The sequence below is a fragment of the Spea bombifrons genome, chromosome 10, assembly GCF_027358695.1.
Source record: "Spea bombifrons isolate aSpeBom1 chromosome 10, aSpeBom1.2.pri, whole genome shotgun sequence".
Taxonomy (NCBI): Eukaryota; Metazoa; Chordata; class Amphibia; order Anura; family Pelobatidae; genus Spea; species Spea bombifrons.
The window spans coordinates 31,996,611-32,052,106 of record NC_071096.1 but is presented as its reverse complement, the minus strand read 5'-3'; the positions used below and the strand labels follow the sequence as shown (position 1 = coordinate 32,052,106).

Here is a 55,496-nt window from a genome sequence, read left to right as displayed (position 1 = left end):
GTGTGTGAGCTTTCTAGATAGACCCTGGAGCTTGGGATAGAGGGATTTATTCATTATCTATCTCCTATTTAATGGGTAAACACTTGGAAAAAAGGTTTTCAAAAGAAAAAAAAAAATACTTCCTGTGCTGACAAGCAGGGTAGGAGTAACTCATTCTACAAAACCATCTGAGTGTAATTAGATCTGATCCAACATGATAAGACTTATCTCCGTCATTGTGTTTGACTACGAGCTCCTACCACAACAAATCGCAGACGCACAATTTTGTTTCTTTTTGTATTTACACAAAGAAGTATTTACAATCAGCGGGAAAAGAATGAACTCTATTAAGATAGAAAAGTTTATACATCACAATTAAACATATTAATTACATTCTACGTAAAATATCAGCAGTCCTAAAGATATTATGCAGGATTTTGATCCCTTATTCAGTCCTGCCTTTTTCATTTTTTTAACCCCTTAATGACGCCCATTGTCCTTAAGGGGTTTAACCATGCAAAATAGTGACCAGGAGCAACTTCTGAGCACCTATGTGACAATTATGCTTTTGAATCATAAAATAATTTAAAAAAATGGTTTGGGATTTAAATATTTTTATTTATAAATAAGCTCTTTTTTGGGGGGAGGGTGTAGTTTGGTATTACATAGCTGTTTATTTACTATTTAAGCTGTTGAGATCTTTGAGCCTTAAAAAATATTTTCATCGCAGACTTGCTACATGCTTTATTGCAGGGGGTATCATAATAAAAAACTCTATGGCGTCTGTCCACTAAAAAGGAGAAATCGATGTCGGTTCAACGCATTGACTTTACTCTGCTTTATGAACGCCATAAGCTTCTACTGCAGAAAAAGCTTGACTGGCACTGTGTAATGTATAGTTAAATCACTGAGATTTCTCCAAAAGATCCTTATCTATTGAATTATACATTGTACAGGGCCAGCTCAGCCCTTCTCTCTGAAAGAACCTTGCAGCGGTGATCCTTCGTAATAAATAGTGATAGAAATAAGATGGTTGACACTACAGCTCTCCCTTTAGTGAATGGACATTCATGTGCTGAGGATTGAACGTGCCCTAGGGGAGTCACCTGTGTTCATAATGGGATATTAACTAAATACATAATTCTAAGGTAACCGTATCTTTGTGGAGCTAAGACTTAAGACATTATGACTACAATGATCTTTGGATTTGTAATATCTAATCATCATCATCATCATCATTCCCATCATCATCATGATAATAAGTGCTCAAGAAAAGCTGTATCTACTATTGTGTTTATCACAGATAAGGGCAGTATGCTACGTGTTTCATCCCGTACATGGGTATTTCTTACCGAGTTCAATGTAAATGGAACTTGCTTGAGGCAACAGCCAAATTACATGCTTCAAAAGCATTAAAAGATCTTACTAACACATTGCAGTGGGTATTCTGGCATAAGGGAAAATAACTGCATTATTTATTATTATTATTATTATTATTATTATTATCTTTTATTTATATAGCGCCAACAATTTACACAGCGCTTAATTATAAACACAGAGCACATAAAAAGGCATTTGTGAGAGAAAACATTCAACGTTTTAAGGTAGGTTTAGGACCATTCCGGTTTGTTGTTAATAATTAGCACTGGAGCAAAAATAAGACAAATACTTTTGTACTGACTATATCACAAAAGGGTGATTTTAAGGTGAAACCTTTAATGATAGAAAATTGGTGGGCATAATGTCCATGGGCATTTAGGCACAAATGCGACAAGACCTTCTATACTGAAAAAGTAATGGAAAAAAATTGTTATTATTGCAACTGGAAGACCATGCACGAGTTCTGATCAGAAATAATGTGAATTGGGTGCATTTTTTACAAGGCCACAGAATAAAGTCTTTTAGTTAAGTTCCTTCTTCTGTACACATTCTGGCAAATTCAGCGATTTGTACAAAACCACGAAAACAAGGCTAGACCCCCCACTTCTTTCACAATGCTTGGCGTTATCAACCTAACTTTTGCTCAGTTCTCACCCTTTGACTTGCTCAGGGGCAACAGGGCAATTGTTTGAGCAATCACCTGGATCTGCACTGCTTTGACCACTCATTTAGCTCAATCTGCAATTGGACTTGTGTATAACCATGATTAACTCTTTCTACACACCAACCTACTGCAATATCCAAAGCCATATATCCAACTGAACTTCAAAATCCTTCATCACCCAATTCTAACTTAAGTTCAGTGCAAACGCTCACACCTTCCCAAAGCTGTAGCAAGGAGTACAGCCAGAGTACTAGAATTTGTGAGGCTCTTCTCCCCTCCTGACTGCTGCTTCTATAAAGTAATACACCCCATGACTATCATATGATCGAACAATTACGTTAGCGCTTGCACCATTAGACTGTTGAATTAGACAGAAGGGGTGTCTGCCTCTGGCCCCTGTTGATTGTGTCGGCCAAACGTGACTACTCACTTTGGTGAGAGATTTGTGTAGCTTCCAAATGGAATTAATGTTTTGTGCCTTACAATGGCCCATAGGCCATCATATATATAAGAAACAGGTGAATAATTGCCTTGATCAATCATTTACCTGTTTTTTGACTATATGTGTAACAGGTGAAACATTTTATATGACTCAGCTTTTAATTCAGACGTAATGGCTAGACAGACATACTAAAGATTTCTGCTTTTGCTTCCACACACAATTAGCAGTCTTTGTAATTAATCAGGGCAGAAAATTGCTTACATCGAATTCTTTTAGCTCCTCTTCAGTACTAGAAATGGTCTCTGCATTTCTTGGACACTTTTCAAAGCATTCACACACAATTTCAAAAATCACAATCGCCATTGTTGTGCATTATTCCAAGAAGTGTCAGCCTTCTGAAGTCTAATTGCTTGTCTTCAAAGACAGGAAATGCTAATGAGGTTTTTAGCCCTCTTTGAGCCTTTTCTTTTGTGTTTTTACTGAGATGCAACTTTTATGGTTTTTCTCAACTACTGTATGCTGCTCCACGCTCTTTGGAAACACCAGCAGGTTATCGATCTTAAAATTAAAAGTGAACAATGTTCTTTCCTCCTGTACTTTGTTGACTTTCTTCATGCATTTAAATATGTCCTCTCATCTTTCATTAATGATATACATGGAAATCTTTAGACGTTCCGGGTGATCTTGTCTTAATACAGTTTTATTATAAGTTTATAGCCCAACGCAACATCACATAAAATCATTATTAGCAAACAGTAGTAGTCATGCGAACTTTTTTAGATTAGGTAACGTTTTTTTAATGTTTTGTTTCTGTATGTCATTCCTAATTCTTGTATAGGAATTATATTTTGTGGTATGCATGCACTTGTTATGAAGATATGGTTGAAAATGTAACAAGAGAATGACTAATCGTCTCTGTTTATGTTAGAGCATACGTGATATATATATTCTTGAATCACTTTGACATTTTATAGGATTTACAAAAAAAAACACCTTGTATGCTATAAATCATCATTTTATTTATACAGCTGACTTCAGACCTTCATAATTCAATATTTTATGATGAATATTAACGTAAAAAAAACAGAAATTAGAGCCTTATGCTCTTATAGCTAACTTGGTTCTTAGGTTGGTGCATACCAGTGCTGAGTAATTAAGAGCACCATGTGGTCTCAGTCTCACTGGTCACTAGGTTGGGTCGCACATGTAGAACATGTCAATTATTTCATGTGTTTTCTGAGGTTAGTGAACAAATGAGTGAATTAATTAATGTATAACTGATTTGGGGCAGAGGTGGCACAGGCAGGCCATTAGGTGGCAGAGGTGGCACAAGCAGGTTGTTTCAGAGACAGAGATGTCACAGGCAGGCTGTTTAGGGGACAGAGATGGCACAAGCAGACTGGGAGCAGAGATGGCATGGATAGGCTATTTATGGGCAGTGATGCAACAGATAGGCTGTTTAGGGGCAGAGGTGGCACAGGGAGACTGTTTAGGGGCGAAGGTGTCACAGACAGACTGTTTAGGGTACATAGGTGGCACACACACAGGCTGTTTAGGGGGGCAGAGATAGCACAGGCAGGCTTTAGGGGACAGAGATGTCACAGACAGGCTGTTTAGAGGACAGAGACGATGGGGCAGAGATTACACAAGCAGGCTGTTTAAGAGACAGATATGCCACAGGAAGTCTATTTGGGGGCACAGAAAGCGGTTTGAGGAGATAGATGGCACAGGCAAGTTGTTTGGGTCAAAGGTGGCACAAACTGTTTGGGAGCAAGGTTGGCACTGTGGGACACGTTGCTTATGAAGTTGGGGTGCCTGTGGTTTCCATGAGTTTGTCCATGCAATAAAAATATACCGGACAGCTATAACAGCATAAACTCTTCTGGGAAGACCTTGGAGAGTTTCTGTGGGTATTTTTGCCCATTCATCCAGTAGAGCGTTTGTGAGGTTAGGAACTGATGTTGGACATGAAGACATGCCTCTCAATCTCCGTTCCAGTTGATCCCAAAGGTGTTCGATGGGTTTGAGGTCAGGGCTGTATGCGGGCTAGTCAAGTTCTTCCACACCAAACTCATCCAACCATGTCTTTATAGACTTTGCTGTGTGCACTGCTTCACAGTCTTGCTAAAATAGAAAAGGTCCTTCCCCAAAAAGTTGGAAGCATAGCATTCTCCAAAGTGTTGTGTTATGTGCCATTCAGCATATTTTATTCCTGTACTGCTGCTTGCACAACAAAGGAAGCCAGTAAGGTTATTGACCTAACTCAATTCAATACATGATTCTTAGAATTATGAAACCTTTAGCAATCAGTGTGGGACAAATCCTTTCTAAGTGATATAAGAATTAACACTTAATTTATCTATAACAGAGGCAATTCAGCTCATCACCAATATAAGTTGTATTTTGGCTGGAACCTTGGAAACCAAGTAAGGGGTTGGTGCTGTGGAGTTCCATATCTTAAGGAGCCTGTCAGTAGAATTTTTGTTTTGTTCTTTTGATTGACAGCAGAGTTTGCAATCTTGAAGTGTTCCGGTGCTCTGCAATTTGTATTAGTGCTGTCATGTTGGGAAAAAGTCTGCATAGACACGGCTTAAAGTCTTAAAAAAAAAAAAAAAAAAAAATAACTCAATCAGAATATTAAAGGAATAATAATCTTATATTAAGTCCCAGCTAAACCCACTTTTGGGGATATTATTTTTAAGAAAGTAAATAACTAGGATGCAATTATAAATAACCTTGAGCATTCAGTTCATATAACTTGCAAATTTACCAAATTTTAGTAAATTCAGTGATTCGTATGAAGCCCCGAAAACAAGGCCATACCCCCCCACAAATCAGATGATAAAGCAAAAAGCTCATAACTTCGTCTGAAATTCGTGTGTCCACATTCATTCACACTCTCTCGCATACTATCTCACACTCGCATTCTCGTTCCCTCGCTCCCGCTCTCTGAATGTTTCCCTACCTTCTCCGCTGACCATTTACGCTTCTGCCATAACTGTTGGCGCTATATAAATAAAAGATAATAATAATAATAAATGGTCTAGTGACTAGTTTCATATAGTAGACTTCTCTTTTGCATCCTTTGCACTGAATAAACCTTTGTTGTTTGTAAGCCAAAATGCCATTTCTGCAGTAATTCTCTATAGCTTTTTTTGAACCGTGACACATCATTTTCTCATTTTCTCATGTACCTGATGTTTCCATAATGAAGGGGTGTTTTCTCTACACCCTCAACTGATATTTCACTAGGAGATTGTGTCTTGTTTATTTAAGATTCAATCGCATTACTTACAGATCTTTTAAATCTCCAATTGTCTCTTGTCAGTGAACCAACATCAGTGACATTAAAGATAATTTATGAACCCATAATGTTTTCTCAGAGTCGGAAAGCCAAGATTAAATAACAAAAAAAAAAACCCTGCTTAGCGGAAGTTTTTCTTTAAGATTTTACCTGCCTTTAATGTAAAGCATTGTGTATTTCGGTTATTTATTTGAAGAACTTGCCAAGGAGAAATCTCCAATTCCAACTTGCCCCCCTTTCCAAAATGTAATGCGCTAGATGATCACAAGATATTCAGTAAACTGTAATTCTTATCTGATAACCAGATGTGGCCTTTGAGACCTTTTGGAAATAAGATCTTGCTTCAAATACACTAAATAAAGTAATAGATTTCATATTACACAACCTAAGGAATGCAATACAATATTGTTGTTTTAATACATGAATGCTCGCCATTTATGTTGCTTAGCTACTTATTAATCACAGAGATAATAGTTTGATTACAAGAGGAATGATGAAAATAGGACCCTCAAAGAATGGGTTTAACACGCCTGTTATGATGTAAGAACAGACACCCCATAACTAAAAAATAGGAGGGATTCTAACCAAAATACTAAAGCAGTGCTGGGTTAAGACCCTTGGGGGCCCCTGGTCGGGCATGAACATACTCTCTACCACCATTCTTATGTGGGTCACATGACCCCATTAAGTGCTGCCTCCCATATACAGTAGCTTTACAGTGCTGCTACGCAACTGGCGGTGAGCTGGCAGATTACCCATTAGTGCACTGCCCCCACCCCAAGAAGTCAGGGGCCCTAGGCATGTGCCTAATGGATAACAGATAACATGTACCGCACGGCTGGATTAAGAATGTGTTGTACCTACGGAACCTAGAAAATATTTTATCCTTAGGGTTGGGGTCAAATGTCACATATAACTAAAATTTTATAGTAAGGATATAATGGAAGCTGCAAAAGAGAACTGGACAGGAAACAGGAACTTGCCCCCGCGGTAATTCATATACACACTGGAACACATATTTATACATACACTAACAGGAACTTGCACACAAATATTTACACCAACAACCCACACTAACACATACTCACACAACACACACAGTAATGCTAACACGTAAACACACATACACATTGATGTTAGCATACACTCCCTCTCACATACACACACACTCACTTTTACTGCAGGGTCACTTATAATGTTGTGTTACCGTCACCCCTCTGCGGTCCCACTTCTGCCGGTGGCCTGGTCCAGGTCAGACTGGCCCTTTGTGAATAATTTTGGACTGGCCAGCAATGTCTCCCTTGCCATCATGAACAGTTCTGCATAAAGGGCAAAAAGACCCTCAAAGTGGTGTTGCCAAAAATTCTATAATTCTATATTTTTCATAACCCTAATTATCAAAAGAATAATGCAACACTTCAGACTACACACTTTGTTTCCTTTGGGCGCATTGAATGCTCTACAGTACCCTGCTCCTGATCGTTGCATTATTAACTAATTATACAATATATGACAGTAACCTAAAAATCTTTAAATGTGCACTGGAATAAAATAACCCAGTGAAAAAAAAGGGGTGCAAGGACAATGCTTGAGTTTGACTTTAGCCCAGACAAGCCATTTAAACATTGTTCTTATAAAAGGGCATATGAATCATTTCATACCATACATGAAAGAAGCTTACGTTTTCATTGCTTGTACTTTCTGTCTTAAATTTTAAATTGTTTTCACTTTACCTCCCAGTAGTTCTTTGTATTAAATGTCAGAATTTTATTGTATGAAAAATAGACGTTTCTATGATTTTTTTAAGAATGTTGGAATGGCTACTTCTTCTAGAATGTCACAATTAGTTTTCAATCAAAATAGCAGTATACAAGTCAAAAAGAAACTTTTTTTTTAAGGTTTTCACAACTTGCGTAGATATTCTCTTTTTTTGCCAATATCAATACATATTTCGTGATATTCTGTTCTTTCCCAGTGAGAAAATAAGTTACATTATTATGAATAGTCAATGAAACACTTCGAAATTCATGTCGGTTTGCAAAGGTGGATCGATCTATTTTTATTTCGAGAGAAACTAAAAATCCGGCAGAGAAATGGCAAACATTATTTTATTTTAAAAACTTAAGTTATTATCCTAGCCTGAACTATTGTGGCCCACATAAGATCGTTGGATAATATTGCAGTAGATTACTCTGGCAAAATCAATTGGATGAACGTGCTTGAATTGGTAAAAAATTGGATCCATAACATTGAAAACCTACAAACAAGGACTGCGTGACTTTTTTTTCAGTGTTACGGATTCAGATTTTTTATTTCTTCTTTGTTGAATTTGGTATTGACGCCAGGAGTGCCAGTTGGTCATAAACACTGAATTATACGATTATAAGTGACAAATAGCAGTATACGGCATTTCTGTTTTTTAAATTGAGTTAAAGTACTAGCTCCGATGTCACAATTACCGGCATAAAAATATCATTACAAGAATACATCATACCGTCTTTATTTAGTTCATTGTAAATATTTGAAGGTGACAGATTTTGACAAACGTAATATTTTTTTTTCCCCACACCCTGAGGAAGCCTGCTGTTAGGCGAAACGCGTTGTGTGCTATTTTATATTTTTACTAGGTTTTATTACCAGCTTGAATAAATAGTTTTTAAAAAAACTATATTTTAATTATTCTTGCTCCTGGACTTGTTTTTACTCTTTTATATATTTTATCCGGAAAAACCATCTACTACCACTATATCCTCGGTGGGGATCATACCACCTAAGCGTAAAGGAGGGGGCAATTCCAACATCGCTCACCAAAAAGTGAGTATAACTGACACCATATTCTACTTTTAATTGTACCTTTTATATTGTAAGCACTGTGTCTGCCTTTTCTTCGTAATTTCGCATTTACCCCATGTTCTAAAAAGTCATCAAAAGAACCGTAAGAGTACTGTCAGGGTCCTACCTCACTCCCCCGTCGACGGCACAGGTTTTCCCCCGATGGTGGGGTAGCGGGACGCCCGGGACTTCGTCCGCGTACTACGCGGCTCCGTTGTACGCGACCGCGAGCCACGCGGTCGCGGCTTACTACGGCCTACGACAGGCCGCATCCCCGGACTCCAGTGCGGCGGATACCGCACGGGAGAAACGCCACACGTGGAGGGATGGCGTGGAGGCGTGGTCAGCGCCTCCAGTAATGATTTACTCCTGGTTAGGGGCGGGACGAGTAGTGATTGACAGTCACTACTCCATTGTACATACCGAGGAGGGGAGGGGTCTCTGTTATTGTTGGGGAGGAGCTGACTTCTAGAGGGCTATTTAAACCCACAGCTTCTAGGTCTCATTACTTGATTGTTCAAGTCTCTACCTACCTGTTTTGCTGATACCCGTGCTACACTTGTATGCTGATACCCCTTTATTGGATTTACTGGACTTTTGACCTCGGCTTGTTTATGGACTTTGATATACCTCTCCTACCCTTGATCTTGGCTTGTTTAATGGACTTTGCTATACATCACCTGCCCTTGACCTCAGGATTGCTACACGGTACAGTTTATGCCTTTTTCTATTCTGTGGAATAAACTTGCTGATATTCCTGATATTGCCTGTTTGCCTCTATTGCACATCTGGTGCCTCACTGCGCTACGCTCCAAACCCCGCATACCCTACAAAACAATCAAGTCAATATGGAGCCTGCAGGAGTCACTGATGCCATACTCACCCTCACCCAACAGATAGCTGCCTTGGCTCATACCGTGCAAGGAATGCAAGAGAACCAACAGACACTAAGGGCAGAAGTGCGAGCCTTACAAGCAGGACCACCTGCAGAAGCACCTGCACCCCTACCCGCTGTTGTCCCTCCTGTGGTAGAAGCCATGGCTGTTCAAGCACCTGAACCCCAAGTATCCTTACCCGAACGCTTCTCAGGAGACCGCTCTAAGTATAGAACCTTCATCACGTCATGTGAGTTACTGTTTGTTCTCAAACCAAGAACATATGCTACTGACTTTATTAAAGTGAGGACTGTTATCTCCCTACTCACGGGAGCCCCTATGACCTGGGCTCATCATCTGCTACAGGTGAACCACCCGTCTCTTCATGATTGGAATGATTTTCGTCAGGCTTTGAATTCGCTTTATGATGACCCCCACAGAACCTCCACAGCTGAAACCACATTAAGGTCCTTAAAACAAGGAAGGAGGCCAGTTGAGGACTATATATCTGATTTTCGAGGAGTAGCTTTAGAGACTCAATGGAATGAACCAGCTCTCGTTAACCAGTTTCGCCTGGGCCTGTCAGAACACCTGAAGGACGAATTAGCAAGAGTTGGTGTACCAGAAACCATGGAAGACTTGATTCACCTGGTCACTCAGGTGGACCGCCGACTCCGTGAACGACGCCTAGAACGCTCCAATACAGCAGTTCCTTCTCCTCGTTATACTCCATCTGTTACCTCCACCAACGCTCCGGCTCCTGATAACACAGTGGAACCCATGCAGATTGGACTCGCTCGTGGTCCTTTAACACCCGCTGAGAAAGAAAGGAGGAGGAGTGCCAACCTATGCCTTTATTGCGGTGGCCCGGGTCATACTGCTTACACCTGCTCAGTACTAGCCTCCAGAGGTAAGCCGACCCCGCCTCTATCTCCTTGTATATCTGCTGTGTTCCTAGGAAAACTGACCACTCACCTGTCTCTCCCTGTTTCATTACAGTGGGGAGGAAAAAGGATTCGCCATAATGCTTTTATAGACTCTGGAGCAAGTGAGAGCTTTCTGGATATCTCCCTGGCTCAAGCCTTGCAGATTCCTACGCAAACCAAAAAGCACCCATTAACTATTCGCCTCGTGGATGGGAGTCCCATCCAATCAGGACCAGTCACCAAAGAAACTAAACCCATCTCCATCACGGTCGGGACCGGACATCAAGAACACCTTTGTTTCAATCTGGTACAATCACCCATGTTCCCTGTCATTTTGGGACTACCCTGGCTTCGCACCCATAATCCCCACATTAATTGGGCCACAGGTGAAGTGACCTTTGCATCAGACTTTTGTATAAAATACTGCCGTCCTTCTTCACGCATGGAATATGTACATACCATTTTTTCTGCCGTTTCCACCCCAGAAATACCCGCTCCTTATCGGTCCTTCACAAAAGTGTTTGACAAAAAGGAAGCCGAACAACTGCCACCCCACAGGGCATATGACTGCCCCATAGACTTGTTACCTGGTGCGACAATCCCATTCGGCAGGATATTCCCTTTAGCTGAACCAGAACTGAAAGGGTTAAAAGACTATGTGGACGATAACCTACGCAAGGGGTTTATCAGGCACTCTACTTCCCCTGCTGGGGCTGGTATCTTTTTCGTTGGGAAAAAAGATGGTGGTGTGAGACCTTGTGTGGACTACCGCGAACTGAATAAAATAACCATCAAAAACAAATATCCGCTTCCGCTGATACCCGAATTAATGGATAGACTTCGTGGGGCAAAAATTTATAGCAAAATTGATTTATTAGGAGCGTATAACCTTGTACGGATGAGAAAAGGTGATGAGTGGAAGACGGCCTTCCGCACACGCTACGGTCACTTCGAGTACAGAGTCATGCCATTTGGACTCTGTAACGCCCCCGCCACGTTCCAACACTTTTTGCATGACATATTCAGAGACTTATTGGATACATGTGTTATCATATACCTTGACGACATACTCGTATATTCATCATCCCTCCAGGAACACAGGAAACAGGTGGCTCAGGTTCTCACACGTTTACAAGAGAACCATCTCTATGCTAAACTGGAGAAATGCACGTTCGAGACGACCAAGATCGAATATCTTGGATTCATCATCTCCCCTGATCAGATCGAGATGGATCCAAAAAAGATTGAAGCCATTCTACAATGGCCAACTCCTACCTCTGTTAAAGCTGTCCAAAGGTTTGTGGGGTTCGCCAACTTTTACAGACGATTCATCAACGGTTTTTCACGGATAATTCAACCCATAACTCAACTGACTAAAAAACAAACACCGTTCCACTGGACTCCACAAGCTCAACATGCGTTCGAACTCCTAAAGCAAAGATTCACTAATGCCCCCGTCCTGGTACTACCTGATCCAGAGAAAGCATATTATTTGGAGGTAGATGCCTCCGGGACTGCTGTTGGTGCAGTACTATCTCAAAGACACGGGGAGAAGGAAACACTACACCCCGTCTCCTTCTACTCCAAAAGACTCAGTCCTGCAGAATGCAACTATTCGGTCGGGGATCGAGAATTGCTTGCCATTAAAATGGCCCTGGAGGAGTGGCGCCACTTGCTAGAAGGAGCCCAACACCCTATAACAGTTTTTACGGATCATCGCAACTTGGAGTACCTCCGTACAGCACGCAGACTTTGTCCCAGACAGGCTCGTTGGGCACTCTTCTTCACCCGATTCCAGTTACATATAACCTACCGTCCTGGTACTCGCAACGGGAAAGCAGATGCCTTGTCACGTCTATATGAGGATAACGAATCAAACAAGAGTGAAGAAGACACCATTCTTTCGTCAGGCCATTTTCTTTCCCTACAGACCACTCTCCTCCAAGACCTGCAAACACATAGCAGCTCTCTCTCTCCTGTAATTGATAATATCCCTCTGCATCCCGAAAAGGGACTTCTGTTCAAGGACAACCTGGTCTATGTTCCTCCTCCAGTCAGAACCGACGTGTTACAGGCAGCCCATGATCATCCTTTGGCTGGTCATGGAGGCGTACTAAAAACCTTTTCTTTGCTGAACAGAAACTTCTGGTGGCCTAAGATGAAGCAAGATGTCCTCACTTATGTTCGGTCCTGTGACACCTGTGCCAGGGCAAAAGATCCAACGACAAGACCCGCTGGCCTGCTACAACCTTTAGCAATACCCACGAGGCCATGGGAAGACATTACAGTGGACTTTATAGTAGACCTACCCTCGTCACACCAACACAACACCATCATGGTTGTAGTTGACCGTCTCACGAAGATGGCCCATTTTGTTCCTGTCCGCCACTTACCTACAGCTACTGAAACAGCTGATCTGTTTATAACCCACGTTTTTCGTCTGCATGGAGTCCCTCGTTCCATTTTATCCGATAGAGGGGTTCAATTCACTTCCAGATTTTGGTCCGCCTTTTGCCACGGTCTCCAACTCCAACGATTGTTGTCCTCGGCCTACCACCCACAAACCAACGGGCAGACCGAGAGGGTTAATCGAGTCCTAGAACAATACCTCCGTTGTTACATATCCCATCACCAAGATGATTGGTATCCTATGTTGCCTTTGGCAGAATTCGCCTATAACAACCAAATACACAGTTCCATCAGGATGTCACCATTCAAAGCCAACTATGGCTACGATCCGATGTTTCATGTTAACTTACCTCGTTCCTCTATCGTTCCTCCAGTCACGGATCGCCTCCAACTTCTTCAGCAGGGATTTCTTACCTTACAACGTCATCTTCGGAAGGCGCAACAGGACTACAAACGACATGCAGATAAAAGGAGAAAACCAGCACCGACATACCAAGTGGGTGATAAGGTGTGGCTTTCATCCTCACACATTAAACTCCCAGGACCCGCAAAAAAACTCAACCCTAAATTTTTAGGTCCTTTTACCATTACGGCGGTGTATGGTCCGACAGCAGTCCGTCTGGAACTCCCCGCTACTTGGCGCATACACCCTACTTTTCATGTGTCGCTCCTCAAACGATGGATTCCTGATCCCTATCGTAGAAGTCCACAGACTCCTCCACCCCCAATCACTGTGCAGGGGTCGGAGGAATACGAGGTAGACAGCATCCTGGACTCACGCATAAGGTACGGAAGGCTAGAATACTTAGTGAGTTGGAAAGGATACAATCCCGAGGAACGTACTTGGGAACCTGCAACACATGTGCACGCCCCCGCCAAGGTGCGTACGTTTCATATGACACACCCTGGCAAACCATCTCCAGAACGCCCCCGGAGGTCGCGTATACGGGGGGGGTCCTGTCAGGGTCCTACCTCACTCCCCCGTCGACGGCACAGGTTTTCCCCCGATGGTGGGGTAGCGGGACGCCCGGGACTTCGTCCGCGTACTACGCGGCTCCGTTGTACGCGACCGCGAGCCACGCGGTCGCGGCTTACTACGGCCTACGACAGGCCGCATCCCCGGACTCCAGTGCGGCGGATACCGCACGGGAGAAACGCCACACGTGGAGGGATGGCGTGGAGGCGTGGTCAGCGCCTCCAGTAATGATTTACTCCTGGTTAGGGGCGGGACGAGTAGTGATTGACAGTCACTACTCCATTGTACATACCGAGGAGGGGAGGGGTCTCTGTTATTGTTGGGGAGGAGCTGACTTCTAGAGGGCTATTTAAACCCACAGCTTCTAGGTCTCATTACTTGATTGTTCAAGTCTCTACCTACCTGTTTTGCTGATACCCGTGCTACACTTGTATGCTGATACCCCTTTATTGGATTTACTGGACTTTTGACCTCGGCTTGTTTATGGACTTTGATATACCTCTCCTACCCTTGATCTTGGCTTGTTTAATGGACTTTGCTATACATCACCTGCCCTTGACCTCAGGATTGCTACACGGTACAGTTTATGCCTTTTTCTATTCTGTGGAATAAACTTGCTGATATTCCTGATATTGCCTGTTTGCCTCTATTGCACATCTGGTGCCTCACTGCGCTACGCTCCAAACCCCGCATACCCTACAAGTACAACGCAAGAATATCCCTAGGCGAGGATCATATCGCCCAAGCGCATATTTTGGGGCTAATCATTAAGCCCCCATAAATTGTGAGTACCATAATTTGGCTTTTTATTTCATCTGCTTGATAAGACATACTACACCATTGTGCTTTTCTTTCTTTTTTATAAATACTATCCGTGTGAAGTGCAACCCCCCCCCCCCCGTGACTACTATAATAGTGTATAATATAGTAATTGTGCCGGGTATAGAAGAAATCCTTTATCGAACATTCATCAAACCCAATGGCCGGCGAAATTCTGAGGTTTCACAGAAGGTAAAATGCAGGCTAGATGGGTTACTTGCCAAAGTGTTCTGTTTGTGTTTAATGTTTAGTCATTCTACATACATAAACTGACCACAGAACATGAAAATGTAAACAAAAAGCTACAATACAATAGACACACACTAAACTTTTTGTGTAACCGCATAGCTGTCACTGGCAATATATAACAATAAAGAAAACCCTAATGCGATTGACAACTTCTTACTTATGCGTTACTTTTACAAACTGCACATGTAGAAGAACTTAGATTATCTTGTTTTGTGAACCTCTTCCGTCACTTTACATTTTCATATTGTCTTAAAACACCTTGGTTTTATACTAACGTTGTAGTTGAAAATCACTGTGTTCTATGGTCAGTAATTTGCTGTCTCTGAATAACTCCATCAGCGGAGAGAGAATGTCTCATAAATCCTTTATTTTTTACAGTCATGTTGGAAGATAATTATATCTTCCAAGAAGTTGGGTATAATGTTGGCAGTTAAAAGCCTAAGTCTTGAAAATACAATATATATCCTTATTTGTGAGAAGCAACTTGACAATGTCCTTGTTATCTGAAGTGGTCTGGGTCTTTTTTTTTTTTTACTGAGAAATGCGTATCTTAAATTGTGTCAAAAATGAAGTGTAGTGACCCTCAGCGTGTAGTCTTATCATCTTCTTTTATATCTGCTGCGGACAGAAAACGTGTCTTCTGCTTGTGCTGTTCCGTAATCATTTATGACCTTTAGAAATAAGGTTGACCAGAAGAATTCATTTTGTGACATCTCAAATATGATTTTTTTTAATACTTTATGTTACGTATTTTTGGTCTATATTGTACATATTTAAAGAGAATACTTGAAACTTCATTTCAAACTATTAATATATTAATACACCACTTGGGATTGAGTTTTTATGCACTGCCCTGTATGAGGTGCATGTTATATAGAGTAAAAGTTACTTATTCTTCTGTTTCTGGTATGATTTCTTGTCCCAGAGAAATAAACAGCCAATCTCATTTTAGGATTGTGCTGCAGGGAACGCGACTTCACTCCTCATCAGACGTTGAAACAGACTTTTAAATAGATTGGGTTAAAGGCATTGTGTGTCTGGACAGAATATAAACCTCCCTTCAAAAAAAAAAACTTTTCAGTATTGGGATATTGTGTCGGAGAGGATATCCAAGCCAAAACTACAGCTAAGATGCTATAAAACTCAAAAAAATTGGTAACGGACTAACTGAATATACGTCTCAAAGAGCCGATGACATTTTATTAGCTTATATTAGAGTACAGTCCAACGCTGGTTTCATAAACAGGTTTTTCCCTTTAAGATTTATATGCTGATGGAATCAATCCCATTTAAACAATACTACAATGCAGTAAAGACTATAGCAATCTGAAGTAGGCCATATCCATTAAAAATAATTTATGGGTCCAACATCTGATCCATCAACATTTTAGTGAATAGCTCGGTTTTAGAGGCTGAAAAAATGCCACCTCCAACAGATTTCCAACAGAATTTGCAATATCTGTAATAGCCAACAGAGATACGTTTATATTACATAATGTCTAAATAAATATTACCCAGAACACCTCTTTATTCCACTGTCAAGGTCTACTTGAAATACCAAATACTGTTGCTGGATTTTTATATGAAATCTGGCAATAAAGATGTAGAGAACAGGCAAGCTGGGGTACCACTAGTTCTAAGGGTTTAAAGGTCGATTTGTCATCACATCATAAGCCTGAAACCTGCATTTTATGTTGGTATTACTGCAACTTGATCTTCCACAGGACAAACTTGGATGGGTGGAGGCCAATCCCAAGTGCAAATCCTCCAACTGTGGTCAGTTGAAGGATTTGCATTCTTATGACCAACAGCCCGATGGACAATATTCCTGGATCCATTAGTGTTTGGACATTCTTTGGATTCTGTGAATCCTACAACCATAGATTATTATTATTTATTGACGTATACAGTGCCAAACGTATTCCACAGCCACGTACAACAGATGAGAGGTAAGGGGCATGTTGTCAAGTTCCTACTGTTTTCCGAAAGCTATCTTTTCCTGCTCTCATTCTGGTCCGCTAGTATGCTAGACTATGACTTATCTACGTTGAGCGATTTCCCCAGGCCTGATACAGACAACGCGCTCACCCACCCCCTCTCCATGGCCGCCATCAGCATATGATGTCATTTCCCTGCGCACCCCCTGATTTCAAAACACAAAGCACCCTTTAAATCTGACCAATACAGCAGTGGCACAGTGGGGTTCTGATCACCCAAGAGGGCCGATGTGCCCCACGGCTTTGCGGAGTGGTGACAGTCACCCTCTTTTACCCTGCCGCCAGAGGCCGCCTAGTCCTGAATACATCGCTGGTGATATATCTAGAAATTAATTTTTCAAACAAATTTGTATCTGAAAAGACCAAAAAAACTGAAAACCTAAACATACATAATGATAATAGCAGTATACAGCGCTGGGGCATATGATGGTACTAAGTAAATCAATAACTAATAATAATAATAATAATAACATGTTGCTGTCTGGTTATAGCACTACATTCGCCCTTTTGATTCCTGCTAATAGGCAATTTTCTTTTCGAAAGGTAAACTGTTCAAAAGGAACGTTCGGTTATTTTTTTTTGTAATACCATTTCTCAATGGACGTATATTCCATTCATCGGCTGAATGGGGAACTTTGCACTTTGTGTGTATATTCTTACTCGTTTCCTCGAAAATGGTTTCATTATCATCATCAAACATTTCCCTTTGTGCTGCAGATTAGCATGACATAGTTGCCTATTCTGCGTTTTGATGCAATTACAGAAGGAGGAAAAATGACTAGCTTCTTCTTTTATGTCAAATAAACATTCGACTAAAGACGGCATTATTCCCCTTGAGTGATCGAGACACGTTTTGTGATCTCTTTTGAAGTTTTGTTTATATAAGAATTATACCTAAATCTGATAGCACTCATTTTACACTTCTGTAAAGTTCCTGCTGGGACCTGCTCGCTATTGGTATAGAAGTTGTGCTTGAATTAACCCTTTTGACATAACGGCTGTCACCCCTCCTAACTAATGAACACATGAATTACAAAGTAAAGTTACCTTTATTAACCAAAACTCTGCATTGGGTTTTCAACCTCTTATTGATTGAAAAAGCTATTCCATTTGTGGTAGCAAATGACGCTAAATAACGATTTTATCGTAAAAAAACAATTTTCCATTACCGGTGTTAGTTTTAAAAGTGTTACGACTTTTTTTGTGGAATTTTCAGAAATAAAGGTTGGAAATTATAAGACTGCGAGCAGGGCGCCCTTAACCTAACGCATTGATTCATTTACCATCCCCAAGGGTTTCTTAAATCTTCTAAAATGCCAACATTCTGTCCTGGTCTGTTGAGATAGATTGTGGCAGTAATATGGTCCTGTCCATTGTATTGAAATAAACAGGTAAGCTCCCGCTTTTGTCTCCATATGGATGCCCACATCAGATACTGCAGTCAAGAAAGATGCAGTTATGTTAGGATGTATATATAATTCAGTGCAGGTTTAAGGCTTTGTTGTTTATTGTGTCCACTGAATACCTTGGGTTTGGATTTTACCACATGAGTTACCATAGAGCACCAGGGTTTTTTCATGAATGACAAAATGTAGGTGTTTTGGGCCTTAAGAAAACATTGCCACCCACAACAATGAGAGGGTGGTAGATAAGAGGAACTTAACAGCAGAAGTGGCCGCTGTTAATACAGTAAGGGAATTGAATCATACATAAGATGATGGTGGAAGTGGTAGAGGCGAATACAACATGGGAATTTAAACATGCATGGGATAGTCGTATGCCTCCTCAACCTAAGATGAGACCAAGGGCTCGTTAAAGTTTGAGCCTTTACAGCAGGAAAAACAGGAAGACAAGATTGGCCAAAATGGTCTTATCTGCCATGATTCTTGTTTTAGGGATTAAGGCTGCATTTAGTTATAAAATTGTCAAACACAGCAGAGTAGGGGGAACGGTATCTAGAACCGAATATAAATACGTTGATTTTTCACAAAATAAATAAAATTGCAGAATCTCAAACAGGACAGAAAGAGTAGAAAGCTAAAGCAACCTGGTCAAAACTGTTATTTTTGTGTGCAAGTGTGTTTATGGAGGTCTATTTGATGTAAGGTAATGCTACGTCTGAAGCTGAATTAATGTTTCCTTACTTTAAAATGGGAAAGGTTTATTAGACGCGTCTGGCTATAGGCACTAAAAAGAGAAAAAAACGAAATACCTATAATCTAATGCCGTATTCACGTATGTTTAATTAGAATAATATAATTCCCATTTTTGTTTTAAAATGTGATTTCGTGTCCCACAGCTAATATTTGCCTCCAGGAACACATGCGTTTAGTCACTCATAAAATATTTATCATGTATGTGCGTCTACATGGAGATTGACTATTTCTTAATAAAATGTACGTGATATGTTTGGCTTCTGTTTCTGCACATATGTTTTTGCTATAAATGACATTTTTTAAGAAAAATGAAATACTCTATATATTACCAAATACAACTATATTTAAAAGCTAGAGTTTATTCTCCAAGAAATCATGGAGAGAATTTACCTTCTGCTTTGTAATTCGAATAAGTAACAAAAACACAGATGTATTGGCCTGACCCAGGGCAGCATCCCAGCCATCCATACGCGACTGCCATCTTCACTATGTAGCACCGGAATATGACATCATTATGTGTCTTAAAAGTGCGCATTGAAGTTTATGGAGGCTGTGCTGTCCTGGTACAATCCTCTATAATGAAAATAGGCTGCGGAGATCACAGATCACATTGAACAGCCGCACAATGGGGGGTCTGATCAGACAAGGGTATGTTCTGCAACACAGCTTAGAGGCAAGAGGACTGCTGCCCCCTGACCTGTTGCCCTAGACCAGAATGCATTATGAAATAGTTAATTGATGATAAAGATAATTGGCTAGAATTCTAGGTGAGGTCTATTACTTAACTCCTGGTCTGGGGGGGGGGGCTTTGCTGTGTGATTACAGGACTTTGACCCTTGGCTTGTCTTTCGTTGCTGCTCCTGCCTTGAACTCTGCTATGTCTTACGCTCCTGAACCTTCGCTGCCGATACTGGCTTTATTTCCAATAAACCGTGGAATTGTCCCAGTGCCTTTGGCCTTGAGTGGGTTTGTATATCCTAGGTCTTCTGGTGACCACTCCAGTGTCAGAACCCCTGCCCTGGTGTTCCAGAAACCCAACTCCTTTTTATAAGAAAAGTATCAGATCTCACCGTTCCATTCTGCAGCAGCGCACCAGGGGACTCTATAACTGAGTAAGGCAATCTACCCTCCCGGTAATGCCAACCCCATTTACTGTCTGCTTTAGGCCTGGACTTCGGCCAGAATATATTAATGGTTATAGTCCCATATACATGAATCCAGATACATTAATATAAAGCCTGTCCCTTTTCTAACTCACTGAACCATATCGACTCAATGTTACTATATATAAAAAATCCTAAATGAACAATATATTCTCTTTCTCCTAGTTATACTAGGGTGGTGGAATATCACCATTGTTTCCACGATTAAACAAGGCAGGGAACTACTGGTTTAACAAGAACGCCCTTCAAAGCACACTATTTTTTAGGACACTTCGCAAATTTTGTGATAGTCAAAATATTTTAGTGTTGCAACTTTGGCGGGATTCCAGAAGGGCCAGGTGCCTCTGTTGGATAAAAATCAAGTAGCCTAAGGCCACCTAGAAAGTCCTCAGGAAGATTCCAAAAATTGCTTACCTTCAGTATATTGTAAATTGCATTTTACTCACTGTATAGCTGGCTTTTATCCAAAATAATAATCAATCACATCATCTTTTTGACTTAAGCGTGGTTTCAAAAACATGAACTGAAAGGTAATACCCAACAGTTTGCTTGGATTCAGATCTGGGTGGGGGATGAACTTAAAAAGATTTTTTGGAATAGTTACGTAGAATTCTGTTAATCTGCATTTATCTTCCAAGTTATTCTTTCATCATCTGTATCCTCTTTAATAAATGTAGGTCGGAATTGCATTTTATAAGAAATGTATGAAGCTCAAAAAAATACCAGATCCTTGTATTAACCCCTTGAGGACAATGGGCAGTCCCTAAACCCATTAAAAACAATGCATTTTGAGCCCGTACATGTACGGGCTTTGTCATTAAGGGGTTAAACTATATTATGTAAACTGTTGATGTTGTCTATACATTAAAAATGAATTAAAATATACTTCTATACATATAACTTCACTTAATAAGGCCATTTCCTATTTGTGGTAGTTTATTTAGGATTAGGAGCTGCTTACGATATGTCTGGAAAACAAAATTGCACTGTTTGCACTTTGTGGTTTATTTGGAACTTGCCCTAAAGCATAATGATTCCGAACATGACACTGTGTGTTGGTATATACTCTTAGCTTGTATGAGAGATCACACAGAGGTACGGATGACCTAAGGACTTAAAGTTGCTGTTCTACCCACTCTGCTGAATGTAATACTTTTGTAAGTAATTGAAGCATTTAAAACACAATTTCCGGTATGTTTGAATAACCAAACTGATTCATAACTCTTTAATCACATAAAATGTTTTATCATTCATACTTTTAGTCAGTAACATTATCATGTGATACAAAAAAAGTGAACTTCAATTTCACAATTGAATTTACTCAAAAAATAGGAATTAACGGTATTCTGCCTAAAATCTGGATATAGATGTTTTTGTTTGTATGGTACATGCCAATTCTATTTCCATGTGTCTATGGCGTTCCTGATGTGGTAGTCCTTGCTCTCCGCGGAACTGATGAGATGTCTTCTGCTAAGCCAGGAGTTGTTAGTGCTGATAGATTTTGTCCCCTGGGGCTGTAGAAAAACAGCCCTGTAATTTCAAATATCTGGAGTCAATTTGCATAAATCCATACATAAAGGTGAGTTTGTATTATACAATTATGTGCATACATATAAAATATTAAGTGACCAACATCTCATTTTAGTTAATGTTTATAACTAATTACTGTGACTACTTTAGATCCATCAGAAGGGTCGTCCTTCTCAAAAGAAAATATGGAAGGATATTGAATACCTTTTGTAACCTATGCCTTCAGCTAAGGCTGGGACAGATTAATTCAAAAAGTAGTTTTATATAAAAAAATTAAAAAAAAACTCAGAAAGAAATACCATTTGTGAAGCTACGATGGCATTCAATAATTCTGGGCATAATAACTGAAGATACAAATCATTCAGGTTAGATCCACTCCAATAAGGTCTGTTCGTGTTTTCCTGGCCAATTAAGTGATGCTTGTTTTTGGATCGATTTTTATGTTGTGTTTTAACCTAAATTGGTAATAATTTAGGATTAAGGAGAGGCTATGGCTTTGACATTGGGAATTATGCTTGCTTTGTCTTTGGCGTGAAGATTTAGGGAGGTTTGATCCTACTGTGGCCCGTGGTATAAGGAAGAAATTGCTTTTGAATTAGTCTTCCTTGCTGCTATACACTTCATTGTCTTTGCATTTTCTAGCGGTACCCCTGTGTCCAGCTCCTTTGGGACACTTTTTACCTGAGCTATTTTGTCCTGTGATTCCTTGATGGGTTTCACGTGCAGCCATTTAGTAGGGATGTGTGTGTCGGGAAAGACAAGTTAACGTGCCTTTCGTGTGGCAGGGTGGTCTGTCAGGGTGTTGGACCTCTACAATAGATCTTTATCTGTTTGACCCTAAATGTTGCCACCTTCCACATGATAGACGGCAACCAAGCAAAGATCAGATATCAGCACAGAGCTTCTCTACTCTTTAGCAAGCAAGAATCACTAGTACCGCATTTCTCCAAACTAGTACCCTAATATGAAAACATTTTGTGTAGACCAGTGAGACCACTTTCACTCCTCACAGTTAACATTTACATTTGGAATTAATCAGGTTTTAAAGTATCCCCTGGTCCCGTAAGGCAAAGTAAAAATCACTGCCTTTTGATGAGCACCATGGCTCCAGAATGGGTTAAACATTAATAAAAATGTTTCGTACACAGCACATGGCCCAGACTTCACTGTTTGGAAACCCTGTGAGAATGGAGTGCAACACAATTTAGCCTGTATAAAATGTGTGACTTTACACTGATCCTGACCATTAAAAGTAGTATTCATTCATTTGCATGGAACATTTTCCGTGATCAGGGATACCTGCCATGTTATCACCAGGTAAATGTTGTTGCTTCTGGATGGTCTTCTTGCGTACCACAGGCTAGACATTACTAAATTAGATTTAGGAAAGATGAAAGATTCTGTCACCATAAAAACCAATAAGTGTCTGTTATTCATAATGCTGTTTTTGGCAAGTATTTCTTCCTTTCAGTGAATGCCAATCAAACTTAAGGATGAGTCAGGACAACCAGATGCATGGAACCTAATGCTTTACAGAACCGATGTGTGGTCTTGGTTGCTTCTCCTAATCACATAAAGAATGTCAGCTGTTTCTTTAGTGCAAGACCGAAGGGCAAAGGGCACATGTATTTTACTATATTAGATATCAAACAGCCATATCTGCTCTCATGGAAATATTTTTTAAATAAAGAGAACTTATAATGACCCCAAATTCAGGATCTGTCAAATGTTCTCCTACAAGGTACCACAATGGATCGATACCTTGGATTACACTGCTCGATTACACTTTGCATCACCCAAAGTTGTTATAGAAAACTATGTTCACAAATAAGATGGTTGTTTTGGAATAAATGTTTTATTGTTTTTATACTGCGATTACATTTTTTCTCATCTTAGACCCCATAGGTTGATTTGTTTTCCATAGGACAAAGTGGAATCTATCGTAATTCAACCACCTTCTAGATCCTTCTAGATAGTTAACATTTTAAATTAAGTCATTCTAGTAACACACAATGCGATAGAAGTGTCCCAGCCACTAAACCTTTCACAAAATCTATTGCGAAGACATGAGGATATTAAACATCTTCCTATCTGTTTTAGACCACACACTCTGATCTCAAGAGCTTACACTTGGTTGTATAGGTGGGCTCATAAAAGCAGTTTAGCTCTAGTTCTCTGTTATTAAAGACAGATCTTGGATTTAGTATGTTGTTTATCATTTGTGTTCAAGGTTTCTCACATTAGCAGTTTATGTGCTTAATCTTTTTAACGCTTCCCTGCCTCTCCCCCAAAGTGTACGATAACCCTGCAGGAATCCTCAATCCACTGGTCTCTGTCACATTCTGGATGTGATTTTACATTCCCTGGAATGCACTTGAGTGAAACATCACCGGAGGAGGCGTCAATATGCTCGGAGGGGCGGGAGGCTGAGAGCAATCCCCTTCTTCAAGTCGAATTGCATTGTAGTCTCTGGCAATATGATCACACAATGATTAGTGCAGCGAGGTCCTCTCCACTTGTTGTCTGTTACACTGTTACTTAAGAAATGTCATTTAACTCAGATAGCTCCTACTGAACTGACTCCAAGGATGCCATCACATGCAGCATGTTGAGAACAAGTTCTCTGCATGCTTTTTTAGAACAGGGATGATAGTACATGCTTTCCCCGGAGATGGATTACTTTGTGCTGTTCATATGGACTCTACCTGTCACTATCCTGAAATGCACTTCCCTGCAGTTTTTGACAATCCTGTGGATTGGACGATTAGACAAGGCAGGTTCATTTTTGCATTTTGGATTATCCTTATTGATTTATTTTTTTTATTATATGTTTATTTCATTTATTTGAAACATATGTTTAACTATATAATTTTACTTTCTTATTTTAGAATTTTCAGCTCTACTGTCTTTACTGTGTGTCATTTGCTGCATCGATAACTGGCGACAGCGGATTTGGCACCTTAAATCACGGTTTGTACATAGTATTTTTTTATTTTTTTTCAATTAAATGAGTTAAGTGGATCATTTGTAACTTTTGTTGTAAACCCATTCACAATATATTTCTTGCCCATATATATATATATATATATATATATATATATATATATATATATATATATATATAATTAATAGTGAAATAAAAAGTAGTAAAAATAAATTGATATAAAGTGGTTTAAATAACATTTGTATCCATTGTGCCTTTGCGTAGTGTATTGTACTTTTCATTACCAGCAAGTACATTGTGAGTTGGAATTTTGGTCCTTGAACATGTATAGTATAGAAAACATTGAGCTTCATTACTGGATAAAAATACCTCCTTGAATACAGGTGACTCACTTATTGATATGTCGAGAAAAAATGTAATCTCATATGCTGAGTACAACTGAATAACAATTGATAAGCAGATCAGCTAAAGAGTTAATATTTTTAAAAGTCAAGGTCTACCTATGTAAATTACCAGGTATGTGGTTCAGCAGAACAGGTATACAAACTATATACCTGTAGGGCAAGAAATATTTCTTCATGGTAACATCTGTTTGCAAGGTCCTGTAGCTGTAGAATTGATGGTTTATTAGACATACGCATTGGTTATTGTATTTAAAGATTTTAATGGAAAAAATAAAAATTTTAAAGTGTATTACCATCCTTGTTTTAGTAGGTTCTGAAAGTCCACCCAAACATTGAATTACAGAGATCATCATTTAGAGAACAATTGTAATCAGAAAATTAGCCAATGTCTAAAATTAGTTAATTAAAACGTATTTGGGGTACTTTATTTTCTTTTTCACTATTTGTCTTTGAGGCACAGGAACTGTACGTACAAATGATAATTTCTTCCCCTAGTACCCTGAAAAACAATGCATTTTACAAAATTCCTCCTTAATATTTTTTCTATGGTTTAGTGGTATAGAGAGATAGCTGGGCACATGAAGAGTTTCCTTATGCAACTGTGCGAGTACACAAATAGCTATCATATCAGTTTGTGACTATCTGGGCCAATTCAGTTACCTGGGCACGAAGGATCATATTACGCATGCATATTTATGAGGTATTCAGTAGTGAATTGTCACCACTCTGTATAAAACAGGACCTTTTCATTCATTTTTAGATGGTTTTGTTTTTTAAACAATTTTAGATTTTGAAGAACTCCCTACTGTTAAAGTTCTAGTGAGGATTTAATGCGCTGTTGTTAAAAATTTTAAGCTGGAAAATATCTACTTGGAATGGGGATGTTTGCCAAAGTGCTACAGGGGCAGCTGCTCGAGGCTTAGTGACCTTCACTGGCCCACAGTTGACCACACCTTGGTAGCCTTTGCATGTCTAATGTGTAATGGCCATAACTAGAGTGACATGGTAGCATCTGCCATTAATAGTCACCCCTGCTACCTTCTATGGGGAAGTTATGGAGCTGGGTAAGGGAAAGAGTGGTGCCTTGTTGCTGGCCTTTATGGCTTCTGGGGCCCTTTCATAGAGCATGACTGTTGGGGGAGGTTATTATTTATTGATTTATAGAAATCCAAAATATTCCATAGTTCTGTACAATGGACAAGTATGACATAAGAAGCATTACATCACATAACAACTAGGACTTACAGAAACAATTAAAAACGGTTTTCTTGCTCGAATGAGCTTACACTGCTTCCTGGTTCTAAAGCATTTCCAAAGACGTGAAAGGCACCCTCTTGCCCGCTGATGATGCTGAACACCAGGTGATGAATCATTTCCCTGCACATATTGTGTTCATTAGGCCTTATTCATTTTGCAGTTATTCAGGCATTCTGTCTATTTTCCTCCTTGCTCAGATGTCCTTGTAATGGATGGCTGTTTTGGGGCTCCAGGCATCTTCCTATTGTGTTGTTTTGAAGATCACTATTGAACGTTTAACCCTTTAAAGGTTTTCCCAGAATCCGCTGTGTTGACAGGATTGATTTACTGTCATGTTTAATAACTAGGTCTCACATCAGGGCCGCATGTTACAGTCCTGAATTAATAACGTCTGTTGTATAGTATGTTCATGGCCTTTCAGAGTTGCAAAAGGACTATCTTCTTCTGCAGATGGAGCTTCTCGAAGTCTCAGTCTGATTCTCAGAGTCCCTTTTATTCATGTTTCCATTTTACAACCTTGATATGTTGTTGCGCAATATTCTTAGTCTCCTACAAATCTCTGTAACGTTTTCCCTGCTGATGTGCTTTTAATGGTAATCCGCAGATACACAGTACCAATAATTTCCATTGTTTCATGCGCCTAGTTTATAATTACCGCCTTTCAGTAGTCTTTAGTAGTTAAGAAGATATTAGATACATTTTAGAAAATATTATAACTATATACTTTCTAATACACATAGCCCATTGAAAGCACCACTTATACCAGGGCCAGACTGGGCATTGAAACCGGCCAGCAACCAATACAATTACACAATAAAGGCACATGGAGGCACCATCGTGCACTGGCCCACTAGGTTGGCCCAATGGCCTGATACAAAGAAATAGCAGTAGGCACTTTGCAGATACATATGTGCAAACATTCTCTATAACACGTTAGCATCGCTTTTAATAAGAAAGGACTTATTAACATGGTAAAAACCTCACACAAATCTCACACGAAGTAGTAGCAATGACAACAGTGCTGTAGCTTTCTTTTCTAGATAGGTTTCTTAGGCAAACACATAGGTTAAGATTTGCCTGCGTAAGTCTCTTCTTTAATCTCTTATCTATTTGGGATCTTTGACTGGGAGAAGATAATCACCAGACCCCCTGCTGGGTACAAATCAGAGCTAAATGAAGTAAGGGTCCATTCTGTTTAAGATATCCTATTCTTTTACCAGATAATAGTGACAATGATGAATCTGATTCCCATGTGTTCCTCTGAGTCTCTGAGTCTATTTTGTTTACCTAATGTACAAATTGACTCTCAACACCATGGGGCAAAGGAGCGCCTACTTAAGATCTAAGCAGTCAATGGTCACTAATAGATGAGTTCCAAGAGAATTGAGGTGAAAGACAACATTTCATTCCACTATTCTAAGCAGATAAGGGTCAACTCCATACATTTCTCCTGCTGGGAAAGCTGAACTGGCCCTGTATAACTCATAATTAAATATGTGAGCCAATTAATACATGATACACGGACAAGGCAGCCTTGGCCACACCGGAAACATATTAGGGTAGCTTTTCATATTGTATTGCTAAAATAGAAGATAAAGGTATAATTTTACTCCCAACTCTCCTGCACACTTTAGGGATGATCATCTTATAGTTTAAACTGGGGATTTGGACTATGTAGCACTGGAGGGTAGTGGAGGACTTTTGGGCCATTACCTATAAAAAAATGACATCACTAGAAAAGGCTATCATTTCTTGCAGATAATTATGTCTCGCAAGCTCCTATTTTTTTCTTTTAATCAAAGAGCTTAGAGAATACTTATCTAGAGAGAACTGTCCTGAGTTGAATTAGCATTAAATATGTTCTCTATGAAACATCACGTTTTGTTTTAATTTTGATTCTAAAGAAAAAGAAGTTGCAGGGTTTTGTGACATAGGCCTATCAGAAAGAACAGCCCCGGAGGGAAAAGAAATTGGACGGAGGGGCCACATGAATTTAGTGCGGACAAGGTACCCATGGTCAGGCCTGTTGAAGGGGTTAAGGCATGACTAAGGGAAATTTTGGCACTGAAGGTGTTAAGCTAGTGGCACGTGCAGGGCCAGAAGGGAGGGGGTAATTACCCTCCCTTGGGGGGTATATAAGGAAGGGTCGTGGCCTATAGGGGCAACCATTTTAAAGAAAATTTTCCCACCCATCCCTCCCCTGTTTTTGGCATTCTGCCGGGTACTCTGGTTTTAAGCTGGTACGGTGCAGGAGTTAACCATCTAGGTATGGTTACTTGTGGTGCACAGAGGTGTAAGTGCAGGACACTCCAGGGGCATGCGCCTCTGTGAATCGTAAGGTCATGTGACTGCCGCGCTGGGGGACGCTGGCAGTTTCAGCAGGGATACAGGTGGACACGCCCATACCAGCAGGTTACTTATGTGGTTATTAATTTGGTTATTAAGTGGTTATTAAAATGTTTACAATTGGTTATGTTATTTATATATATTGTGTCAAATTGGTTGTGGTAATAATATTTGACACTTTGTAACATGTTAATAAAGGTTGAGTGTCGCGGTGCTGAAGTTATTTCAAGTCCGCACCGCGGACAAATAATTCCATATCTGACATTAATAAAGCTTTTAAAATAAAGAAGTGTCTCTTGTTTTATTTGTAAAGAGGTACCGAAACTGGACGCTACTACATTCATGTGAATTCACAGAACAATTCTAGAGACCAAGGACTGATTAGGGTTGGAATCTTTACATTAGGAAAAACAGGAAGACTAGATGGGCCAAATGGTTCTTATCCGCCATCGATTTCAATGTTTCTACATCTCATAGAAATATCGTTTTCCATTAGTGTATTCCAGGAAAGTCAAAAATACTCATGCCTGGGGTGCATGCTGATGGTTGACAACACTTAACACACATTCACTTCACTGATTTCCAGAGAACTTGCTCATGTCTTTTTATACAATGTGATTTCAGATTATGTCTTCATAACACCCATCGAGGTGGACTCCTACGGAGCCTACATTACGCATGATATTTTGCACAGCAGTCGAAAAAGAAGATCAATTGGGAATTCAAAGACTTCTTTACACTACAGATTTTCAGCATTTGGACAGGAACTTCACTTGGAGCTGCAGCCTTCATCTGTTCTGTCGGAGGATTTTGCTGTGCAAGTTTTTCATAAAGATGGATTTTTAGCAGATGTTGAGCAGACTGTGGAACGGTGCTTCTATCATGGATTTATCCGGGGCTATGAAAACTCCTCTGTAGCCATATCTACATGTGTGGGCATGGTAAGTCCAAGGCCATCCTTAAAAAAACAGAAACCACTGGTGGGAGGTAGCGTGGTGTATCCTATATATTTCTGTAATTATTATTATTCTTTATTGAGGAACAGTGATATCAACCTTTTTGCATAACTTTACTGAATCCTACCCAAATAACCCTTGGTCTGCATGAAGTACTCTACAGAGCTACTTGTCTTGGCCACTGTTGGCTTGATGGCCTGTTTAACCAAGAATATATTGACGTGGTGTGCTCGACATATCGGATAAACTATTGTAATGGTCCTGTTTTGGTATTGATCGTAGCGTAAAGGGATATATTAATTGAAATGGGAATTTGCAGGATTTTTTAAGTCCTTGACTTGCGTTGTGTGCTTCTACCAAAAGAGCTGAGCTGCCCCTCCTAAATATTTGCCATTTGGGACCTCTCCCAACATTGACTATGCTTTAGACAGGGCCAGTCTGTAACAAACATTAGTAAGGTACAGGTTAAACTAGCAAAAGGCTACTTTGCTAATGGAAACTATAGCTATAGCTCCAGAAGCCTGGTTCTTAATTTATCATGTATGTATGGGAAAATATATACAGAAAAAGCCTTATTTATTTTTGTATCCCCCAAAGAAAAAATAATTTGTGTATTTGAATGTCCTACTTAAGCAATCTTATAAATAGGTTTTACTAATATATCATAATTTATTATCCCAACTGAATTCTAATTATAAAAAGATGGTTGCTATCAAAGATTAAAGAGAAAAGACCAGTGGGGAACTGTCTCATCTGAGACAAAAACCTAACTGATTCCAGCTGCTAAAACCATCTGTCACTAGCACTATTATTATTATTATTACTATTATTATTATTATGTTTGTGTTTGTGTTTAATGAATTATTTAGAGTTTGTTTTCTAGCTCAGGCTAGCTTCAGGCTATATAGAAAGTTGTAAGCAGGGCAGTAATTCAAAACATCTCTTGTGGCAGCAAGATGGCAGCTTCTATAAAGAACATAACCCAAAATAATAAAGAGTAAAGTTGATGCTTAAGTGAAAAGAAATACAAAACATGATTAATATGTTCATTACAGGTGTGAGGATTAGGTTTGTAATAATCTGTTACGGTCCCATTTTAGGTAGAGTCTATCCCCTGCGAACAATTTTGAATTGAAACCATTTAGATATTTGTAAAATTAAAATCCTGGATAAAAGCTAGATTGGAAAAAGTACTCTTTTGCCTTTTTGATACATATGTTTGTTTTAATAGCTCTGATGACCTTAAAAGCATTGTTTGGACTTTTGTCATGAGATTACCTAAGGATCATTAGTACTACTACCAAGAAAATGTCTAAATGACCATGCAATTCATAAACTCTTATATTATTGCATGTGCTAGGTCATGTAAACTTCACACGAGGGAGAAAACCAGCTGTCGGTGAATGTCTGTACGTTCAACTGTGCTGTCAAGCTTTATCATCCATGTGATATGAAGCTCATATCTGAATCTCAAAGCCATGATGAACCTAATCCCATGATTATTCTGTCTGGGTGTTTTAGAGAATATTTGATCATTATGTCATAATCAGCAGTTTCTTTGAGCTCCTCTGCTAATTTGGATATTACTCTTCTAGGTTAATGAATGGAATCGCATGTTCCAGGCTTATAAAGCATATTCTCTTTTAAGATGCTCTAGCTCTACCTAGTTGTGACCCATTGTGGTTTTGCAGAAGAAGCTGTCCACACAAGGGGCTTTCTTCATTGAGTCCAAGTTTAGCCATCATACTGTCAGATTGAACGATGTTACCGAGACTGAATGGCCTCAGAATCCTCTTTACACCAATTACCTTTGTCACTTGGATGCCCCTCTTTCCTATTTGTTTTGTTCAATGCAATTAAATTGAATGTGGTGTTTCTTTTATGCTTTTGGCAGCTCTTACATTTTCATTGTTGCTTTAATTTGCAGTAGCCATTCAACAATAAAACCACAGCGACCCCTTTTTTTAAAGCATCAAACACCACAATGGTATTTCAAAGAAATTGCATTTCAATAGACTGGAGCCTCTGGAGGGTCTCTTTGATCTAATTTTTGGACGACCCAAAGGATTTAGTCATTCACAGCTCTGCCGTCTGATAATGCCTCTATAGAGTAAAAGGGGATCATTTAGAATGGGTTGCTTGCTTGAATGGTCTTAGAATGGCAGATAAAAAAAAACACACACTCACTCACTGATCTGCTGCTTTGTAAAAGAATTATGACAAGAGGCCTATTTCACCCCAACTTTGCTGATGTTGATGTTAATCTAACACAAACTTGTTAATTAGATCCCTGGTGCAGGTAAAACTTTTGCTACTTCTCAACTAATTGAATAGTAATCACAGGAGGGTTAATATCACAGCGGCATCTTTTATAGAAACATTAACTGCATTTTTTAGCGCATTTTAGCCATCTAAATACAAAAAAAAATCAACGTTCTTTTCTTTAAAATAAAATTAAATAGCAGAAAATTGTTATTTTTAACGTTCTTTTACTAAAAAAACACTAATTAAATGTTATTTTATTTTTCTTTTAATATTTTTATACAATGTTGAATATATCACTCCTCACTTGTCAGCATTTACTTAAATGTAATTTAGGGATTCTTCGGTAAGTATGGTTACAAAAGAAAAACTCTTCTAATGTCGATGAATAGAAAGAAAATAATACGCTATTGGCACATGTTTAAACGAAATATGATTTCATCTTCATCTTGGGTCATTTTGTATCATATCTGTAACTTTTATATCAAATTATATATATCAATTAGATTCTAGACTCAAAGTAAGAATTTTGGTTTATTTTCGCTCAATATAGCCCATCTAAGATTTACCAGTTCATACCACGTTTTTTGGGCCACAATCGCAAAAAAGTTATAAAGTTACAAAATACTTTGGGTCATTCAGATGGAATGAAGGCCTCTGAGGTCCCAACATATCATGTAGCTTTACATGTTTTATTTTGGCTCAATAACTTCTAAAGATTTTTTTTAATATGGTATTCAGGTCTATATCCCAATCCTGTCTAATACAGAGAGAGAAGCATTGAGTAGAGTATACTGTTTGGAAGTATATATGGTGTCCAGACCTGCGTTCCTTTTCATTGTTGTTGAGATTCAGGAATCAATTCTGATCAGATTCTAAAAAAAAAAATGATACCATTGAAACTACCATAAATCAGTAATTTAAGTCTAAGTAGCAAAATCCTTTAGATGAATGGAAATGGTCTTTCAAAAAAATAAATATGGGTTCCTAAAAGTATATAATAGAAGAACTACCACTGACAAACACCTGCAGGAAGCTGCGTGTTGCTGTGCAACTGACATTCAGGTGTCAGAAAGGGGTGGAAAAGGAGTGCATCATAAACGTTTTTACCAAAACAAAGCAATATGGGGCCATAGGAACTGGGTACATTTACGATTTTTAGCAACAATGAAAAAGGTAATTCTTTTTATAATCCAGTGCAATTGACACTTTCCTGGTTTCTCAGTTCATGAAGTTCACAAACACTTGACCAATGTCTTGTGCTAATCCACCACAACCATCAAGACTACAATAGTGGGAAATGCATGTGTGCGATCTTTTGGATCTGAATTGGAATTCCCATTCTGCACTCTTTATCTCAAGATTCTAATTAAGGACAATATGATCAACCAATAGAACTATGGTACCTGGTGGACCTGTAATGATCATGGGACTGGGAAGAGCATGGGGTGACAAAGAGGGCCCTGTCTTTATGTTTGAAGTGGGCCCTATTATTTCTGATGGTGGCTCTATGGGATTTCAATGTATGTGACAAGGAAGACAGACAGGGTCTAAATAGTTTGTTTAATTAGGTTAAATATCAAAGCAATGACAGATATAATCTCAGGTCTGCTTATAACCTATTGGTCACACAAAGCGAACATTAATATACTGTTTAGCCACACCAGAAGGATTACAGGGATCACATGATATGTTTAGCTTTCTTTTACAATTTTACATGTTCGTAACTACCCACATTGATATGTATCTTTAGTTTTTTAAACCCCCTTTTGAAACAAAAAACTTTTATTACAGGTTATTAAAATAATTCTCTTTGATTTGTGCTTGAATGTATCATTTAACTCCACTAGTTAAGGTAAAAAAAAGATTGAAATATTATCAGTCAAAAAAAGTAATTCTACTGATTCTAATAATCTCATCATATGTAGTCATTGTGTCATATGTAGCCTTCAAAGGCTTGGTGTTTAATTCCAACATTGTTTAAGCATGTTATGATCCCAGGGCCACCGGTCTAAGAGCTTGGGGTGAAGTATTCCACCTCCCGTCACTTCCATGGTGGGCTGTTTGACAACACACTTTGACCCTTTGTAGGAGATAAGGTTAATTACTCTTGTGACTACCCGAAAAGAAAAAGTGTTCTCATCTAATAGCCCACCATGACACCGCCAGTTGGAGAGCGTAGATGTAAGAGGAGATGATTTATCTATTCTTTTGACACCAAATGTACCCATTCAACAAAACATGTTTCATGTTTCTGTAATTTCAATGCCCAAGGGAATCAACGCACCTTAATTAAAACCTCAAGGATCTGAGTATTCTGGTGCCAAGATTGTGTTTTAGAACAGTATGCAACGAAACTTTAAAAAATATGATGTCTAGTGTCAGGGCATAGGCATGGACGATTACATGTCACCCCAATCAGCACCTTGGACAGAGCAAGACATACACAGTGCAGAATGTAATGATTACCACTGAATTTCGCAACTATGTGGTATCACATCTCGTGGTTTTAGTACTTAGCTCGAGTATAACTTATCTAAACCAACTTCATAATAATATCATTATGTGCTGGTCGGATGCTTCGTACATGTTTGAGTCTAAGCTTTTTTTACAGCGCGTTCTGCTCTGCAGCTTCATTATATCATGTTCATTGGCCCATCGTTTGGTGTCTGTTATTGGATTACCCATGCTTTTCATTCCATATTTAATGACTGGTGTGTTACTAGCCATTAACCCTACTTTTTGGTATCCATAAATGTAGATTGGTAACATAAAATAGGCATACAGTGTTTATTGATTCTTTTATTTTAAGTGCATATGGAGGAAGAGAAATTAATATAAGAGAAGGATACCTATCAACATTTGGAATAATTATCAATGGAAGACTCTAATCACTAGGTGTATGAACTGCAGCTGAATACTCTTATATCATGCAATTTGGTAGATTCCCTTAAAAGAGCTCCAGGTGAAGGGGACATTAAAAAAGGTATTGCCATTTACATTACCCACATTACCTAGGAATATCTGCATAATTCCCATAGAGCACAATTACCTATCCAGGCTATCGGCAACATTCTAGCGGATATGTCTAGTGTTATATGGGTAAACCACCATATTGCTTGTGGTAACAGCATACGACTTATAATGGATTAGATAAAAGATGTGATCACCGCAAATTGTTTTCAGTTTTTGGCTTCAAGTGTTTCATTTCTACAAATCTGTCTTTTCCTTCAGCCCCTTGGTACTTGTCTCTTCACGTCTTCCAACCTTAGAACTGTTTTGAAGTTTACAAAGCAGACAAGTCAAGATGATGTCACAGTTTAGATCTTTAGGTGGAATACTCCATTTTCATGGTAAAAGTCTTGAAAACAGTTAATCTCTCAATGTAATGCACCATTAAGAGATCTATGTTAGTGATAACAATATATGTTTCAGGGTTACTAATCAGATTGAATGATCTACAAAACCCTTTTATGTTCTTTGTTAGGAGTAGGCTCTACGCAAATGCAATGTCCTTCTATATAAAGAAATATTTCACATTACATATTGTATCTAGAGGTTTTATACCTTGGTAAAGCCTGTTCTATGGCACATTTTATGAGCTGTAGGTATATTTAAACACAGCTGTGTAGAGCGTAATGTTGTTTTGCACATAATTCCATGGCTGGGCTTAGAGTTTATATCTTCCCATACACCAATGCTGTTAACTTTTGAGGCCATGGTACGTGTCTTTTAAGGATGAACCAATCTGGACCTGAAGTCCAGAACATAATCTGCGCCAAGTACCTTTCAGCACGCAAAGGTCATCTAAGTGTGTTTTGACAAGGACCTAGTGTCTTCTTATAGGGTGCTTACTTACGCATTCTATTCAGCCGTGTATGAAAATAATAATCATGTTATCTCATCTTGTAGTATAAATCTATGATGATGTCACACCTTTTGTATGTATATTTTTGGAAATCTCTTGGGGATCTCCCCAATTGAAAAGTTGAGTTCAGAAGTGGACCTCCTTGCTCACTGCAAGGGATACCAACCGCATTCTACATGATGATGCCCAAGAAGGCCACAACATGCCTCTGTCTGAGGTTGCTGGTGCCTCGTGTTTCAGATCTAGATCACCCTGATGGATATTTTTCAGTTAGCTAAAACCTGAGACCCCATCCCCCACCCCCAGGCAGGTATTTAGTGTAGAACAGGTTATTTCTGCATATGATCCATTCTCGTTTGAGCAATATCTCTTTGCTATCTCTTGTAACAACAGCTTTATGAAAACTCTTGCATGGTCTTTCAAGTAATGAATACGGTTTGTCTTACAGCAACCTCCTGCCCCATCATAATTTAAAGCACTGGAATCTTTAACTGTATCCACTGTATCCAGCTCTAGTATCTGCACCGGCAAGCTCTAAGTGACTTATGATAATTTTTTATGCTCAAAACTCTTATTGGAACAAAAAAATACACTGCTTTGAACTATGTCTCTGAGTTAATGTTTGTTTCTTTTACATTTCTGCCCACTCTTTTAAACTAGATAAGAGAGTTCGCAATAATTGCCTCTTCTTTGGGTAATTGCTTAACTAATGTATGCCTTCACTGAACTGAAAACTAGGGATTTGCAAGAGATTCTGTGGTTCGTTAGTCAGGATTAGTGCATGTGCTTTAAATAAACTCTCAACAGTAGGGAATGACTAAATTCTGTAATAATGAAGTCATAGACCATCCAGCACGGTGGTGCGTTAATGCTCGGTAGTGGAAATGTGTACTCTATGTAAAAACATATTTTATGCTTATATGAACATAAAGGGTATACAGTGAGATAAAATGTTTTTTCTGCCTAACGTGCATCCTAGGTCTTTAATGAGCTCCCATGCAGGTTTAATTTTAATGAATGCTTGGATGCTAAGAAGTCAGGAGTATGACATCATCGGGCAAGGTGATTATAGTCATTTAAACACCTAGGGCTGGATTCAATGCTGCAAACAAAATCTATCACGTGTAAATGAGTAGCAATCCCTTTTGAGATCCTTCTCTGTTCTACTGACATTTATTTCCAGAACGTGATGGAAACTTCAACGCTCGTTGTTTCAAATCTGTAATAAAAAAGGCAGTAGTTTTGAGTTTGACTCAACAGTATATTTCCAAGCAGTAACAATAGCGGTTCCACAATGGACAACACAAGACACCATTGAAGGAACCATAACAAACTGAGAAATGAATATACCATAGCCTACTGCGTAAGAAAAATAACACACCACAATGTTGATATTGAATACTTTTGACAAATTGTCTTCTTTTAGTCAGGTTTCTTACGGACACACACAAATGAATTTTATGTATCACCGTTGCCTCAGCGCCTAGCAGAAGAACACAACTTCACCTCACCAAAAGGACATCATCCTCATGTACTATACAAAAGATCAGCTGAGACCAAAATACACCAAAACAAAGCAGATGCAATGAATTGGACGCATTCTGGACAGGTTTCAACTCCAATTGGAAGCATCCAAAAGCAACATTTTTGTGGAAGGCCCAAGAGATGTGAGTGAAGAACAATTTGATTGTTTTCTTCAGGCTGATCAATTTATGGTTTTAAAGTACTTAATTATTGTTATATGTAATGATTTTTTTTATGCCTGTGTGTTCCCATCTACTATTTTAGTAAATGAACTCATATTTAAGTATGAATTTGCATCCAAAAGCACAGCTGGTGTTAACACAATGTGGGCTATAACATCATATACTAAAACAAGGGAGAACTCCATACTTTTGGCCACACAAAACTGCGCTTATTCAAAGATGACTAAGCTTTTTGTACATGGCATGTATTTTATTACCTGATATATATTGTATGTAATAATGCATATGTACACATTTTTAGATTCACCCAGGCCACCCAAAAAAGATATGTATATCAGGCCCGATGAATACACAAATCCACCAAGGTCCAAAAGATCCGCCGCCAGATCCCAACATTCTGAGAGTTTGGTTGTGGAGACACTTGTTGTGGCTGATAAGAAAATGGTGGAGAAGCACGGAAGAGACAGTGTTACCACATACATTCTAACCATCATGAACATGGTAAGGTACATGCTTTTCTAAAGCACAGTAATGTCACAGTTCCCTGAAAAATGGTCTAGGTACCCTTGCTGAGGAATTCTGACAAAGAATTGTGAAACCTTCCTTTAATGTTAGTAGGTAAAAAAGGGTATGTCTGCTCCAAATATTTGAATTGGGATCTCTGGCTCCATGAAGCGCCCAGAACAAGAAATTTCAGCTCAAACAGTTCAGAAAACTGCCATGCTCTACCAGATGATAGATACACGAAGAAAGGCGAAGAAAACAAAGCTAATTTCCAAGATAGGATGCCTTGTCACATTAATTTGTACAGAATGTTCAAATGTTGTTTTCTTTTTTCCTTTGTATTTAGGTTTCCAGTCTGTTTAAAGATGGGACTATTGGCACGGATATTAGTATAGCAGTGGTGAGTCTGCTGCTTTTGGAAGAAGAACCAGTAAGTATTTTACTGTGTTTAGCAAGATGAATACGTGTTCAAAGGCTCAGAGCCCTTAAACCGTGGACCACATTCTCCCAGAGTCTGTCTGATAAGACCACCTATCTACTCTAAATCCCGGTATAAAAAAGACACACTGAGACAGACATACCTCATTTATAGTAAATTTTATGAAGTCCTGATCCTACAATAGGACACATAGGAGATCATACATATTGTATATATTGTCATTCATTCACAACTTACAGTTCTTTTGCTTTATTGTTGCACAGCCATATAGAACGGCGGTTCTTTTACACTGTTCAAGTCAGGATAGGATATACATTGATACTCGATAATAAAATAATATTCTAATTTGACGACATAAAGATTTATATGAGGAGTTGTCTTGGTAAAGGAGAACTACACGAGCAGTCTCCATTACTCGGACTTATGCTTATGAAATGTGGTACCTTTAATTATTGCCATTTGTGCATTTTCCTGTTTCATGTTCAGAAGCTGCACGTAGTGGTTCACATAATGCCTTTTCTGGGTATAATTAAAATATATGGTTAATTGACATAATTACTTCTGGGTACATAACTAGAAAAAGTAACAAAAATGGCAACACATGGGTAAGTCCAGTAAAAGCGCTACAGTTTCAAACATATATGCCAATTTAATTCATTCCACTTAAAGGCTCTACATTTCAATTTTATTCTCTTGTTTCCTTACAGGCTGGTCTGGTAATAAATCATCACGCAGATCAATCGTTAAACAACTTTTGTCAGTGGCAATCAGCGCTTTCTGGGAAAAATGGGAAAAGACATGACCACGCCATACTTTTAACAGGACTGGATATATGTTCTTGGAAAAACGAACCCTGCGATACTTTAGGTACAATATCTTATATTCTGTATGTTTTAAGAAATGCACAGTTATTTTGCAGAACCCTTATTTTGTAAAATCATAAAGTTGGCTTTAAAAAATCACAAGAATAAATTAAAATAGCACTATAGTATTATTATTCAATGTGTACATTCTTTACGTCATCTCACCGAACTGCCCTCTTCACTAATGGATGTGGTTTAATTGTAGAAAATATGATTTTATGTTGTAACTTAAAATATGTATCACATTTATAATTCAATGGAGCAAACATTTAACCCCTTAAGGACAATGGGCGGGCCCTAAACCCATTGAAAACAATGCATTTTGAGCCCATACATGTACGGGCTTTGTCATTAAGGGGTTAAAAGCAGAAAGCGTAAACCATTTGGTCTTTTCTATTGCATATTTTTTTTTTTTTTACATTATTTAGGTTTCGCTCCCATCAAAGGGATGTGTAGCAAGTATCGTAGTTGCACGATTAATGAAGACACAGGCTTGGGTTTGGCGTTTACAATCGCTCACGAATCCGGACACAAGTAGGTTAATAAATCTGGTCTAATTTATGTTATGGGCTATTATTGAAAATGGGAATTAGATTGGAGGTTTAGTAAATAAAAAAAAAAGCATGTGCATTTTTGTAAGGGTAACTTCCTTATTGTAACAACCTTCCATAATATAAATATTAAACCTAGCTACATTGATATTATTACATATCGTATCATCACTAAGTCTGTAATGTAGTACCTTGCTAATGGTACCAACTAAATGGTAGATTAGCTATTCTAAATCAAGGGATTCTAGCCAACTGTGTGAGCTGGAGAATACGTCCATTCAACCTGAGTTTAGGGTAAAAGACCTAAGATTCAGGTTCTAACCTTGAGAAAAAGCAGGTGATATCGTTTTCCAGTTGTGAAGCGGTTGCTCATCTCATCTCCTGTGGCTTATTTACAGTTTTGGAATGATTCATGATGGAGAAGGTAATGGATGCCAGAAGGCGGAGGGCAACATTATGTCTCCAACATTAACAGGAAAAAATGGTGTCTTCTCCTGGTCTGCTTGCAGTAGACAATATCTCAAAGAATTTCTCAGGTGAGAATCATCTTGCATGTCAATGTGAAAACCGAAATAGATTTCCCAGACATCTAACTTAATTAACATATTATATTTGACAACTTTCATAGTAAGGATGCTTCTGAGATCCCTTTCAGGATTGCTATTGTCAGAATTAGCATTTCATCTGTATGTCGCTTCTGTCAAAATGACTCCCAAACTGGTTTTGTGTAGTGTTGCTGTCAATTTCCATCTCTCTTCTAATTGTATTTCCTGATGAAAACGTAAAAAATTGTCAAAATGTGTTAAGGCATTGAACAAATGCTGTGTGATTAGATCTATTTTAGGGTTGAATGAGTCCATCTAAAGATAACGTTCACATGGATTTCAACAGTTTAATGGATTGTTATGACCTTTATAGCTACAAGTTGGCTCTCACTTTACTAGTTTATTGCAGTCCTTGTAGTTGTAAAAGTTAAGTATATATTGCTTTTAAGCCTACTATTTCGTGTCATGATTTTTCTTTATGGATTGCAATAATAAACTATATCATGAAGCTTTTTTTATTAATATTTTGCTAAGAACGTAACATTTTAGGTTCTAGGTCATATAGTTACTTTGTAGAAGTCTGATTCTGGTAGAGAATTAAAAAGGTTTTTTTTATGTTCAGCTGGTGGGATATGAATGTGAAGCTGAACGTTTCACAGTACAACAATGGGTATGCTTATCCTTACATGAGTTATATGAGAAGCAACAAATATTGTAGTTATACAATTAACACTTGAAAAAATACCAATATAAATCTTAATAAAGTAATACGTTTCTACAAGCTGCTAGTTGCATCAATTTTCTATTTTTTGGAACACAAATAATTCACCTTGAATTCTATCACAGCACAGCTCAGTCCTCCTGTCTTGTTGATGAACCTAAACAAATCGGGCATTTCAAGTATCCTGAAAAATTACCCGGACAAATATACGATGCAGATACTCAGTGTAAATGGCAGTTTGGACCAAAGGCCAAGCAGTGCAGCCTGGCATTTGTAAAGGTATTGTCCGTGCCGTGATTGTGAACCCTTGAGAATTAGATTTGAGTATTGCTTATATAAAAGGAATATTGAAATGATAGATGCTAAAGTAATTACAGTATGGCTGCATTTGTATGTAGGCTGTGCTCATTAATATTATATCAAATACTTATTGTTACAGGACATATGTAAATCACTTTGGTGTCACAAAAGTGGTCATCGGTGTGAAACAAAGTTCATGCCAGCAGCAGAAGGAACCGTTTGTGGCATAAATATGGTACTATTCCAAGATCGGAAAATTTGTTACTATGTGTCAAGAAAATATATACAGAAATTCTAACTCCAAATCTCTGTTGACAGTGGTGTCGAAGAGGATTGTGTGTAAGGTTTGGAGACCATGGCCCACGACCAATTAATGGAGGATGGTCGGACTGGTCAGAGTGGTCGGATTGCTCTCGGAAATGTGGTGGAGGTGTTAAGTACCAGGAACGGCACTGTAACAATCCAAAGTAAGACTTTTCAAGACATTTTAACGAATTGAATAGATTTATACAATGAGTCGCAAATGACAATATCCAATATGTTTCGCAACTGTTTTTAAACGCGCATTTTGTAAGAAAGTCTTGTCTTCTCATTATGTTGTCATATTATTGACTTATTTGGAATTGACAGAGGATTGATAATTAGAAAGACATTAGAAACACTATTGTTATCTTAAGGAGGGCACATTTCAACAGCTAATTTGCTAGATTTAGGTGGTGGTACATTGTGACTCACATTAAATACCAACAAAGCCATGAATACCAAAGTAGCCAGTAGTAACTATTGACTAAGTTTAGCACCCAGACACTATCATGTACAGGAAGCTAAAATGTGCTAACACTCATTGATATCTAATGCATTAATATGCGTTTCCCTCCATTTCGTTCTCTAGGCCTCAGTATGGAGGAAAATTTTGCCAAGGGTCCGGTCGTATTTACCAACTCTGCAATATTCACGCTTGTCCTCCCAACACCCATGACTTCCGTGCCCAACAATGCGCAGAATACAATAGCAAACCATTCCGAGGGTGGTATTACAAATGGAAACCATACACCCGTGTGGAAGGTAAGTATCCGATTCTTATGAGGCACTTCACCATTTCTCAAGGAGAACAAAAGGTTTGCTATTTGATGTAAACTAAATATTTTGAGCACATTTTTAAAATCTTAAGACCGGTGAGTGCTTCCATAGATTGCTTGTTGATCTAGTTTTGCGATAACAGCTACAGATAATGTAGTGTTTGTTGCCAGTAGCTCTTGGTTTTTCCTCCTTTAGGATAACGTGTCTTTTTCCATCTGTTCAACTGTTTTGCCCCTTTTATGTGTTCTAGAGGAAAATATCTGTAAACTGTACTGCACCGCTGAAGATTTTGATTTTTTCTTTGCACTGTCCAACAAAGTAAAGGACGGAACACCTTGTTCAGCAACAGGATATGACGTCTGTATCGATGGCAATTGTGAGGTGTGACATATTGACTTCAAATTCACAGTACACTTTCATTTCTCCTCTATCCTGTCTTTACTTATTATTATTAGTAAAGTAACTGTTACTTACTAAGACGGTTCTACAGAACATTATGTAGATCCTTGTGTAGGCAACGGAAGTTGTTGCAGAAGACTCATGTACTCTTGCTGTGGTTTTGCTTGCAATTCTAAACTTAGAACATTTTGTTTCAGACAAAGACTACACTTTGTAATAATTAAGTACAAGTTTTACAAGATTTACTAAGCAGACTAATGTGGATTTATATCACTTTTGTAACACTGATTCATCTCTGTTAATAAACATCTCTAAATGTGGCTAAAGGTCCAGCAGGTGTAAGCCCGGCCTAGTATACAGGCTTTCAGTGGAGATCTTTGTTTTAGACCTTTCAGTAGTGATGGACGTCCATAAATGCGTTGTAGATGAATTGTATGATTCTATAAGTAAACAATCTCCCTGTATGTCGGCATTTTGTATATTATGTTGGCCCACATGCAAGAGTTTACCAGACACATATTAGGAGCCATGTTGTAACGTCAGTGACTCTTATTTAATGTGTTCTTGTAGCCAAATTTGTTTTTCTTGTTCTTATTTTTTTTTTACCTGATTAGAGACTACATTATGAAACAATACTTCCTCTTCAAGATCTGCTGAATAGCCGCCTTGTTAAACATAATTTAGCATCTTCATAAAGATCTGTCTGTATCAAACATTAAAAACACTTTTCTGCTATAAATCCACCAAAAATGTTCCTATTACAACACAAATCCTTTTCAACTAAGTACTTAATTGTCCACATCCAGATTTGCATTATCTGGAGTTGTCGAAATATCATCTTACGGAAAGTACAAGCTGGGGAAGGGATGTTAATTTTAGCTTTGGCTCTCAGACAGCAGGAAGAAATTAGCCGTTACATCCTGCGATATATTTTATGTTCCGACATTCGTAGGATTCTAACATACTTTTCATTTTGTAATTCTGGTGGCAGCTTGTAGGGTGTGATTATATACTTGGATCAAAAGCAACTCTGGATGCCTGCGGGGTTTGTAAAGGTGATAATTCGACATGTACTTTCTACAGAGGGCAGTATCTGAACCATCATAAAACCAATGGTAAGGATATTTTAAGGCTTCCCAATACAAAAAAAATGTTTAATTTATTCCATCGCAAAAGTGTCTTTACTATTTTTCATGGAATATCTGTATCGTGATGTATCTGTCACCCTAAACAATCTGTATTACTGATGGAACAGAATAGCTAACACATTCAATTGTTCACTCTAGGGTTGAAACCTCATTTGTATACGGTGAATTCCGGCAGTGCAATAAATAGGCGATAATGAGAAATACAACATTTAATTTCTATTGATCTTTAGATGGCCTTAGTGTTCTTTTGCCACGATGTATGCATTGCCACAAATGCTCTATACCCACTGTAAGTACTGGTTAGGTGACAGAGACCCTTTAACACATATGCATCAGTTGGACTCCTAGCGGTTACTGCAGATACATAGCGATAAGGTGTATGTCATGCAGGTATTAATCCCACGTGATGGAACTTTTGGATCTCACGGTTACCATGGAAATCAGTAATGTAGCCCCATCTCTGTACAGCTTGGAGAATTGTACCTGCTTTCTGCTGTGCCTCTGCTTGTCATAAAATGCATCTGTTTCTTAATCTGTCTAGAGTATTATTCAGTGGTGATAGTACCAGCGGGAGCAAGGAGTATCCATTTCTATGAACTAGAGGTTTCAGCCAGCTACCTTGCAGTTCGGAACTTAAATAAAAAGTATTATCTTACTGGAGATTGGACAATTGATTGGCCTGGAAAGTTCTCCTTTGCCGGGACTGTTTTCAATTATCAGCGGTCCTTTATGCATCCTGAAAGCTTGTATGCGGTTGGACCAACTAATGAGACATTAGTTTTGGAGGTAAGACCGGGTTCTTTGTGGATATTTTAATGTATTAACTCACTGATCTTATAATATTTAGAATTTGGTCATTCTATGTTGATAATGAACAATTAAAGGACTATATTGTACTTGGCAATATTCCCCAAGCTGCATGATATCTCCCATCATCTCCTGCCAGCTGGTGAGCGATCATGGTATTTGCAACTTCATAAATGAGATGAATGGAAATTTGGTCCATGACGCAGTAGAGAAGAATATAAGACTTCACTTTCTTGTATCAATGGAATAGCCTTAGCTATGTCCAAATAATCGGAAATGGAGGTGCTGTTCCAAGACTCATATAAATAAAATTGTCATTAGGGTCCTCAGCATAAATAACTTGACGTCAACAGCCTCTGGTTTAAATCCATGGTGACCTGGAAATACAGATTAGTCTCTACTTTAATATTTGCACCCATAAGATTTATTTAGCTACACTGGTTATGGAGATTTGTGGCTTGTGAATAATATAGTGTCCTAATACAAAATACTTGTGTCCTAGTAAAGCAGTTATATAATCTGGATTCCATACTCCTTAATAAAGTCTTAATGTATGGCAAAAAATGAAAGGAAAAATATGGACCTGGCAAAGAAATTGTACAAAGCCACTAAGACATATGTATTTATGTTTTGGATGGAAAATGCTGCAGTGGCAAAGTTACCTTCGGGGCCTTCCTAGGTATAACCCAAGGCAGCACCACCTGCTGCCTCCTCTGCGCCAACGTCCTTACTGCTAAGTCCTGGGATGTGATGTCATATGTGATGTCATATCTGGGCTCTCTGCCTCTTAAGTGCATGCAGTAATGAGTATAAATGAACTAAGATGCTGTGCCTAGTTGGCATTATCCTCTATAGCGTTAATGAACCAGTTGAAGAAACCAGTGGTGCTACTGAATTAATGATTATAACATAAAAAAGAAGGGTGGTATTTATTTCTATAAGTTTTACGGGTAGGTATTATTCATCTGGCATATGCCAGGACAGGAGTCTGAGGTTTTGAACTTTAGTTGTAAATTTTATAACTCTGTGCTGTGTGGCTAGGCCTGCTGAGTGCTATGTATGAAGTCAGGTGGTTTATGTCAGCTAGACCTGAAACCTCACCGAGAGCTGGGCCGTGTATAAAGAACTTCATGGGTAGAGATTTAAATACGGGCAAAACAGCAATTTGACTATGTTGATTCTGGATCTTGGCCATGTAAGTAGGCTGAATCCTCGGAGGTCCTTCCAACTTGAAGACTATATGTTTTTGGCTCAGCGTTCAGACGTTTAATGTGGAGTTTTTCGGAAACGGCTTTATTTATTATAAAGGAAACGTTTAAATTAGTGTTGGACTGGTTCCTATACCTCTAAAGTCAGTAGCTTCTAACAAAACTTTTGCCACTCCTCTTGGTGCTTTTTAATATTGATTTTCATACCGAGTACAATACAAACTACTGTAGGATCTCAGTATATTATGCAAATCTGATCTATGGCCAACACTATTGCCAACAAATATACTGGAGAATTTGGAACGGTGCCTGTTCTAAATAGTTCATGCTGAATAGGTTTCATATTTCCATGTACGGTACAGCTTTTAGTACTATTCTAGAATGAGTTACTTAAATGATTTAACCCTTCTCTATTGCATGAGGACACAAGTACCTAGCTAATCTTTTCTTTATATAAGCATTTTAAAGCATTTTAATGTGTTGCCCCTTGATGTCTAGATTACTGACAGGCAGAGTGGCATATAGGGGGTTAAAAGGCATCTATGGAGGCAGAGTGGCATACAGGGGGTTAAAAGGCATATCATGGGACACTCTGCCTCCAGAAAAGTCTTATGTCCCCCTTTTTCGCCGGCGCACGGTGATATAAGACCCGGTGTAAGTGCCGGCAGCAGCTGAGGTTACCAGACAGGAGGATCCAGGTCCCCTGCAGCGCTGCGGGGGATCTGGATCTTAGTCTCATAGTCAGACCTCATTTGCTCTGAAAAAAACCTTGTCTTATAATCGAGCAAATACGGTATTAGGTTCTGAAAGCCTATGTGGCTTCACATATTGGCCTGATAAAAGGTATTCACTACAACTCAAGACACATCTTAATGTGATATCATAAGCAGTCCTCTGCATTGAGTTAAGATACATTGAATATAAGTTCATTAACGTAACAGATAACATCCATTAATGATGCCATTGTTCTCAGTGTGGCCTTGTTACAGCATTCTCAAATAGAGGTTTTGTCTTTAATTTAGCAATTTTCCATCAGAAGTATATTCTTGGCTAACAATTTTCATAAGTAAAACATCAGCCAAAAAAGTTACTTTTATGGGTGCAAACCTACACAATGTGCATTTTAAACCCTTAACGGCTTAAAAATGTCATTATTGACTTGCATATAAACGTTTGGTCAATAATGACCCCTTTATTTCTGTACAGCATTTTATAAACTCATTTTATTATGCATTGGGAACATTTTTCACATTGTTCAATTCCCGCTTGCATTAATTAAAAAGTTCTATTTCTATTTTCCCAATCATAAAAGAGTGAAATACACAGAATTTGGTCAGTTGAGAAGCCCTAGGCTATTTCTAGGGCTAACAATGGGATTTATTTTACAGTTTAGGTAATGAAACTACACACATTATCTTTCCTAAATTTTGACATAGACTAAATCAAATTTATAGCTGTGGGTTAAAGTAAAAAACATGAAAGAATAACTTTCGAGGTTTTCTGAAAAAAAAAAAAGTGAAAATGATACCTAAATTGATCAGATTATCTGCTTTAATACTCATGTAACTGCTATTTGAATAAATTACTTTACAGTGATCATGTTGTTGCACAAATCAACTTGAGCCTACTTAAGTTACCAAAGTTTAATGCTTTCATGCAATCATTTCTGTGTGAAACAGAAGTAAATGAGCATTTTTCTTAACCACAGAAAATAGGTATATGGAAAATAGTTTGATTGTCCCGGATGATAATGTGATTTTGTCCATGAGATCTGAAAGGTCTAATAAAATATGAGGAGAGTCCATCAGATGTGAATGTAGACATTTGTGTTAACTATTCTAAATGACTATGAACTTATATTTCTTACAACAAATCCCACCAGGCCCATTTTATTAAATTATGTGGGAAACCTCAAAAAGTGATTTTAATATCAAGCAATCTCATTTCGGTTCCTATATAGAAATGAGTTTGTAACCAGGAGTATCTATGTGTATATTTTTTTTAAAAAAAAACTTTTCAACAATTAGTTCCAGTTACCCAAGTGGCACATTAAGAAATTTAGCTAAGAATGGCTGGAGAAAGAAAGGAATAATCTACTGATGGTGATGAAATAAATAAGAAAAGTGAAGAGGTTCAATGATATGGCTCATGGTATTAGTAATCATATATATATATATATATATCAGTCTGAAGAGCCACAGAATGATTGACATAATCTACTGTTCTTCAATGTCTATATTTATAGTTGAAATTGTTGTAAGCTTGGTTGCCTCATTGAAAAAAAAAAATCTAATAATTTGCTATGATAAACACATTTTGGCAAGACATGAAGACCTTCAAAGTTCATGGGAAATATATGTAGTTGCTATCGAATAAGACCTGGTTTAGTCCCAGGTCAAGAACAATAACCAATGCGAAAGTGGAAGGAGTCCACACACAGAATTGATGTGTTTGTCATTGTAGCAGTACATATCTATGTAGAAAGGGGAAACCTAAGTCGTGAATCTTTTGTTTCATTTTCTTCAAGATCCTTTATCAAGGGAAGAATCCTGGACTTGCGTGGGAGTATACCCTACCCCTATCTGAAACCGAAAACCCGCCGGTTAAGAGAACACAGAGCTTTTCTTGGGTCCCTGTGTATACTGAGTGTTCTGCCACGTGTGGAGGTGGTAAGTGACAACTGAGGATGAAATAAAGAAATGTCAGCTTCTTCCATGTTCCTCCAGCAGACAGCAAAAAATTAATTGCTTCTAAAAACAAGGAACGATGGTTCAAACGCATGCATATTTTCTATGTTCTGTTGCATGTTCTATTCTCTAATCAGCTTAATTTTTAAAATCTATTTTTTTAATTCTTTATTTCTCAACTCTAGGCACTTTGTAGAATCTAATATTTTTATATCAACTCACAGGTCATATGACTGCAAAGCTGGTATGTCTACAAGATCTTCATGCCCAAGTCAATTCCAGTCTGTGTGGAGTATGGAGCAAAGTTCTTCCCGCACCCAAAGTGTGCAATACTCAGCCGTGCCCAGCATAGTGAGTTACCTTACATTTTGTTTTTCCCAGTCGCTGCCTGGGTTTTAGCATTAATAATAAAAAAAATAATTTAAATTAACTGAATGGGGCAGAATAATGAAAGATCCTGAGAAAAGTTATGAGAACGTTCCCCATGGTATACACATAAGATGTATTTTAATAATAATAATAAGGCTGCTGTAATTAAGGCATATTCCACACATTTTTGTAATGCCATCCCAATGACTGATTTTGGTGCTTATTTTCAGCTGGTCAGTGGGTACATGGAGTCCATGCAGTGCATCGTGTGGTGGAGGTGAACAGATTCGTCAGATTCAGTGTGTACAAAGCACGGCTACGAACACCGAAGAATTGGTGAGCCACTCGCACTGCCCAGTAAGCACTCCAACTCAAGTGCAGACCTGCAATAGCCAAGACTGTCCAGCTGAGTGGAGCACGGGACCCTGGTCTCAGGTATCTACAACATATCATACAAGGCAGATAAAGCACACGATACGCTCAAATATTTCAGGTGCCCAAAGAAAGACATCTTAGTTTGTGGATGGAGGTGAGGATATGGGCTTGGTCAAAGGCGAGTCTTTAAAAACACCAATTGTCACGGAGCTGGCTAGTCCGACCGACTGCCTCCGCTGTCTTGTGCTCCCTTAGCCTGGGACAACACACTTTCCCCGGTTCCCCAGTCACTAGCCGAGACTCAGTGTAGGGTAAAACCAAACGAAGACTGATTTATTTTGGACACACAGAGCTGGATATATCCAGCAAAACACACATTTACATAAAACAAGATATTGGGAAACAAACCGCCCCCTTAATCTGCCTCCCAGAGACAACAGGGGCAGTAACAGGATTAACAATACAATAGGTGGGGGAGACTGATTTATACATTAGACTAAAACAATGGTGGTCACTCCCTGGAGGCAGACCCTGGCTGTCTGCTGGAGATAATCCTCTCAGCTAGTGATGAGAGGATACTGCTGGGGGTAGCCACAGAAGTCTTTAGAAACCCAAGGCCCATAGTCAATAGGGAGGAGGCTGGTAGTCAGGCTTCTCCAGTGGCCCCAGTGATGGAGGCTTCCGTCACAATTCTTCCCCCTTTGAATTGGACTGACATAGGATGAGACCCCAAACGGGTTGACTCCGTAGTCAGTCAGTTTATTTGGCCCATTAATGCCCTCCCAAAATTGGTGCTCCTGCTGCTGCTGGGGAGATGGGCCGGCTGCGCCATCTCCCGTGTACCGCTGGGGAGGGATAACTCCTGCATCCCCTCCCGGGTGCTCCTGCTGCCGTTGAGGAGGGAGTTCAGGTTGATCCGGTCCCGGAATTAGGTTCTGCCGCTGGGGAGATGGACCGGCTGTTCCACCTCCCTGCTTCAGCTGGGGATGCGGGTCGGCTGCTGGATCTCCCTGAATTCCTGCAGCTTTGGTAGGTGCTGGGCAGAGGCCAGCGATGCTCTGCCCTGTTGCCAGCACTTCAGCTGGGGTTAGGGAATCTTCTGGGTCGGCCTGCCGCTGGGGAGGGAGGACCGATTCCTCCGCTCCCGGACATGTGATCTGCCGCTGGGGAGAAGGGCCGGCTGCCGCATCTCCCTGGTTCCCTGTAGCCATTGCAGGTGGGGGGGCAGAAGCCAGCAGCGCTCTGCCCTGTTGCCAGCTCTTCAGCTGGGGCTAAGGGATCTGGGCAGACTGCCCAGCATTCTGAGGACTCAGGTGTGGAGACCGCAGTGTTATCCACCCCTCTTGGGTTAACATCCTCAGACAATAAATCAAATAAATCCCCAGTCTCTGGATCCGGTTGTGGTGTAAAGTCGCACAGCTCCAGTATCAGATCTGGATTAGCTGCCCAGTATCCCTGTGACTCAGGGGTGGAGACCGCAGTCCCATCCACCCTGCCTGGGTCAACATCCTCAGCTGACCACTCAATCACATCCACAAAATCCACACAATCCCTGGACACTGGGGCATTCTGTTGAACGCGTTCGAACAGTTTTTTATACTCCTTCTCCAGTTCCCACTCCTGTGTAATTAAAAAGTCTAAATCACCTTTAAGTCCCAGTGCATCTGGGAGGTCCCACTCCCTGAAATCCCGGATGTCCTCAATCCGCCACTCCGCTGTACTTCCGAAGTCCGGATCCTCCTGAAGACTATCCCATAATAATCCAGGGCCACCGCAGTCATAGCCCTCTGGAGAACAATCTTTCGCAGTTCCCCAATATGCTTGCTCTGTATACCACTGTAGAGCTCTATAGTGATCTTCCAGCTCTACCTCCTGCTGGACCAGCTTGTCCAATTCGGATACCCATTGCTCCTGGGGTTGCTGTCCCAGGAATGACATCCGTAGTTCCCGCTGGTCTCTAATCTTTTGTTCGGAGCTTGGAAGACACTGACCCCGGCATATAACAGCCCTCTGCCAAACTGACCGTCGAACCACTTGCCTCAGGTTCTGGTATTGTTCTGTAGGCAGGGCAGTGGTGTAGCAGGAGAGGATGACCCGCAGTAGCCCCTGGAATTCCGATACTACATCCATGTCCTCGTCAAGGCGACCGAAGTCTGCCGTCCTGTCGGTCAATCCCGGTAAAAAGGAAGTGTCCCTCAGACTAAGAAGCAATCCCACCGCTTGCCACCAATGTCACGGAGCTGGCTAGTCCGACCGACTGCCTCCGCTGTCTTGTGCTCCCTTAGCCTGGGACAACACACTTTCCCCGGTTCCCCAGTCACTAGCCGAGACTCAGTGTAGGGTAAAACCAAACGAAGACTGATTTATTTTGGACACACAGAGCTGGATATATCCAGCAAAACACACATTTACATAAAACAAGATATTGGGACACAAACAACCCCCTTAATCTGCCTCCCAGAGACAACAGGGGCAGTAACAGGATTAACAATACAATAGGTGGGGGAGACTGATTTATACATTAGACTAAAACAATGGTGGTCACTCCCTGGAGGCAGACCCTGGCTGTCTGCTGGAGATAATCCCCTCAGCTAGTGATGAGAGGATACTGCTGGGGGTAGCCACAGAAGTCTTTAGAAACCCAAGGCCCATAGTCAATAGGGAGGAGGCTGGTAGTCAGGCTTCTCCAGTGGCCCCAGTGATGGAGGCTTCCGTCACACCAATACCTTAAAATCTATTAACATAGAACAACAGAATGTGATGAAAAACATAACCTGACCCTTTCAACTAACCGCTATCATGGGAGGACGGGCAGGACAAATTATGCATTTGTGGCTGCTTCAGGAAGGCAAACAAGGAGATGATTCCCCCAATCACCTTCCTTTTAACCCGTTTGATCTCACAACAATGTTGCCAGGCCCACCCAATGAGGCAGGAGGATACTGACAAGCCCTTTACACCTAGGCCTTTAGTCATGGGCCCTTCCTCACTGGCCCAGATGGGCCCTATTCCAGTGAATCAAGTTTGCATTTTGATGATACATTTTAAAGAAACGATTGTGTGTGCTTTAATTTGTTTGTATAACATGTCCCCTCACTGTCTCTTACAGTGCTCCAGAAGTTGTAGCAGGGGGGTCATGAAAAGAGAAGTTTATTGCAAAAGCATGAGTTCTGGAAAATATAAAGTCCTCCATGACAGTCAGTGTCACCACGAAGTGAAGCCAGAAACCACTCAGAGCTGTATGATAGCTCGATGCCAAAAGAACGACAAATTACAGTGGGTGATAACGCCATGGACTGAGGTAATTTATACAACATTACAAGGGAAACGTGTCAACAAAAATACCCTCATTACTAACTCCATCCTCTCTTGTGCATGTATGTGTAAAGTGCTTTGGATCTTATTAAATGTATGATATAATACAAATAACCTACAGTTCTTTTTGTAAGAAGCACAACAGTGCTGGAGCCAGAGTTAAAGGTACTATTCCACAGGCAGAACATGTTACATTTTCTTTAAATTACCTTAAAATAACCTTTTATTACATAAAACAACACATCTTTTAAAAAGTTTGTTAGTAATTTTTCCATGGCTACCACCTATAAGTGCCTAGTTTTGTGTCACATGACAATTAAGTGTTCCAGGTAAGAATTATGAATGACACAATATTTGGACATTCAGTAGTGCCAATGGGGCATTTATTACATTCAGGAGACTAGGTGGAACTGCACTTTTTATAACGAGAACTCCACGCCCAAGGGAGATGTATTGGATACAGATATGGTATATGGCATCTATTCAATTACAAAAGTAGGCGAACTTGTTAGGTGTTGTCCTGAAGAAGGACTTAGCAAGGATGAAACGTCTGTTTCCATTGGGTTCCTTGTTTGTGCCTCAAGGTCCCAAGGGTGCTAAAAGTTTATTTAACATTTTTAACTACAACTCCCATGATCAATGACAGCTACTGAGATGGGGCCTAGTTTTACACGTATATAAAGATTATACTAATTATAAAATAATTATCATAGGCTCTATTTTTTGTTTGTTTGTTTGTTTTTTATATTCAGTGTTCAATGACATGTGGTCCTGGTGTGAAAAAGCGAGAACTGAAGTGCGGAGAGAAAGATAACAACGGAAAACTGATTACATATCCTCAAAAAAGATGTCGAAGCCTCCAGAAAGTGAACATAGCGCTAGAGCAGTCATGCAATAATAAACCGTGTCCTGTGTATACACCACGCAGCGTGCTTAATGGGTGGCATGCATCTCCATGGCAACAGGTAGATACTATATATAAACAACACTATACAGACTACCGATTAGTAGAGTAGTAGATAATACAGATCATGCAGTGATCTTTGGCTAACTTTTTTAATACTATTTGCAATCTGTTCTTAGTGCTTTCCTAGCATACTTCAAGAAAGGATCATGTCATGTTTTATTAATTAGCTTAAAAACTTTAAAAACAGTCAGTAGCTGCAATTTATCATGTAATCTATATGAATGTATTGATATATATGCATATGTATCTGCTCAGTGCTCGGTGACGTGCGGCGGAGGTGTTCAAACACGCAACGTACAATGTCTTCACCATGGAAGACCTGCATTGGGATGTTTGCCTCATCAAAAACCACCTACTTCACAGGCATGCAATACACACTTTTGTTCTTCTTCTGGGACGCAAGGTATTTATTTATTTCATGGAATTTTTAATACTGTAACAATGTATAACTATAGCAATTGCCGGGCCCTCAAAAACAGCCAAATGTAGATGATATTTGCTAGTTACTAAAGGGTGCAATGGATTTTAATGGACATCGTAGCTTGGAAACACAACTGAGGAGACATTATGATGAACAGTTGTGCAAAGGGATAATATAATACATGAAATAGTAGTCAGGTTTATATTTCCAGACACAGCTTTAAATAATATATATATAATCTAACATTATTGCATGCATACGACATGTAAAAGCACGCAGAACTTTACTTTCTCAATTATTTCGTTGTAAGAAAAGTGAATAGCTTTCACCTGAATTGTTTTGATTTGCAGAACATTCGTCTTGCGTTGATTACTTCAGCTGGTGTTCCCTGGTCCCTCAGCACGGTGTCTGCAATCACAAATTTTATGGAAAACAGTGCTGTAAATCATGTACAAAAAAGAAAAACTACGGCGCTCCTCTGACCCTTTATTGACAGAATATTCCTCTAAGTTCTTTTGATCTACTTGCTGGAGATTGAATTGAATGGCGGAAGTCCACGAACATAGATTTTATCAGATTTAATTGAATGTTTCCACTTGCATCCGGCTAATGGAAATACCAAGTAGTTAATTTATAATGGAATGGAATTGCATTGTGTGGTGTACCTTCAGGGAAACAAACATTGGTGACCAGCAAATGCATCCTTTGAGCCATCATGCGAAACGTGCTGGTACAATGTAGCACTTTTATCGTTAAGTTATTACCATTCTGAATTTATTTGAAAGAAAAATTAAAATGGAGATCTTGCAAATATTCTAGACTTCTTCTACTCGACTGATAAATATCCCCGTGGTAAAATTCAGTTTACGGACTGGATGGTAGAAGATGTGGACTAGAGTTTTTTCCTGCTTTTCAATGGTGTAGAATATTTTTGGCCATGCACAATTCTCTTGGGCTGTAGATGGAGTTCTCAGGCAGGCCTTGGGCCCTCCACAATTTTTTGGTTCCACCTGGGTCATGAACCACCAGTTATATAGCCCAATAATAGAAACATTTTTGAGTTGAATATGGCCAAGATCCAGCAGTGTCCCACCCAGCGATCATCTTCAAATGGAACGATGATCTTTCTATTTATGGTTGTGAAAATTGGTACTTCTGTTCTAAGAACTTCCGACTTGTAGTTAGAACCTCAATCTTCTAGACAACAAAAGTCATTGGAAATAGCCTGGTCAAGATCAACTTCGACTCTAAAACTTGTGAATAGATACCTATTTCACTACTCCTTGGGACTATACAATGTCATATGAGGAACAATATAAAAATAGTTATTCACAGCAAAATGGTGCTTTTTTA

General features: G+C 39.2%; 1 protein-coding gene across 1 annotated transcript; it reads left to right on the top strand.

The window, feature by feature from the left end:
* The first annotated feature begins 24,372 nt into the window (after nucleotides 1-24,372).
* On the top strand, nucleotides 24,373-54,977 carry ADAMTS18 (ADAM metallopeptidase with thrombospondin type 1 motif 18). Its single transcript, XM_053449791.1, has 23 exons — nucleotides 24,373-24,474; nucleotides 24,590-24,671; nucleotides 29,277-29,593; nucleotides 37,165-37,405; nucleotides 37,746-37,945; nucleotides 38,295-38,378; nucleotides 39,095-39,254; nucleotides 39,679-39,784; nucleotides 40,200-40,337; nucleotides 41,193-41,346; nucleotides 41,507-41,602; nucleotides 41,686-41,834; nucleotides 42,260-42,432; nucleotides 42,698-42,828; nucleotides 43,838-43,961; nucleotides 44,536-44,780; nucleotides 48,537-48,678; nucleotides 48,921-49,047; nucleotides 49,296-49,500; nucleotides 52,550-52,741; nucleotides 53,508-53,720; nucleotides 53,978-54,125; nucleotides 54,494-54,977. The coding sequence occupies exons 1-23, from the start codon at nucleotides 24,373-24,375 to the stop codon at nucleotides 54,634-54,636; spliced, it is 3,672 nt and encodes a 1,223-aa protein (XP_053305766.1). The 3' UTR covers nucleotides 54,637-54,977.
* The last annotated feature ends 519 nt before the right edge of the window (nucleotides 54,978-55,496 follow it).

Bases quoted from the DNA above. Each gene is read 5' to 3' on its own strand.
- ADAMTS18 (XM_053449791.1), top strand. From the start codon at position 24,373: ATGGATTACTTTGTGCTGTTCATATGGACTCTACCTGTCACTATCCTG. The intron at 39,785-40,199 runs GTAGGTTAATAA...GCTTATTTACAG, and splicing joins GCTCACGAATCCGGACACAA to TTTTGGAATGATTCATGATG. The intron at 49,048-49,295 runs GTGAGTTACCTT...GCTTATTTTCAG, and splicing joins ACTCAGCCGTGCCCAGCATA to CTGGTCAGTGGGTACATGGA.